This window comes from Apaloderma vittatum, unplaced genomic scaffold (genome assembly GCF_000703405.1).
Source record: "Apaloderma vittatum isolate BGI_N311 unplaced genomic scaffold, ASM70340v1 scaffold10252, whole genome shotgun sequence".
In the NCBI taxonomy this organism is placed as follows: Eukaryota; Metazoa; Chordata; class Aves; order Trogoniformes; family Trogonidae; genus Apaloderma; species Apaloderma vittatum.
The window spans coordinates 43,550-115,638 of NW_009705286.1; the positions used below are offsets into that span (position 1 = coordinate 43,550).

The 72,089-nt window shown below is 38.5% G+C and overlaps 1 protein-coding gene across 1 annotated transcript; it reads right to left on the reverse strand.

The window, feature by feature from the left end:
- Positions 1 to 22,560: 22,560 nt before the first annotated feature.
- SLC15A5 (solute carrier family 15, member 5) lies at positions 22,561 to 56,464 on the reverse strand. Its single transcript, XM_009865337.1, has 9 exons — positions 56,095 to 56,464; positions 54,133 to 54,355; positions 49,723 to 49,892; positions 45,460 to 45,680; positions 42,769 to 42,955; positions 38,123 to 38,311; positions 33,764 to 33,895; positions 24,561 to 24,669; positions 22,561 to 22,705 (listed from the first exon to the last, which is right to left on the reverse strand). The coding sequence occupies exons 1-9, from the start codon at positions 56,462 to 56,464 to the stop codon at positions 22,561 to 22,563; spliced, it is 1,746 nt and encodes a 581-aa protein (XP_009863639.1).
- Positions 56,465 to 72,089: the final 15,625 nt, after the last annotated feature.

Sequence of the window (72,089 nt, forward strand, 5' to 3'; positions counted from 1 at the left end):
CAGTAAGTAATAAAAAGGGAAGGGGGTTTAGCTGCTGGGAGATTTGTTTAGCACTTTAGTGGGGATAACTAACACCCGGCTTTGGTTGTTTTTCCTTCTTCGTACGGCCAGTGGGCAACCAGCTTTATCAGCCTTGCTGTGTTACACCTCGTCGTGAGCAGAACTAACACACTGAGCAAAACAGAGGTGGACTGGGACATACAACGTGTCTTGACAGGAACACAGCTGAAGGGAACATTCTTAGATTCTCCTTTCTTCTTCTCTACGGGTAACCTGTGATAAATATTGCATTTCTCAGTATCATCGGGAAAAATCAAAACTGTTTGATCCTTTCCATATGATATAGGTAACTATATATGAGAGGGGGAAGGATATAAAGTAGCAGGTACAGAACAGCCAGCAGCATTTTATTAAAGGAGAAAAGACCTCAGAAGACACTAATCAGCTGACTTCATAGTCCTGTATATTTTGTGTAGAGCTAGAAAACAAAGTAGGCACACTCACACAACACAAGAGGGGGGGAAAAAAAAACCAAGAGAAAAACACAGCCTGTGTTTATAAAACTCCAAACCAGCTATCATATAAAAGGTAGCATTTTAAATTTTTTTTACATTTTAGTGTCTTCCTAGAGTACTAAGCCTCTAGGTGGAGGTGTGGTAATGTGGGCATGGCAGGGAACAGAGCATTAGGAAGCCTGAAGTGCAGTGCCAAGCTCAGGTCGTGTGTGGAAGGAGCCGACTCTTCTGTTCTCAGTCTCCGGTGCGCAACAGCCCTCCCGTGTGACCACGGGCACATCACCTAGTCTTTCAGATCTCCGGTTCCCTGACTTTTAAAAAGACTGACTATCCTACCCACTGCTCAGGCACATCAGGTTGTTTCATGCAGACTCTGTAAAGGAGTTTCAAGTCGTGTAGCAGGCACTAAAAAAGTGCAGAATATTATTGTCAGAGTTGTGGCTGTTTGGTGCAGATCAAGGGCTTCATCAGGAGAGTAATAGCCTCTTTCAAGAGGCTCAGAAGAGCAGTAAGGAGGTCCATACAGCCTCCCCAGAAATGCTGTGTGTACACTGAGTTATTGATTTCTAGGGTGCTCTCAATAGCTGCTTCCCAGTAACTACCAGTGTGACAGAACAAAGGGTTTTCTCTGACAAGTACAAACTAATTTTTCTGAATTCTAGCTCTTCACTCTTTACACTGTTTTAAACTGCTTTGCTTTTTTCCCCAAAGTTATTCCAGGTATTTGCCTAGAGAGAGCACGATACAAGCCCTGGACAGACTGTAAGACAGACCATAGGTCTTGCACAAAGCACACTCTGCAGAATTGGTCCCTTCCCTGCTGCGCAGACTGGTCTCAGATCACAGCACCTGGAGAGGAAAGTCCGTGTTCACTTTTCTACCAGTGCAGAAATTCTGCCTTTAAATTCAGTTCCAGGCTTCAGGAAACTCTCTTGCCAAGAGTTTCATCAGAGCATATGCTTCTACCAAAGAGCTTTAATGAATCAATTTTTCCTGGCAAAAAACATTTTTTTGCCAGAAATCCTGTCCAGCTTCCTTGTTCACCAGTTATCCACCTCTAAAGCCCGCAGTCCTCCATCTGCAGAACAAGGATAAGAATTTTACCTTCTTTTTATGACGCACATTAGGATCTATGGGTGAACAACTCACAAAATAAACAGCTATTAAAAATTTGGTGTTCATAAACAGATCTAACAGTTGCCACACTAATATTGGATGACAGTATTTAAATGGGCCAAGCAAAGTAGTAATTTTGGCATGAACTATCCCATATGACACTATCTTAAGATATCCAGTCATTCCCCTGGAATTGGAGTCCAAGGTTGATGCCAGGTGCTTTAGAGAAATGGAGGAGCAGGAGGAGGGACTATTTCTTTCCTATATGCTTTACTTTTAATAACTATCGGGATATCTGTTAAATTAAACTGCAATAGTTGGACTACAAATGTGTATTGTAATAACAGCAACATTATAAAACTGCTCAGCTCCATCCTTCAGAAACAGGCTGTGCCTCTGTTTGTTTTTCTGTTGAGGAGGGACGTGTCCCAGAGGATCTCCCTTTGGGAACCTCTGTCTCGGCATGAAATGAGTAACACGATTTATGTAGACGCTGCCAGCTTCTTTCCCTTCTCAGACAGAAAATGGCTTTATCTAGTCAGGTAATGTCACAATAAAGTAGTACAGTAGAAATTTCATCACTGAATGGTCTAAAAGAGACAGATCACCCAATCTATATTTTCACAGGGTTTTTAAACAATGTGCTGTGCTCAAATGGCAGCAAGCATTAAAGACAAGAGGAAAAAAAATGAAACAACTGCAAAGCCAAACAACTGATGCCACACCACAGATTTTAAATCAAATAGTTTCATGAGGGACTGATGATAGCACTATTAAAGTTGGATAAACAGGGGAGGGGAGGGGACAATGCAATGTGCTGACCAGATTTACTGCAACTACTGCACTTGCTTTTGATGAGCTTCTCAGAACAACTCTTGATTATCATGTGCTTAACTAGGCAGGATTTGAGGGCAGAAGATGGAATCTGATGGGGCTGACAAACCCACTGCTAACAACATTCAATAGTATCTTCACACCTCCCCAGCACATCTGCACCCGTCTTGCCTTTCCTCTCCAGCCCTCATCCCTGCTCCTGGGTCAGAGTCTAACTCCATTTGCCTCATGCATGAATGGGAATTATTAGTAGTTGCTTTATAAAGAAAAGGGGAAATGCAGTAAATGTTTCTTTTACTATGCAATTGCAGCTTCTTGCTCTAATCCCATTTGTCATGAATCAGAGCCATACAAAATTCTCTGCCCAGGTAATCTGGTACATTACAGCAGGGCTAGCCACAGCAATGCTTGACTGCACGGTTTGCCCCATCAGTCTGAACACAGGCAAAAACTGTATTTCATGTTTTCATTAGAAATCAAAGAAAGAAGGAAGGAAAGAAGGAAAGAAAGAAGGAAGGAAAGAAGGAAGGAAAGAAGAAGAAGGGGACCTTAGGAAATGCCACAGGAAGTTTCCCAGGAAAATTTGGGATACAAACAAGGGGGATTTGGAATCTAAAATGTTCAGCAGTGTTCGTAATACCCACCACTTGCATTTAACTTGACACCACTCTCTCAGTATCGCAACTAAATAAAATGCTACTGTGCCATTTTGATGTTTTCTTGGGTTTGAATACCTGAATGCAAAGCCTTAAAAAACAACCAACAATCACATTAATTACATAATGCTACTGTCACATTAATGTCCAGAATCTCCACTCAGGGTTTCAGCATAACAAGGTTTTTCAGTCTATGAAAAGCCTCGGCGGATGTTGTTTTGTTTTAAGGAAAAGAACAGCATGTATGATGCGGTTGGTTCAAGCCACTTTTGCTCTGCCAAGGAAAGACCAATTAGTGTCTTAGAAAATAAGTTCCTTCCAAAAAATCCAGACTTTTCTTGCAGCTCATGTTGGTAACTCTGTACCACACTGTCAGTGCCAGAGAGGGCTGGGAACACAAGAATTGGTGATGGGATTTAGTAAACAGAGAGAAAGGAGGTGTGTCACCACCTACAGAGATTTTTACTTATTTTCAAAGGTGCAAGTGTTTACAAGCTCCCTTCCTTCAAAAGTAAAAGCAGATCTAAAACAAAACTATGTAAGTCACTACTGTCTCAACTGATTTAGGCAGCTGTTGTTGCTGATGGTATCTTTGCTTCTCGACATTCATGAATAAATTCCGTCGTCTTAAACCTTATAAACATATAAGTTCATGAAAGAACCCACATGACTCCTTTTATTTTTAGGAGACTGAATAAAATATTTATATCTCTCTCTGTGTCCCAAATATCAATTACTTCCTTCACCAAAATCGTACATATGCAACATGATTAAAAATTTACCCTACTACAAAACAATATACAATTAACTCATACATTTCCAACTTTCCTTGTCAGACATGTACTGTCTAGATCCACATCCATCCCTTTCAAAGCACGCACATCATCAATACATCCTTTCAAATTTGACAGGTAAGTAAAAAATACAGCTATTATCACACAATGCAGCCACATGATCTCCTGACAGCTACAAGTACACACAGCGGTTACCACTAGAAGAAGTCAGCATTTACTAATGTGTGGTGGATATGTATCTGATTTTCCTAGATTATAAGATTCCTTAAGTACTTTGGCTTCAGAATTAACTTTTAGAGAAATTAAACAAACACAGATTCGGATCATTTTCAGCATAAACCACGAAGTTCTATTTTAACTTATTTTTTTTAAAAAAAAAATCTATGTAATTATATTTACATCTATTTTCTTTCTCATAACAACTTCCCACTTCCAAAAAATCTTTAAATTTTACTTTATCTCAGTAAAGCTTTCCTTTTTTTATCTTCTTCTGGAACAGAGAGCGTAAAGTTCAATAGCAACCTTTGCTTTCATTTTATATAGGAGATATAAGGAATTAAAAATTTTACTTAAAATTAAGTAATAGTTTTTAAATGCCTAGAGAAATAATATTACAATAACATAGTCATGAAAATCAGTAGTATTAAGAAAAAAATTGCACAATAAATTAGTTACTTAAGAACAAACAAACAAACACATCAACAACTCCGACCAGGAAATGCTCACAAAGCAGAAGCAGCACTGCAAATCTGTGTTGTGGGTTTTTTTTTTTTAATCCTGCATCATCCTCAAAATGTTTGTTTTTAGAAAGTCTTCTGAATATCTCTAAAAATTAACTTTAGTGATATATAAATACTCAGAGCAGAGGAGCAGAGAAAGACTGAGAAAAAAATACATGATATTTGTAGTGAAATGCTGGGAAATGATCCTATAGTAAAATACAAGAGTTAAACAAAATCCATTTTCTAGTACAGAAAGTTAAGAGGTGCTTTTCAATTATTTTTAAAAATGAAATAGCTATGGTACAATCAAATGTCAACTGAGAACAGTTAAATTGGCATAAACTAATGCAGATTTTCTTCCAGCGTGCAAACCCCTCCACACCAGTAGCAGTTATCTTTCTTTATACCTATGGCGAAAGGGATCCTCCTGCTTTAATATCAGACATGTTGTGGTGTGAGCTCTTCTTTCCCATCCTTCACCCCTGCCCCTCCTGAAGGGATGACATCTCTCTGCCCTGAGCCCCAGGAAAAGGGAGTGGGACAACCTGGCTTCCATCAGGTTGCTGCAGCAGGGTGACACCATAAGAGGGACGTGGATCTGTTGGAGCATATTCAGAGGAGGGCCACAAGGATGATCCAGGGGCTGGAGCACCTTTGCTACGAGGACAGGCTGCGGGAGCTGGGATTGTTCAGTCCCGAAAAGAGAAGACTTCGGGGGGACCTAATAGCTGCCTTCCAATACCTCAAGGGAACCTACAGGAAGGCTGGGGAGGGACTTTTTACAAGAGTGTCCACTGATAGGACAAGGGGAAATGGGTTTAAGTTGAAGGAGAATAGGTTCAGATTTGACCTTAGGAAGAAATTCTTCAGTACGAGGGTGGCAAGACTTGGGAATAAATTGCCCAGAGATGTTGTGGCTGCCCCCTCCCTGGAGGTGTTCAAGGCCAAGTTGGATGGAGCCTTGAGTAGCCTGATCTAGTTGAGAGGTGTCCCTGCCCATGACAGGGAGGTTGGATTAGATGATCTCTAAGGTCCCTTCCAGCCTAGGCCACTCTATGATTCTGTGATCCTATGATCCTATGACAGGAGTCACCTTGCAGAGGCCACCAAGGTTCCTGGGGCCTGGAGGTGGGGTTTCTGCAGTCTGAGAATGAGCAGGCTGCCTGATGGGTGGTTGAAGATGAAGCCAGACCCTCCACGGCACTGCATGAAAAATCGCAACTGGTGAAGTAAGGAAGTTAGAGAGATGGCTGTTCCTGTGGAGAAGTAGGAGACTGCGGTTCTGCCGGGAAGAAGTGCTGGCCTTCAGTGTCCAGCCCCTTCTAGCTGCTTCATTTGGAGTTCTCTTCAAGAATAGGCAATAAAGACTTTTAAACACAATAGAACAAGAAAGAAAAAAAAGAAAATTGCTTTCCTCCTCTCTACTTGACTGCATCTGACCCCATCTAAAACCTGGTCTCCCCAGTCCAGGAAGGACACTGATGGCGTGAGCTGTCGGCCCAGCCCAGGGCCTTTGAGATGGAGAGGGGCTGGGGCACACAGGGCAGGCTGGGGGAGCTGCCTCTTGTCATGGCGGTGAGGAGGAACTGGAGTAAGTTACCCAGAGAAGCTGTGCATGCCTGGAAACAAAGTCAGGTTGGACAGGGCCTTGAGCAACCTAATGAAAGATGTCCCTGCCTACGGCAGGGGAGCTGGACTGGATGATCTTCATAGATCCCTTCCAACTCGAGGCATTCTGAGTCTATGCTGAAAGAGCTACAAGCTTTGCATTCAAAACTCCCTGTAAGTTCATTAAAAAAAAAGGTGGTTTTTTTTTTCCCTGCATACTTAGTGACATCACCTCACTACACAATGCCTTTAGGAAAGCCCCCACAGTGCTTCTGTTGTTTTTGATAACCTGTTAGCTTTCTACAGCCTCTGGTAATATAAAATAGAAGGACTTCCCATCTGGATGGGTCTTCTGACAAGCAACAACAACATATGACTTAATGATTTCCGGCAGCAGTACAGAAGAATACACAGTAGAAAAATGTATCTTTGAATTCATAATTTCTGAACTTACTTTCATTCTCATTCTATGAAAAATTCATTTGTGCTATTAAAAACTGTTGTGGCGTAAACCCAAAAATCCAAGCCAATTTCATAATGGAAGGCAATTAAATTGATTGCTAAATGATAAACACCACATCTTTCTTCAATGGGGATACTGTTCTTGAGTAAACAAACTCTTTTCTGTTCATGAATTTAAAAGAATACATCATAAATCTCTCTCTAAAGTTTGTCGCAAAGCTAACATACATTACTAAATTCTTCTTGAAAGTCTCAGCCATTTAAAGAGCTTAGAGACTAATAACTGGGGGAGAAAAAAAGCAAACTGGCTCTTAATAAAAAATATTAGGATTAGAAAAAAATCCAAATCCTGACCTATATTTTTGCTTTCAAGCTGTCTATTCATTTTTACGAATGAACGTCTTCCTCCAGAATCTGTAGGCTGATTTAAGACTGGAACAAAAGTCACTGTGAAAGAGACAGTCATTGCCCTGCATGTAGTTAAATGACAAAGTTTATCTCTTATGTAGGACAAGAAAAAATGCACAACAAGCTTATTGATTTATTTACTTGGTCCAGGCTATGTGAACTATACAGGTCAAGATCCTTTATTCTTGGATCTCAGGAAGCACTTCCTTACAGAGAGGGTGCTCAGGCACTGGGATGCACTGCCTGGGGAAGGGCTGGAGTCAGCGTCCCTGGAGGTGTTTAAGGAGAGGCTGGATGTGGCTCTTAGTGCCCTGGTCTGGCTGATGTGGTGGTGTTGGGTCATAGGCTGGACTTAATGATCTCAGAGGTCTTTTCCAGCCTCAACAATTCTGTGATTCTGTGAAAACCACCCCATCAAGATTTGACTATACCAGTCTAGGAATTCATACTGAGCACAGATGAAGAAATTTAGTGCTAGACAAACCTTGAAAAGGCTTCAAGCAGGAGAAAAAATACATGGTTAAATCTGCAGTAGAGCTCAGTTTTGAAAGTAAAGTCAGGTGAGAGTCTGAGGCAGATTCCTGGATTGTAGTAATTTGTTTTTTGTAGAAGTAAAGTCATGAATGATAAAATGCCACATCTTACTATGGTATGATCATCAAAATCTAAACGTAGTTCTTAGCTTCTGTAAACAATGTAGATTATAGAAAAAAATGTAGGAAAAGTAAAAAACCACTGCCAAGTCAATAACAACAATAAACAAAATCCTTATGGCAATTTACAGTTAAAAAATCCCATAGGTCACACCATACACTCATGCAAACCATACCAGACACACTCAGACGCCCACAAAAGATTTTAAGTCAAACTAGACAGCAAAATGAAACCATGTATCAAACCCTGAACAAGATTGACTCATGACTGCACTCACAATTCTCATGATCTAGATCTGACACCAACACCGGAGATTAAACTCAAGCCAGATGAAATGATGTTATCAAAAGGCACAAGGCAAAGAAAATTTTGAGTTGCTTGGATTACATGCTGTTTGTCTGTTGTTTCTCAGTATTCTTTTCTTTATTGTTTCAAATGGCACTGACAAGTTTCTGGGGTTAGGGACACTGCATCTGTTGTATTTGAACAATACACAGAGAAGTAAACCCCGAACGTAATTTGAATCTTTGGACACACTAAGGAAATTAACAGTGACACTAAAAAAAGTGAATATTCTCAGCAAGCTGTTCCTCCTTTCAACTCTTTTCTGAGTTGACTAAATATTTGGCTAAAGATAATAGAGTATTTAAAAAACAAATGAACACAATTTATATTTTCAGTGGGAAAACTTGCTGTATTTGATGTTTCATAGCATCAAGAGGCAGGGGAAGCTCTTGAATTATATTTCTAGAAAGACATTAAATAAGAAATATTTTGTAAAATCACAAATACGGAACGGAATGGCTACTTGGAAAGCAGCAAACAGTGCAAGCTATAGTAGCCACCATCAGAAGGGCTATATGTGTAGAAATACTGCATGGTTAAACACATCAGATCACTAGGAAGGTACTCCAACTCAGGAGCCCCAAGCCCATGTGATGATATGATCAATTTTTATGTCAAACAATCTCAAAATGTTTTACAGGAAATGCTGTCTTGTAGTTTGCTGATGAATGGGATCTGTGTACTCAAGATGATTTCACCCAAACACAATTTTCACAAGGTGCTCATGAATCTCAGGGATCACACCTCTCAAAGGGCAGCCAAAATGGGCATTTCAACTGGGAGGTACTGACAGAGGCATGGAAGTGACCCTAGACCTGCTTCCTTGCTCAACTGGTTGAAATGCGTTTGAGGAAGATCAGCACCTTCAGCAGTTCTGCACACAGCAAAAGTCTTTGAGATGTCCCATTCAGGAGACATGGTTCCATTGTATTTACTGTAAGCAACTACATTCCTCTGCAAACTGAAGCTCCCTCACCAGGTTTCTATTTGAGGAGAAACTAGGCTAAGGGATTTGAGAACGGCTTAGAAGACATGTACATTGCTAGATAATTAAACAAATAAAAATTTAATGTGGTTGTCTGGCATGACTCAGCAGTCAAATATTTTCATTTCAGAGATATTTACCATTAAAATTAAAAGACTCAGGTGTCATTAGCTATTTATGAGGGAAAGACTTTAATTAGTATTCCTGATTTGTTAACAATTCAAGTTACAATGGAGATTTTATTTCCTTTTAATTGTAAGCAAACAATATTATTAGTACTCAAGGCAGACAAAACAGCAGTATTATCATCGTTCATTTATCATTATTACTAAAAAGTGAAAGAAAAAGCAACAACTCCCCCCCCCAACCTCACTTTCTTCCTCCACCCCTCAAGATATCCTTTCTAATCCTATAAAAGCATCTGTCTTTGATTTCAAGTAGAGTACCTGCTGTGCAGGATGCAATGCCAATCCAATTTGTGTGCAACAAAACCAAATGGGTTGAAATGAACTCTGCATTTTAAAGACGTTTTCGTTTAATCATTACCATCGCTCCTCTTTAACGAACGCATTAATCAAGCAAAACTTCAAGCAAAAACGGAAATGCTCCTCTCAAGAAATGAAAAAACAAACAAAAACCTACCCCTATCTTCACATTATCCGCTACTGTCAAACACTGTTACACTTCCCTTTGGCAGAACTTCAAATGCATATTGCTGTGGATTGTTTGGAGACGTTAAGTAGAAGCAGCAGCTCCCTCCAGAAAGAAGTGGAGGAGGAGACAGGTGAGCTGCCATCTAGTCTCAGCTCTATTCCTGAACTCATCAATGACCTGCTACACAGGATATATAGCCCTGAGTTTTCCTATGCACCCCCCCCTCAAAGGCCTGAGAATTTTGTTTTATTTTAAAGGAAATAACAGGAATGGTCACTACTGCGTTGTCAGCAACATATAAAAACATGTCCGTAATGTTTATTCAACCACCTGAAACCAGTTTGTTTCAAAGCTTGATATAAATTCAATATTTGGAAGATTTCCATCAGACAATGAAGGGCACAGAGCTGGCCTAAAGAGAAACATGTTTTAAAAGTTATGGCATGTAAATGCACACTTCTGACGTAAATTCAGTCACATACACTATTTACCTTATGATTTTTATCCAAATTTTTGCAGCAGGGATTGAAGATGAATTTGCATGGGAAAATACCAGCAAAAATTAACAGAAAATAAGACAACACCACAGCTTTTCCATTCTGGCATTCCCACCATCTCCATCGTCTAGGCAAAACTAAGAATTTGTTGAAATTTAATCACCATGATACACTGGAAACAAGCCAGTTATCATTTCACAAATAAAGTAGGGATAATTAGCTATAACTTACTCAGCTGACAAACGCATTTCACATAAATTTTTTTCCTTTATAAGAATTTCCTTTGTTGAAATAGTCATCAAGATAACATCTAAAATCTGGTACTTCTCTCTTTCTTCATTGGTGCATTGTATTTTTTTCCAAATGCTTAAGGCATTGCTACTGGTCACTGCCACCAAAGTACCACATACAAACCTGGGGAAAAGTGCTGCACCAAAGTTGCTACATCCCTTCAAAAGACTTTATTACATAATGAGATCCTCTCCAGGAGGAATTATCCCATAGCACTTCATTAAAGGATCATAAAAATTTTAAAGACATTTTATGATTAGTTCAGTGACCTTTACTAGAAATTCCCCACGGCTTCCACCAGCTTTCTCTCAATGTGAAAACAAAAAAAAACAGGAGAGGAATGATCATATTTATAAAATTAATTTGTAGTTTGACAACAACAAAAAAAGGCAGTGTTTTCAGTATCAGATGGACTAAGAGGACTACAGTAATATTAAGTAAAATTATCATAAATTTCTTTTTTTCTTTAGAAGTTAGATTTTTATGTGCTCTCATGATCCCTGGAGGTCTCATATTCTTTCTTCATATTTCTGAACAAAACTAGGGAGCAAAGGAGGCTATACTGATGCATAGATATTTTGCTGTTCTGATGTTACTAACTAGAAGATCAGCTAGTGGCATTTCTATAGTTACTACTAATCGGGCAGGATGTGGCAGTTACTACTAAAGGAGAGCTGGCTCCTCAGCGCAATCATACAAAAAGCAGCCACTAGACAGGGCAGAGCAAGAAACATCTTTCATCCTCTGATGTAAAGGTCTGTGAATTGACTTATGTTGTTATTCTATAGTATGACAACCACAGAACAGGTCTTTTTTATTAATTTATTTTCAAATTTATCCCATTCGGAATTGTACTAGAAAAGCCCAGTCAGTCAGGAAAGTGGGAGAATCTGCTCTCACCATGAACAGTGACTGAATCTGATCACGGACAGATTCAGAAGAGGGAAGGAGACAGCTCCTCTCAGCCTCATTACAGACTCCAGATGAACCAAGGCACACATGAATTATGCATGAGGTAATTTGAAAAAAGTTGTATAAAAAGTTTAAGTTATGATTACTTGTCACCATTTAAAAAAAAAAAATCTGTCACCTCTAGCAATAACATTTATTTACCAGTTATTCTAGTGTTACGCATTCAAAATAATAGCTAATATTTTCTTGACTCTTTCTTCCAAATTCTCCATTTGAAAAGCAATTAAAAGATATCCCTAGATAGTCTTCTGAGAGATACTCAATTTCCCCATTTCAGTTGTTGATAGATATGGAGCAACATCACATAGCGGGGAAGCAAAAGACGAGAGAAAGAAGTCATCCCAACCTTCTGTCAGGCACTTTACAGCATAATGAGCTACGATGAAAAACAAGTCAAACACCGAGAAAACAAGAAAGCTTGGATATCTGATCTTCCTGACGGGATGGGGAGTAATTAATTATAACCCATGTGACCACTGGATGTCCCCACCGTTCCTCAGATGCAGCACAGGCACCATCTACCAGCAGATCTGACAAAAGAGTGTGCAAGGACACAGGTAGCGATGATTCCCACAGCAATCAAATCCCCAGCGCACGCTTGTGCGAGAGTACGCCAGAGAGCAGGGGAACAGATCACGCCTGCCGAGAGAGAAACACTTTGAACACAGTTTCCACTAAGTTCGCTTGGCTTCTCCTGGATGCTCAATAATGCAACACGGAGCGATGCTGGGTGACAGATCCTCAGAGTGAACCAGGAAAGAGGAATTACTTTGGAGATGTGTAGGGAGCCTGGATTAGAGCTTGGCATGCAATGGGGCAAATGGACAAGAGCTGCTCGTGCCACAGCAGCTGAGAGGAAAGGTGAGCAGGAGCAGAGATGCCAGCATTCCATTCAACCCTAAGACCACCTAGCAGCTGCCAGTCAAAAGCTGCCGAAAGAGCTGAAATAAAAGAACATCTGTAATGCCGTGGGGTGCTCCTCATATCAAAGCTTTGAAGGCACTGGTGGGCTGAAGGCCAGAGAAGGCAAAGAGAAAGAAAAACACACCCCAAAATATGCCAGGAAGGTGACTTCTACACATCCTTCTTTTGAAGCCAGGTCATACGATAGGTTTGAGTTCACATCAAGGTGTACGAAACTGAGGTGTTAGCATCAACTCATTTTTATTCATTTTGTCACATGACAAAAATCCAGACCCAATTCTACCACCAAGGAAAGACCAAATGCCTTGTTTACCATGATAAAAAAGAAAGAGATCATCCTATTTTTTTACAGAAGGACTTTCCTACTAATAGATTCAAAAGCAAAATTCAAATCAACCATGTGTCTATTTTGCAGGTTTAGCTCTGATAGCTCATGACTTATTTCATGCTTGTAATGAGAGGTTACACCACAAAAAAGCAGCAGATCCCTCCCCCGTCCCTACCTCCTTTTATTAGCACAGCTCACTGATGTTAGATGCTGAACTGCAAAAGCTATGGGAAGGGCAGCAGTTGCTCATACAAAGTATTTGAAGAGTTTGCATTCTGTGAAGGTGATTTGTGAGTTTATTCTCTCCCCTCCACCCTTTCTCCCATTCCTACCACTTGTAAGAAGCCTGATCAGTGAAGAGTCTGTCTGGGCCATGGCTGACTTCATCTTGGACTTCAAAAAGCAAAGCATAAAAAACCCTGCAAGAGCATAAGCGCTAGCAGAGAGATACTGAAAACAAATGTATACTGAAAGCTGTATCTAAATAGCACATTTCACTAGAATGTGCTATGCTGAAAATTAGTGTTACGTTTAGTTATTATTAATATTCTGATTAGTTACCTAAGGTATTGGGATGAACAGAAACACAGGACCTAGGATGAGTCCTTCAGCCTGAACCGGTTTACCAGAAGGGTTTTGTGCTTTATTCTGTATTTTTTTTCCCCTCTTCACACATCGTTATAAGGATGACTGGTCTGATACACCACGGATATTCTTTTGTTCAGATTTCAGATGTTCACAAAACAGAGCTGCACTGAAAAGGCAGATTTTTTTTTCTTCTTTTAGGGGGAGAGCCCTGGGGGAGGGAAGTGCCTGAATATATTTGAATAGTAAATTAATTTGAGGATTTCATGGTTTGCAATTAAATTAATTAGGTACTCTGAATTACTGGCCAGTGACTCTTCAGGCTTGTTCTACTCAGTTTGAAGTGATGTATATACACAAAAGTGCCAGAAAACCTAGATAGCTTCTGTTCACTGCCTTGGATCTCATCTATACTTTCAGATCAGCAAGTGACCATAATATATACGCTTTGTACGAAGAATAAAATGGAATAAGAGATCTGCTGAGATTTCACAACGATGATAAAAAATTGTTTCCTGTTAGGGTGACTTCTTGTAGTCAATGCTCTCTTTTGCAACATGTTGTCTGAGAGAGAGAATTCATTGTATGTGTTTCAGTCTTCCAAAAATAAGGGTTACTATCGTGACTCTCCATCCAAAGATCTGAGATTGCTTAAAAATGTCAGGGATGCTTTATGACAGCTGTTCAAATTCTGAGCAGTTTCTTTACAGCTTTTGGCTCAAAAGAAGGATAAGTAACATATCTAATCCCAAGACCTGATTACTTTCATGGGTTTAAAACGGAGACTGTGCACTCTCACTTTCAGGTTTGTTGTTGGAAAGCTAGTTCTCTGGCACCTCCTCCACTCTCAAGACATTACATCTCCACTTGCCTCCAAGAAGAAGTCAAGTAAGACTGCTCTGCACTTTCCAGCAGTTGGCTTTTTGCATCTTAATCAGGCGCTACAAGTAGAAGTTAACCATAAATTAAGGTCAGTGTAAATTTAGTAAAAAAATAAAATAAAATAAAAAACTATCAAGAAACAGTTAAAATCTACTGGGCCAAGATCCCATCCATCCTCTTTGCCTTAGAGCCCAGAGAAGGAAGAGTTTAGCCTGTAGTCTCATGGCTGTGGTAGTAAGATAGACCCTTCAGAATCAGTCTGATTCCTCCAATTTTAATATCATTGTGATTTGAAAATTGTAAGGCCCGCTCTGGAGTAATTTAAATGAAATCTTTAGCCATTAGAGATACAACTAAGCTCCGTTAGTGTTTACAAAGAATGACCAGACTTGTAGGAATTACACTCAGAGAAACAAAACAGAAACTATCAAGTCATTGCTAGGATCCTCCCCAGTTCCTCCCTAGCAAAGATTTTGCCCATGCAGGCTGGAAGACAATTGAATGGAGAAATATTAAAATCTCTCCACAGGGGAAAGTTAAAAAAAAAAACCCAAACAAAATTCTTAGGTCAAGTTTGCTCATACCTTCATTCTACAGTTTTTGTTCCTTATCAACCATTAATTTAGCAGAGAAAAATTTGGCCCAAAGTTGCTACAGTTATCGCTGATTAAGTTGTAACTAATCTTGCATGATAGAAAATGCATGTGTGAAATCGCTGGGTAGTCCAGCCTGAAACACTCATAATGCCTTGATAGAGCCCTTTAAACATGATAAACTAGAACAAGACTACACAGTAAATCCTGTCTTGTGCTGAGGAGTCTCACAAATTCCATTTTAATTTTTATAAACAGATTGCTTCTTGGGTTGTTATTATTAGTGTGAGCTGGACAGCTTGAATTAGAGAATAATTTATTCCCTGTGCATTTCTAATTACAGAAAAGAGGTTCACTCACTGACACACTTGTCCGTCTTGTTCTTTCCTTTCTTTCAGGCATGGCTGATTGCAGTTAAATAGACAGACCAGCACAAACTGCATAAGAAACACAACTCTGTCAAAAAAGGACTGAAGTGTTACCATTAATTATTCTGGACCATGTGCTCATTTACAACAGATCTAACATGAGAAATATTCTCAGAGGTGTCAAACAGCCTCAGTTTCATAGGTGCATGAGGGTAGTACTGACTAAACGTTTGAGTGACTGGTAGGATGTGACCTGCCAGAGACCCCTGAAGCTTGGGGATTTCATGTGCAATTTGTGTTTCAGCATTCAATAGATAATTTAAATTGGGCCGCTCTCTCTGAGCGTTTCTGAAGGATCTACATGCCCGAGCCTGTGTTGGAACTGCACAAGTATCTCAAAAAAAACCCCCAAACCCACCAATGAAACCCCCAAACCCCAATGCATTTATGAGCATCTGCACAAGTGATTATTTGGAACTCACTGCATCTTAAAAATTCTCGAAGAAATTGAAAACAGTGTTCTCCAAGGAATGTCAAAAGGTAGGCATAACAATCACAGAGTACATAGGAAGATAGCTTGAAAATGTTAACTGGGGGAAAGAACAAAAACAAAATCACCATGATTTTGTTACCCTTGTTACAACAGGGGCTGTTGTTTTAAATAACTGAGCAGACTATAGCCCACTTTAGCCAGTAATCAGATGGACTTTGCAAAGGCAAGAATCTATTTACCAGTAATTCACACTGGAACTGAAAAGAAAAGAAGCACTGGATTTATTAAGTTATACCCTTCAACTATTTCAATCAGAACTACAAGAGTACCTTCTTTCTGGTCAATTTTTTTTTAACATGTAGGGAACATATATTTCAGCTGTGCCCTCACTGCCACTGTATTTAGCTTCTTTAGCTATTTAGGCTTTTTAGCCTTTTTTAATAGATGAGACCTTCAGCCACTCTCATGTAGTCTCAGAAACATGAGTTTCCTATCCCAGGCAAGGAGCTGCAATTGGAAGCTCCTCCATAACAAGGTAACACCATTTTCAAACAGGCAATAATCACCTTCACCCCCTCTTGGTATAGTTCGCTGCTTTCTGTTGTTGAAACTAGTAACTTATTTTTGCAAGACCCAGACAATTTCTGTGCTTGGATCTCTGCAGTGAATTATCTCCCTTAAAGTCACAGATGTTCCCTAGCTCTTTTTCACAGAGTGTGTAACACTGAACTGTTTGCTGCTTAAGGTTTTACACAATATTCTCACCATTAAAGTTCCGTTTACAAACAGCTTAAGCTAAAAGAGATTTTCCACTAAATGACAGGTCTTTACGAAAAGTGACAAAGCTGGTTATCATTTATCAGCATGATATTAAAATCTCTCATTTTTTTTCACCTGAATATTTTAAAAAGGAACAACTTCAAGACAATAGAAAAACTCTATGAACCAAGGTAAAGAAATTCAGAATTGCATATATTGCTGGATTCACTTTCAAGCAGCATCCTTCTGCAACCCTTTGGTTTACTATTCAACATTTGTTTTGAATTTATGATTTTGCTTGGTATCAAAGATTGCCTCTTCCTGCCAGGTAGATAGACAGTATCTTCATATCATATTCATTGACCATCTGGAAAACAAAGCTGAGATAACTTGCTGTGCCTTTTTTTTACTAAGCACTACTATAACTATCCCCAACCTCATCAGCAATCTTGCTTCTGAAGTTCACATGACATCACAATCAAAGCATTCAGGATCTGGTTTCAAAAGATGCTTTTTATCAGGCTACAAAGCAGGTAGGACAAATGTCAACTGCTTTAAGGGTGTTTTTTTCCCCACTTGTTCCACTTTCCCTGCCAGGACTGGGATTTTTGGTTTGTTTGTTAAGTGTTTCAGATTTCAAAACATATCTTCTGATCTGAAAGGAAAAAGAATAAGTACACACACACACATATATATATGTATGTGTATGTGTAAATAAATAATAAAATGAGTATCCAGGAAATGTGTATGCCTACGTTCTGTCTCCATCTAGTCAGTACACTTTGCTGGTTATGCAAGACTCAGTTTCAAAACCCCTGTACTAAGCTAAGCTGCTCTAGATGTGATAGCAGAAACACTTGAATGGGAGTTTCCCATAAAAGCAGGGAAGAAGACCAACCCTCAAAATTTTGAGTTAGTATCTTCAATATTTTTTAGACATGTTTTTTCTTGGATTAGATAGTTGCAATAAGAATATTTTGGCTCCACATAAAATTCTAGGGTTTGGAAAGCTGGTGGACTACCCACCATGCAGACTGTAGATATACCTAGTCCATGTTTTTATTTAATCTGGAAAAAAGCCAGCCAACCAACCACGAAAATCACAAAACAAAAAACAACCCCCAAAGAAATAAACAAAGAATTAAAAAAAACCAGGAAAAGACACTGGTCATACAATATTAAAAAATATCTGCTAATTTTCCTTTTGAAAGCGTATATCCCCCAACAAAATGTGTATCTACAATTTGATAGTCTTAGGGTGTATTATCCAGTACTCTGAAAAATCATTGCCAGAGCAGTTCCTTTCAGTCTTACCACTACTACTATTAGAACTGATTAAAGAGTCAGCACCAGTACTAGTAGACTGCATAAGGCTCAGATGTCAACCTTCTTCGAATCGGGTAAATCTATATTTAAAGTTACAGAGAATGACTGAAACTAGAATAATTTAACCAACAGAATCTTACTTTTACGGTGAGACTTTCTAGAGACCAGGTAGACAGAAAGGAAAAGGTCATTTTTATTCTATTCAGAACTGAGACATGATGAGCAGAATTGTTTTTGATTTTTTTTAAAAAAAGATTAAATAAAAGCAGACTTTCAAAACATCCTCTGGAAGGTAGCTGTATTCGCCCTTGCGAAAGCAAATCTAGTATGTGTTAGAGCAAATGGACACTAAGCAGAAGTCTAAAAAGCTTTGGTTCCAGCTCTGCAGCTCTGCTCTAGGGCCATGTGGAAGGTGTTCTCCTATCGCATCTTTCCAACTCAGAGCTCCCACAGAGGCTGAACAAGACTGATGCGCGTATCCAGTGGGTCACACACCTCTTTCCTCCATTGCTAGCAGAAAGCAAGAGATTTTGGAAAACTTATAGGAACTTTCAAGATGCAATAGTAGCTCCAGCTAAAAGAAGGGAAAAGACATTCAGCACAGACTCAGACAACTCAGTTTAATGCTTAAAATACCTTGGAGGTAATTTTACATCAGGCACACTCAGGGTTATTTAACAAAAAAAGACTTGTGAATGTTATTCTTCCTTTCATACCTAGGGAACCTGACTGAAACAGATTAAATAACTTGCACAAGGACACTCAAAGCCTCTGTAATGTCTGATCTGGGTTCTACCTTCTGACTACTACTGCTGAGCCTTAACAACTCCCTCTTCCCTCTGCAAAGCTGCAGGCTTCAGCAAACAAAGCATTCCTTATAGCTAATTGGTATTACATGGAAACTCAAATGCTCTTATTTACAAAACTACAGATTTATGTCAAGCAAAGCCAATTATGCTTAATGTTTAAACTATTGCAGGTGCTCAATGACATTGTTGCTAGGCAGTAGAAGTGAAATTGCTCTTTTAATGCATCTTGTTCCAACTGGGAGCATGTGTTTTATCATCAGTGCAAACTTAACAGATGGAGATCTTAATCCTCTCCATCGAGCTTTCTTCACCCTCCCTCACTCAAAATGGTGTCCCGTGCATTAGACTTGACTGAGGTGCTCAATGAACTGTCTGGGACAGAACTTGTATTTTTTGTACATGCATACATCAATACAGTATAACACACACATTTAACCCTTAAACACCCTCCTCCCCTCCAAATCATATCAGCAGTAATCAGCAATACATATGGCATAATACATAAGGTTAGTAATGACCTCTGCTGAGCCCAGCACCTACTCCAATAGTTATAACCAGAGCTGGTAGACAGCACAAAAGCAGCTTCTTTCAAAATCAAGGCTGAATCTGCAGAGTCCTTTATACTAATTTCACTGTGTGGTGGGACAAGGCTTTGGCAGTACTCAGACTATGGAACTGAACCGCGATGTTTCGCGTCGCTCTTAACAGGCGGCTTTTTCCACAATAAATTCCAAAATTATAAATCCTTTATGATGAAGATTAACGCATGCATATCTTAGATTTACTTTGTGCAAAGCAACATCAACAGGTGACCTCAAACACAGGCAATAAGATCTGAATGTTTTGTTATCTCCTGTGTAAACTATTATATATCCACAAAATGCTGAACAAAAGAAGGCTATTCTAATGTTTTGGGGCTGCTTATTGCATTATTTTATATGTACACAGATCTTATTTTTTCTGTACCTTCATTTTTTCTAATGTATTAAACCAGATGTGGAAAGTATCTTAATGTTTCTACAATTCTTTCAAAATCAAACCCAAATCTATGGAGTTCTTTACACTAATTTCACCATGTGCTGGAACAAGATTTATAAAATTTAGGCAGTACTCTGAAAGTACAAAGGATTTGTGTATGGAGTCCCAGATGCTGCAGTTCAGGAAGCATCCCCATCTATTGGATATAACTGCTAAACTGCTCTGTCATAAAAGTGAGCATGATTGATAGAATTCTGCATATAGCTTCCTCTGCACTACCAGCTGGAATAAGTCAAAATCCAGCAATCAGGACCCTTTTTTTTTGCCATCCATCCAAGAGGCCAAATTCTAAACTAAATCTGGTAGAAAAACCCTTCCTCTACTCCACATGAAGAAAGCAGAGAGTTTTCAGTAGTCAACTATTCACCCCAAAGCCTATTATAACCCACGTCTTCCAGAGTACCTCTTTATGAAGGCTGCCCACCTGCTTCCCTCTCCATTGCTGAAAGCCTGTCTTGCATGATTGCATGACAGAGAGGTCCTGTCCAGGGAGTTAACTAATCCTCTTTTTCTTGCAGAATGATCTTCATCAGACAATTAAACTGCAACAGCTGCCTTCCATTCTCTGCTGTCATCTACTCTCACATTTTGGAAAATGAAAAAGAAAACCAAAACCAACAAGAAGTAGGGTCTTAGGATGTTTGAGGTCATTCAGCTTGAGCATGCAGCAGAGAAAACACTTGTCTTAAAAGGAAGTTAGGTTTCTTGTGCTCCTGTTCTTGATGTAAATGGTCTCAAGCTGCAATTCTTGCAGTTTTTTTTAAAAAAATAAATATATATAATTATCATTAGATGTTAAAAGTATCTCCAGCCCAATTGCACCACTGTTTTAAATCTTAGATTCTATCCTTTTATTACATAGTTCTTCTTTTGTGTATAACTCCCAAATGCACTGACAGCAACTACAGTACTTCTTGTCAGCAGACTCCAGCCAGCATCTTCGCAGCTTTTCTGCGCCAAGACAAAGGTCAAGTCAAGTATTTGGGAATTTCTCACATTTTCTTTCTGGAAAAGAACTAGGAGTTTCCATGGCTTAAAACTGGGTTTACTGTGATACAAATACCATTTAGAAAATAATACCTCACTAGTAAATAACTGTCAGGTGGGATGGACTGATTTACTAATGTATGTGGAAATCAGTCTGCCTCCCATTCTCCAGTGTGACCATGTCCCACACCAGTCAGAAAACACATCTTTGACATGGATGACCATTTTATATTAACTTGTCTGAAGATACACTTATTTCTTCCACCTCCACCAGTGTATCCTAGGATATTATCTTCTACCACAAAGGAGGATATTAAACAAGTTCCACAAAAATCTTGCTTCCAGATGGGTACGTCCCCTTTCAACATTATCTGTTGCCATCTGGGCTTTAATAGGTCCCTCAGCCACCTTGTAGCTCTTCTGTTGACCCTAATCTCTTCACAAGTTATTTCCCATGGGACATATGTCAAACGCTTTACTGAAATCAAGGCAGATAATTTCTACTATATTTTGTTTAGAAAATGAATTCTCTTTACGTGCAGACATTACGGTAGTCTGGCAAATCTACCTTTGATACATCTGTGTTGCATTTTATTCTATTTTCCTTTTATCTCACAAATTTAAATATTCTCTTTTAATTTAAAACCCCCCTAAACCTTAAATACTAGTGGGATCAAACTAACAGCTCCTGCCTGCCTGCCTTCCTATGTTTTAGATGTATTTACTATGTTTTGCTCCCCCTCCTGTAACACCCAATGCAAAGTTACAGCAACAAATATGGTTAACTGTGGAGAGATGATTTCCTCTACCAGCTCTTTCATAGCTTCAGCTCACAAACTATCCTCTGTGTCATTTCAGCACATTATATTCCTTTAACGTAGCTTCTTCCATAGAAGAGCCTTCCTCCTATCTAGCAAACATTCTGGCTTGACTACCACTTCTAATACGAACAACCTGATATCAAAGTGCTCCCGTAGTTTTTGGGACCCCACTTCTATCCTCACTCTTTTTAGTAACATGATTTAAAAAAAAAAAAAAAAGTAGTTCAGTGTTAGATTAGCATCAGTCACAATACCCAAATTAGCCAATTTGGGGAGTGTTTAACATTGTTTAGATCGTTAAAGTGGAATGTATTTTACTAATGTTTTCCCATTTCCAACTGCATCTAAACTTTCCCAGTCTTCTTTTTCTGATTCCCTTAATTCCCTTCAACTGGGCTACAATTAGTAATTTTGATGTTAATAAAGTCTCGTCTCTAGTCCTCCTACTAGCAATTTTCTGTATATCATCCCTGAGTGATGACAAATCGCACATTACTTCTGTCAGATAAAAGACTAGATGCCTCAGCATCAAAGTTCCATAACATACTTTATGGAGTTATTACTGCATATATTTTCTAATATATTTTTGGTAGGTCTCAAAGCAATCTGCAAAGAAGGTTAGTATAGCTGTGTCCATTTTACTAATGGGGAAATTAAAGTAAAGAACGAATTGCTGAAAGCTGGGTAACAGGAAGGGAGAAGAGCCAAGAATAGAACACACATCTCCCACCTTTACAGGTATCAACCAGCCACTATCAGACTCCAAAATTATTTGTAAATGATACTGTCACAAAATAATTTGCTAAACAAATGTATATTTGAAATTTAATTCTGAGCCATTACTGAGCACGAATATATGTGGATACCTATCTATTTCCCTGTAGAGATTAAAAGCCTCTCTCCATCAGCCATGGCAAGCAGTGAGCTCTGTCCTTGATGTGCATTACAACAGTGCAGCATCCTCCAAGACAAAATCCTCTGATGACTGTTATTTCATAAGCTTATAAATAATATTATTATTCCTAAGATAATTTGTAAATACATTGGCACTTCCACTTAAGTATTAGGTAATTTATCATTGGAAAGTTGGTTGGTAACACAATCAAAATTTAGTCAAATAAGGGTGAAATTTCATCAGGTTTTCTCCATAGGAGACCAAATGGGAGAACTTTCCAGGACACTATCATAATGCTTGATGGCTTTTTCATGCTTCAAAAGCTTTTCTTCAGGAAGACTTCCTCTGAATTCACTGGTGTGTTCCTCATTCAGATTGCTGTATCTGGAGGAGAGGACAGGGAAGAAAAACACTAAAATAATCATCCTTTCTGGGATTAGTTTCATCCATGGTTTATTAGGTGGTATTTTGTAAGTTACAGTGCTTTCTGAGTCTTGGACTTCTAAGCAGCCAAAAAAATCAGATAGTTGTATGCGCTGTCCTAGAACCTTTCAGAACTTCAGGACAAGAAGTGTCAAACGGGATGCAGGTGTTAATAACAGCTGTACTGTCATCTTAACAAATTGAAAAAAGATTTCACTGAGAAAGTTTATTATATTTTTTCTAATTCAGAGTTCTAAAGCCTGATTTCCCCCCACCTCTAACTCAGTGTTTATCTGCATTGTCCTCACACTTTTTACCCTCTCTGGGAAAATTCTTATTTAGCACAAGATTGAACAATCCCATTTATCCTCAAAACCCCCTCGTATTTCATGTAGGTTTTGGTTGTCTTATTGAAAAATGAAGTATCTAGATTTTGAAGTGAAATAACAATTGGAAATTAAATTTTACTACTACCTTTTTAAAGAAAGACTGGAGTTCAACAATTTCCTCATAAAACATGTTAATTGTGGCAAAATCATTTGTTGAGTTCAAAGCAATTTTATGGCCACTTCTGAAAACCAAAACCCTTTGGTTTTCAGCAGTAAATGTCACAAATGAAAATTTAATTTTATGGAAGAATAAAATTCCATTTTATAAAGGTATGATAAAGTACATGCAGGAAAAACATTTCCGATCATGACTCAATTCACATTTAAAAGATAATCAAGCACTAGCCACCAGAATAAACTGACACTTGCATTGCAGGTTACATTGAAACAACCGATACGGTGCTGTGGCAATCCCTGGTGCTGCCAAATTGGTGCTGCACGCCACAGAAAAAGCAGTATTTTTAAGAGTTATACAAGTACACTGCCCTTGGAAATTTTCTACTATTACTGTTATCAAATCACTACATCGTCAAGGTTTCGAAAAGATTTCCATAGAACGGCAGCCCAGGGTTTAAGAGGGAATGGCACTTGCATGTGACCCTTCCCACTCGTGGTGACAGAGGCTGCTTCCCTCCCTGTTCTTGAATATGAGTATTACTTGTAATGCTGACAACAGAAAGTTAACTGTGATTAAATGTTCTGGAATACAGGAGGCAGGCAAACTTTAAGACCACCCTGGATATAAAAGAGGATTGCAGTTGTGAGTACCTTTCATTGTACAGGCAAGATACAGGCGTTACACCTAAGCTCTATAGGTGACATAAAATTGCTTCCTCTGTGTGGGGGCTAGATGAGCAATTCTGTTGTCTCAAGCAGAAAGATGCTTTTATCTTACTGTCTGGTAGAGTATCAGAAAATATTTCACGACTATTCTGTTGAAACCACTGCACACAGCATTAACCAGTGTGCTGTTTTCTTGCAACTCCTTTGCCTGCTGTCCCGTACTAAAAATGTAAGCTCGTTGAGACACCACCAGTGTTTTCTATACATTGGCACAAAGCCAAGTACAGTGGAGGTCAGTTCTGTGACAGAGATATCTTGTTTGATCTAAACTTCATGCTAACATATTTACGTCCTTCTGTATTGACTAGGATGTTCTTTTTTATTCAAGGCATTTTTACTTTAATAGGATCCCTTAAATATTTAAGGTTAATTACACTAGACTTTTTTTCCCCAAATGTACCAATAATTTTTAAAGAAAAGTCTCTCTCCTCAAGGCAGATGAAAAACAGTAAAATCTGAACCCTGAACAGCAACATATGATCTATCACTACCAGTTCTTCATTACACACTAGTTTACAGTTTTTGCCAGATTTTCTACCTATATTTACAAATGAAACAATAAGCTTTCATTTTCTCACACATACCTGGGTGCAGTGGTCCAGAACCCCAGGGTGTTCACCATCATTAAGGAAGCCAAGAAGAAGAAGAATCTCTCCAATTTACCTTCATGCAGCAAGTGTGGAAACCAGTTGCCTGGCAAAGCAGACATTTGAAGCAGAATTAGCTTACATTGCAGGGTGAGATGTGGCTTATATGAAAGACACGAAGATAACTTTGTGTAAGACACAGTCACAGCAGGTGCTTTGAACCCCCCCCTGTAGCTATTTATACAGACATCATTCTCAGAGCATCTATGTTTTTTTGAATCTACAATATACTTTGTTCCTGTTTGCAGACAGGCAATAGAGATCTAGAGACACTAAAGAACTTTCCTAACAAATCCGAAACGTACTGGAAAAACCTAACTCAGCACAGCAACTGCTGTAATGACTGAGCCATCTTCCCTCTTAATTATCCTGTGCACATAGCAAAATGAATGTCAGATGTGATTTTTTTTTGGAAGAGCTGGAATTAATGTGGTCTGTAGAACTCCTTATTCATACCTCTCATGTTTTTACTAAGCTCTTCTTCAGAGATAAACAAAAAGAAAAAAAGGAAAGCACAAAAATCATTTGTTCAGTTCCCTGGACAGTGCTCCATTACTAAGAAGCTATCTGACACTTTACCTTTCTTTATAGCTGCCTTTAGCCATGAGTCTGTAATGTGTCCTTGTCTTGCACAGGGATATTATGTGCATGAATCAGACCTTTTTCTACTGAGGTTTTTGGCAATGTGTGAGACGTTTTAGCAGCTCAAACTCCATTCAGCAGAGGACAGTACCACCAAATACGCGCAGAGTCTTCTCTCTCTGTGTCCTTGTGTGTTTTAGTTTGCAATTGTATTACTTTTGCTGTTGTCTATTGCAACCAGCCTGCAAACAAGCTCAGGTGGTAGATAACTGGAAATCAAGACATTGTCTACATTTGTAGACAATCAGTACCTGAAGTAACATAATTGACTACAGCAAAAACACAAAACCAAGGTGAAAACAGTTACAGTAGATACAGAATATCAGAGAGAGTTCTACAGTTTTGTAATGACTTCTTAGGTTAGTTGGGAAAATGGGATATTTATTGCTTTGAAGAAGAGAGAGAGATTGTCTTTATTAGCAAGCAGTGAAATACAAAAGGAGCAAATACAGAGCATGCAAAAGCTGGTCCTGAGAACGTGATGTCCACAGCTCAGGGGTGTTCGTATCAGATCCAGTTCCGCTAATAGCTGGAACACATCAGGTACAAGTATGTTTTTTATTTCCACCCAAAAGGAATGCAGGGGGTTTTGGGCTGCAAGATCACTCTATCATGGAAATCGGAGATGATTAGGAGATTCAGATCAACAACACACTCCCAGTTTGAACTAAAACACCTACATCGATGTGCGCAAAGTCACCTTTCTTTGCTCCCTTGAAGTCTGGTATCAAAACCTACCCATCTAAACAGAGTGGAAACACCACTGGAAAAACCTAAAAGGGAGAGGAGAAAAAAAAGCTGCCTTTTCCATAGCTGTGCTCTACAAACTTGATAGCCTTAACCAATGTTTTGGCCAGTAATGCCATCTTTAGCAATCCAATGCAATTCTTAGGTTTTCAAAACCTTCTAATTAGAGAGACAGTGCAGTCCTACCCCCCAGGAGAACCAGCAGTGAAAGGATTAGTCCCCCCTTGCATCTACATTTTTCTTTTTCCTCCACATCTTAGAGTTGTAAACATATTTCTTTTCAAAGCAGTTGAGATTAACAGAGAAAAATTGCCACCAGCACAGCAGTTTGCTCTGTGCCACATTACCTTTCTGCCTGTCACAGAGCAGCACCTCACCTCACCTCTGCCAGCTCAGTTCCTTTTGTAGCGTTATCTCAGAGCGAGTTTTAAAATGTATCATTTAACATTGTCAGTTGACTGAGCTCCTAGGTGCTGTAACTTCATTTTAGTAGCTTATAAACTTTACTGTCATAATTCACAATCAGGTAGTTTTTCATTTCACATCCCCCAGTGGCCAATAGAAGTGATGGAGAGAGCCCATGTATCTGATGAAAGAGCAAGCACGCACAGGGCTTGGCGTTACAGCTTGTCAAGGCAGAGTTCACACTGTCTGCTAAGTTATTTACATCACCTAGGCTAACTAGATGAGCAGCAGGAACTTCCTAATGGAACAGCATTTACAATGGAACTTGAACAGAAAATATGTACTTAAAAAATAGCACAGAGTGATAAAATAAAACTCTCCCAAAACCAGAACTAAGCGAAGAGAGTAAAACAGACAGTTGAAACCATCTTTATGCTAGTAGAGGTGCTGTACTGAAGCACTGAAAGTGTGAATGGTTGTCTATTTGGTGGGAGAGCCGTCTAAGAAGCAGGAGATCTCTGTTCTACCCTCACTTTGCCACTAGTCTCCTCCATGGCAGAGGTCAAAGATCACTGACCTGTGTCCTCTCTGCTTCTTTTAATAATTGCCAGTGTTTAAACAGTGAGGCCAGGATAAGAACACAAAGCCTTTGGAAAAGCCTGTATTATAAATTGGCCACAGCATAGGTAGGACCAAAATTAGACTGGGCATGGTAAAACTCCAACTCCCATAGCGCTATCAATCTCTGTCTCTCTCTTTCTCCCCCTCTCTTGCTCTCTCTCATTTACCGTTATATCCAAAGAATCACACAGAATCACAGAATGTCAGGGGTTGGAAGGGACCTGGAAAGATCATCTAGTCCAGCCCCCCTGCCAGAGCAGGATCACCTACAGTAGGCCACACAGGAACACAGGTCCCTTTCTCCTACACTGCTCTCCAGCAGGTCAGTCCCCAACCTATACTAGCACATGGGGTTATTCTTTCCCAGGTGCAAAACTCTACACTTGCCCTTGTTGAACTTCATAAGATTTCTCCCCACCCAGCCCTCTAGCCTGTCTAGGTCTCTCTGAATGGCAGCACAGCCTTCTGGTGTGTCAACCATTCCTCCCAGTTTTGTGTCATCAACAAACTTTCTGACAGCGTTCTCTAATCCCTCGTCCAGGACATTGATGAATATATTGAACAGCACTGGTCCCAGCACTGACCCCTGAGGGACCCCACTAGACACAGGCCTCCAACTAGACTCTGCCCCATTGACTAAAACTGTCTGACTTCCCTTCAACCAATTAGTGACCCACCTCACTACTTGGTCATCCAGACCACGCTTCCTCAGTTTACCTATGAGGATGCTGTGGGAGACTATGTCAAATGCCTTGCTGATATCCTGATACACCACATCCACTGCACGGCCACCATCCATTCACCTGGTTATGTCTTCATAAAAGGCTATCAGGTTGGTCAAACATGACTTCCTCTTGGCAAAGCCATGTTGACTACTCCTAATGACCCTGTTATCCTTGACAGAGATAGTGCCACGTATAGGTTGTTCTATCACCTTTCCAGGGATGGAGGTGAAGCTGACCGGTCTGTGGTTACCCGGGTCCTCCTTCTTGCCCTCTTTGAAGACTAAAGTGACATTTGATCCTGTCCTCAGGCACCTCACCTGTTCCCCACAACTTACCAAAGGTGATGGAGAGTGGTCTAGCAATGACTTCCGACAGCTCCCTCAGCACCCACGGGTGCATCCCATCAGGGCCCATGGATTTATGGATATTCAGGTGTCTTAACTGATCCCTAACCCAGTCCTCCTCAACCAGGGGAAACTCCTCCTTTATCCTGACTTCCTCTGGGGCCTCAGGGGACTGAGGCTCCTGGGGAGTCTCCAGCAGTATAGACAAAGAAGGCATTTAGTAACTGCCTTCTCTGTATCTTCTGTCTCCAGGGCACTCACTTCAAAGCAAGAGGTAGGAGTGAGGCTTTCTTTTCCTTTTAGTGAGGGGTGACGAGGTTAGCCAGGGATGTCTTTCTCAACAGAGGAATAGGGATGAGATATCCAGACTGCCAATATGCATTTCCATCAGTGGACGCAGCAAAGGCTAATGGAACAATTTCTTATTTTCAGCCAAAAATATGTACTTCTCTTCCCCCCCCCATCTTTTTCCATTTTAAATTGACATTTTCCATTAAATCAACCTGCACTAAATTTGCTTGTACTTATAGTCACTGCACAGCAAATCCTCTGCTGGCAGGAAGGTTTGGGAGAACAACCGTCACCATTAAAACATCAACCGTGTGTTTCAGGCAGCAGAACTCCCTTTAGATGCTTTCAACCCTTACCCCACTAACACCTTCTGTAAGCTGTCTGAAGACTCCAGCATCCTCCACTGACTGGGTTTGGGGTTTATACTTTCAGGTTTTTACTCTCAGCCATGAACATCAGGAATATATTGGGCCAGTTTGTTTGGCTTTGCTGGAGCAAGATGTCCTGGGCACTACTGTGTTTGAAGAGTCTAGCAGTTTCTTGTCCTTGAATCAGCATGCAATATGCTAACTATTCACTGTGCCCCCAAAGAACCTTTGGGTTCTATGGAGATTGCCAACAGAAGTGCCAATTACAAGGTTGGTTTGTCACATAGATAATTGCTTACTGGGAATTAACTTCTTACAACAAGCTCCCGATTTCCATTTTTATTCCAGCAATGGAAATACTTTGTAGCATGAATCACCACAGAGAATGAGAAGTTTCCTTTAGTTGCATATATTTTAAAAAGCCTTTTCTTATCGGGTAGAGGTGAACAGTTTAAGCATTTCATGGCAAATTTAGAACAAATTAGAACATTAAGTCTAGGCAGAGTCAGTTCCTCAAGCCTGCTATACCACATGTTGAAATAAAGAGCCTGCTAAACTTCCACTGACATTTTGCAGTCCTATCAGTTTTGCATCAAAAATGCTCAGGTATTACAAGGACGAGGAATATTATGCGACACCAAGAGAAAACACCTGATCTTACTAACACAAGCAGAAAAGTAGGTGAAGCAGGGATTAGGACACGGACAAAACCACTTTCCTGGGCTGCTTCTGGTTGGTGACTGACAGAGACAAACTGCTGGCAACGCTAGCCATCAAAGAAGATGTGGCAAGGGCTGTAAGCCACTCTGACATATACTAGTGCACTCAATGTATTTGCTATTATGATGGCACCCTTGGAGCTCTCAAGGGATTCACAACAAACCCCAAAATTGCATACGAATTTGTCAGTTTGTTTACTGAACTACACCATCATATTTTAGCACTGGGAAAACAGAAGACAAAGCAAAATTGTCACATAGCAGAAGTTAGCCTACCCTGTATGATTACCACATTTTTACAGCTATCTTGCAACCTAGGCTATGATTACAGGAAAAAAATTAAAGTAATAGAAAAGGATTGCATTGCCTTCCATCCCTTCTTCAAGGTAGTGGGTATATATTTAATGTTTAATCATATCCAAATCAAAGTCTCAGTCTGCCTCTAATCCTTATTAGCTAAGTAGGCACCAGTGGACACCACCATCTGGACTGCAAGAAATGTCCTTTAGCTTTATCCTCTTTGATATTTAGAATCACACAAGACTCCAAATTGGAAAAAAAACACCAAAAAACAAACCACAAACCTACAAACTCCCTCCGGTTCTATAAATACAAGCAGAAAAAAAACTGTCTGGGGCAGTTTCCTTCCTCTGACCTTTTTTTTTTTTCCCCCTTCTTTCTTCTTTCTTACATATTTACATTAATATTTTTAGAGAAATATATTCTGAAATGATTGGCATAGTAGGACAGGTTTTGTCTTGCATCTTCTTCCGTTAAAATGTTAGGAGAGGTAAGAGATCCAAAAGAAAGCAGCTTCCCAGCTTGTACTGAAAATATCACTGTCACCCATCATCTGTTTGCACTCGTCAGATTTTTAAAAAAGTCTTATTTTATCGTATTCACACCATCCTCCATAGATGCGTTAAAAATGATTAATGCAACTTTGACTGTGACTGATATCCGATCAACTTTGCCAATAAAAACCCAAATAAAATTCTAAACTAGTCACATGAAATAGGATATAAAAACGTTTAAATTTTGTCAACACCCTCTGTGCTTCAGCACTTCAAAATACACAGAATATTTCACTGTATCCTGAATTGCTTCATGAGAAACATGGTCTCATTGCTTAGAAATGGGAGAACCAGAAATAGTCTTGGCTTGAGTTTTAGTGAAACAAAAATCATAAGACAAGACAAAAGCACCCATAGCCCAAGAGTTACACACTAAGCCTTGTTAAATCTTACAAAACTATTGCATAAATGCTATCATCCTCTTTCAGTAAAAGAGAAATAACTTGGTCTTTCCATATAAATTGGTTCAGCCTTTTGGGAAGAAAAAAAATCATAAACCCACATTTTGTTTACTTTACCCCCAATTCAATAAATTGTTGAGATACTGAATATTTAACAAGCACTTTAAATGGAGCTAAAAAACCCCAACCAATAACAAAACCCAAATGTGAGTAATCAGAGCTTAATTGGTGTCCTTTGACTTAACTGGATCTAACAGAGGTCACAATTTTATTCTCTGAAGCGCTGCCATCTTTAAAAGGTTCAACAGGTAACCATTAGGTTTTATAAATTAAAAAAAAATATTATTTTGCTGATCTTAAGCTTTTTATCACAAGCACCAAAGAACACCATAAGAAGCACAATGAAGAGTTTGTAAAAAATATAGATGGGAAAAGTGAATTTTGTATATAATATTTCCTATCAAACTAGGAGAAAACCAAACCCAAGCCTAAATGCCTCTTTGCTTTTGTTATAGTCTATACCCAGCTCCAGAAATCTGATCCCAAGCCTACTTTGATTTATAAGTCTATGGGAGAAAAGTCTGTCTGTGATGAGTAGAGGAATACTCTAAGTCTTCAGTCTGAAAAGTTGTAACAAAAATCAAGATATAGGAAACCCTCTGTTATTTACATGCTGTGAATTGCATGAATTGTGGTAGCTTGGAATAATTAATTTTGTTCAAGTAGTGAACGCTGAGAAAGAGATACCCAGTGAGATTCCACTTATTTTTAGACACAAAATGTGAGAGGCCAATACTACTAAACAAAGTAATCTCTAATGCTTCTAGCTAGAGGCACAGAACAAACATTAAACATTTTCCACTATATTTTCTCAAAAGCTTTTCAAGTTTTGCAGAGGACTTTCCCCATTTAAGTGCTTATTCAGTCTCATCACAGCACCTCAATCTGAATACAGACTGACACTGAATCCCTTGGAAATTTAAAGTCACTTTTGCTCAGGATAACGGAGTGGTCAATTCCATCTGCAGGAACAGCAGGTCTGACAAAATTAAAGAAAGACATGAGCTATATATTTTTTTTCCCCCAAAGCTAAGTAGAGAAGTTTGCCATCCAACTTGATAGAAGTGAAGAGTATTTTAGCCAGGCAACTTTTTCAATTTGCTCAAAAACTCTTGAGCAAAAGCCGTTGGAACATGGCAACTGCAGTCTGTGAAGAAACTGGAGAGCTCAGGCTTTTTAGTCCCAGTCAGGAATTTGAAAGCTCTGATAAAATGGTATTTCTGGTAAGAAATACACATTTACTTTTTTTGAATCAATTAAAGGTTTTCACGGAAAAAGAATAAATCACTTGATATAAAATTAGACAAAACTCTACTGAATTGCAAATCAGATGCAAAAATTGATTTTCTCTATTGTTTTGTATAAAAATATTCTATAAAAGGAATAAATTACATATATAGTGGAACAACACAGTCAAAATGTTTTGATGTTAATATTAAGTGTAATTATTTTATAAATATTTAATTATACCCAAAGTAAAATTGCAGTAAAACATGCAGTTTTACTAAAACAAAATATTTCAACCTTATCAAAATTAATAATTTCCTTGCTTGGGAGGAGGGTGAAGGGAAAAAAAAAAGTTAGCAACATTGTCTTTCTTGAAGTTTTAGTTTCATTTAACTCGCATTACCCAATGAAAAAAAAATAAAAATCTATCCCTCTGGGGGACATTCAAAGAGCTCTGCTCTCCACACCGGATGCCTTAGTACATAATAATTCTTTGCCTGATTCATTTGGATGAGCATTCCTGTTTTTTACCCATCTCTAGGTGATGCATTTATATCTCATCATAAAATTTTAATTGAATTGTTAACTTAAAAAGAGCACTGCATGTCAAAGAACCATTAGTTTCTTTAGATCTTGCAAGTAAAGATTAAAATTTCCTGTCATACTTGCAAAAAAATCGCAATTTCCCTTGTTTCTAAGTTACATGGTTCTTTATTTAAGAAGTAGAAGAATGCAAAACCCAAGCAGTTACAAAGTCTTTCAGTCATGGCAATTGCAACCGTGTCTTGCATTAGGGCTCTGTAAGAGAACAGTTCTCTGTAATGCAGAGAATATAATGTAATGCTTATCAATGGAAACTGTCTTTAGAACTGCTTCACCAAGTGGAGCTCTTTTGGATATGTTAACAAAGGGATTCCTGCCCTTCATTTCAAGAACTCAAGTGTTTTACTTATCAAATTTGCTTTTGAAACAACTCTTTTTCTGCTCTGAACAAAGATTCATCAGTAAATGAAAAATGACTTGAATAAACTCTTGGCCTATCTTGAAAGTCAGCAACCCAGAAAAAATCTCCAGTTCAGGGCTTACACTAAATACTCAACAGGCTAAATCTGACATAACTCCTTTTGAAATAGTCAGTTCTCTGGCAATTATAGTATTTACCTGCAAAAACGTAAACCCACAGTAGGACCATATTGTCATAGACTCTGGTTCTTCCCATAGCTGGGCAAAAGCAGAGATGTAAAGAAGGCAAGAGAGTAGTAGTGGGTCTAGGGGAACAAATTCCTTAGCTTTGAAAACTCAATCCAACCTCCTTTCCCTTATGACACTGTGGAAGAGAAAGAAAGGTATGTTTTCCATTCTTTGAACCACCACCCTTGCTCTTATAGCCAGAGGTTTCCATGTAAGTGTGGTTAACAGGAATGTACTTCTTCCTGAACATAAAAAGGTGCTTCCTAGACAATTTATTTTCTTGTCTTCCAGAAAAGAAGCATAGAGATTGGAGGTGAGGCCTTCCTGCAAGATGCCATACTCTAATTACTCCAACTATCAAAACTAAGATGACTCATTAAAATTGGATGAATACAGCTGGAAGGCTATTTCCTATCTTAATTCCATCTTAATTGTGACAGCAAATCAATAAAACTTTGGCATCCCCTTTAATTCTGCTGCTTAATTCTCCAAATCAATAAAATTAGAAAACTGCTCAGGAACACCGATCTCGAGCATATTCTTACCTTGAGTGCCTGCGTGGGCTGTCTGAACAAAGAAAGCTCCCATAAAGCAGCCAGCTCCATTAAAGAGAGTTAAAAAATGCATGGAAATCCCTCTAATTCTTTCTGGCACAAGCCGGAATGAAAGTAAGGAACCTTAGAAAGGAAGCAGACACAGTTACAAGTTAAAAAAAGAAGTGAATGATGGTAGAAGACAGATAGGACAGAAGAAAAATATCTGAAGTGTCTCTAAAAGAGACTTTCCGCAGCTTACACAGAGAATGCATTTGCTGCAGAAAGGCAATCAGATCTGTTTTCCTATGTCCTATTTACAAAGGTTTATCTAAACTGTTTACATGAATATCTGTGACAAACCTTTCCACGCAGAACTAACAATACTCCCTAAGTATGTAAAGATTTTTCACCCAGACAGTAGCTATCACCTTTTAAAACTTCGGGCATAGAAAGAAAAAAGAAACACCAGCACAGTCAGCAAGCATGAAGATAGCAGATGTGATATTTCACTGCAGGACAATGGGACCTCCTACACCAGAGCCAATTCAGCACGGCCACTAGTAAATATTTCCAAAATCTAGAGCTCTACCTTAATTTGGACAGTTACCTTGCTTTAGCTGGATGATGAGCCTGTTCCCTAGAGAGCAACCCTCAAAGTCACTGACTAATTTTCAACAAATTGTTCATCATTTTCTTGCCAGAAGACTAAGCCAGAAACAGCAATGACTTTGGTGGTGAGGGTTAGCAGTGGCATGCTCTTGTAGCATGGATGACTGTAAATAATTCCACCAGTTGTAATTCAGCTAAACTAGGTTAGAGTAACAGCAAGTCTTTATGATAGCTATTATTTTTGAGTAACTTTCCCTGCTTATCAAAACCTCTTTTTTCCTAGTTTCATATCTTAAGCCCTCACCCACACTTGTTCTCCAAGACCCAGTGTCTCCCAGCCTGCTTTATTAGTTGAGTTTGAATGACCTCCAGCTTGAGAAACTTGTCAGCAGAGGGCCTATTTGGATGGTGAGTTGCCTGAAGCATCTCTGAATACAAATGAAATTCTTCCACCCTTTTTAATTTGGATGTCCAAATGAGAGCTTTGGAAACATATTAAAGAAGAGAAAAAAATACTATGGGCGATGTTTTTGACTCATTCACAACAGGCACCAAAAGCCTCAGGGCAAGAGAAAGCAAGTGAGCCTGGGACACCATCTGTAGATCCAACAGTCCAGTTTGAAGCACCGTACAGTCAGCATCCTAGCTAGTTTGAATCACTAAGAGCCCAAAAGCTGTTCTGTTATTCCTCCCTTTTATAAAAGCATGGGTGCAAAAAGTGCATCTTGGTCAAATTCAGACTGGGTAATTGCATCCTACTTACCTAAATTACCCCTTCTTTTTCGCTGCTGCTGTGAGCTATTAAACAGCTGCTGCATTTCACCCTGGAGAATATTGCATTTCACTGGCGGGTAAAGCGATCCCCAATATATCCTTTAACTAACAGAGCTGCTTCTTATAAGGCTTCCCATTTCGGAGGGCTTTGAGACATGTTGATGGGCAGACGATACTCTTGCAGCACTTTAGGAAACACTTGCAGATCTGCTCATCCTTTGGAGGGCAAAGCAGCTCCAGTGCACCAGAGAGCTTGGACACTGGCAGCACAACAGCTGCTGGGGCCGGCAGGCTGCCTTCACTTCACCACCAGTTTCATGTGCTGCAGGGGCAAATGTCTGATAGTATTGTCCCACAGGATGAAGTAATTCTGTAGGTTTGTGGGGGATTTTGTGGCTTTTTAAAAAATTTTTTCCTATTTTTGGTGGTGGTATTTTAGAGGGTTTTGTGGGGTTTTTATTTTTCTTCATTTTAAATCATTGGCCTTGAAAAGAGTAATTTCCTGGTTTAAACCAAGTTAATGTTACAAATTCAAGCTGTCAGAGGCCTGTGCGGTCTAACACTCTAACGCTGCGGAGGAGAGCAATTATTTTATCATTGTTTTATTTTATTTTCTAAAGACTGACTCAGTGCTAGGGAAATGGTAAATGCTGATATTATTAAGACATGCTTTTGCCACCTGAAGCAGATGATTACAGAAAATTCCTATCAACAAGATAATGAAATATGTTGTTTAAAAACAATGGAAAGTATCAGGGCTCAAATGTAGATAAAGCGCTCAATCTGTCAAATGCAGTTCCTCTAACCAAGTGCTTCAGAAATGAGATATCTCCTCTCTTCCCTCTGATTACAAGTGTGAACATTTCTGTCTTCAACTTGGATCGTGTACTTTCAGGTCAAGTAAATTATTATGATAATTGACTTTGACCTTCTGCATAACAAAGGCAGTAAAATGTCAGGAAAGGTGAAACAACTATTTAAGCATCTAGGTTGTCATTACCATTCATGGAGATCCACTGAATGGTTCCTGAACAGCAATTCAGTTCAAATTGAAGCAGAAACCTAGAGCTCAGTTCAGTAACCTGAATACAGATGCTGGAAATGCCCTAGTGCACCTTTGCCACCTGCACAGGGCTGTCTGAAAAGGTGCAAGACCTACAGGAAAATCACATTCTTCTTCAGTAACAGCTAGAGGCCCCCCAGGTACTGTAAAGAGCTTGCTCGCCCCATGTGCATAGCCTGGGTACTCTATGACACCACGACTTCAGGCACCTTTGTCTGGGCAAGTGAGTGGAGACCTGCATCCCCATCAGCTACAGCAGAAATCTACAATTTTAGGTAACTACCCTTAGTTTTCTACATGCAAGTCACAAATTTAGACTTAGTCCCATTTACCTGGGTTCCTGAATTGCACCTCTAATTGCAGCCCTTAGTGAAATGGTTAATCTTTATTTAAATGGGGAAGAAAACTTTTCATCCTAAAAAATTCTAATCACAATCTTTTAGAAAGGTTTCTTAAAAAAAAGAAAAAACCACAAAACCCCAAGACAAAGTTTTATTTCTTTTCTAAAGGCTAATGTTTCTTCCAGCCACTGGATTTCTGTTGTGTCCCAGCATGCTAGATTAAAAAGTCTTATTCTACCAACAATATTCTTCTCATACTTCTGCATTAGAAGACTGTAAGCAAGCCACATCCTAACCTTTTTTTTATAAGCTAAACAAAGAAGGTCACAGTTTTCAGTTATACTTAGCCTGTAACCTAGAAACCACATTACCTGCCTAGAAACCTGTCTCAGTTAAGTACTTGAGAGCTATCAGATGAAGAGGCATTATGAAAGTGCTAAGTATTTAAAACTAGGGAAAATTACCTTTTTAGTGACAGACCGTGACCCACAGCTCTCAGTAGTCTTAGAGTGTAAGAATGAAGCTGAGACACTTATTTCCTGCTCTTAAATAAAGATCTGAATATTTCTGAACAATAGACACGATCCGTAGAATTAAATGCCTGCAGAGATCAGCTAGTTGATTACTTATGTCTCTGAGTGAATGTTGATTAGATTATTTTTGTAATGCAAACATTATTTTTAAGCTCTGCAAAGTAAAACACTGGTAAGCACTCCCTGTGCTCCTTGAAGGAAATAACCCTCAGGAATGTCAGTGTAGATGTGGAAAAGTAAACTACAGAAGGGAGAGAAGGTTCAGACTCACAATCAAGCGCATGTCTACAAAATTTGTGGATGGCAGGCATGAGTTAAGCTCTGCTTGTGCACTGCGAAACAGGAATGTGTATCTACAGGTCCATGCCACAAGCTGAGGCACAATGCTCTGTGCAGGCCTGTTTGCATGACTCCCACTTGGAGTACAGACAAAAATCTTGCGTCTGCCTACAATACTCTCCAGGTGAATTGTGTCATGTGAATTGTGCTACCTGCGTGCATATGCTCTGTGCCAGTGAACAATGTGTAGTAATTCTATTAGCAGGGTCCACAAACAGAAAGGGTTAGGCCTAAATTAGTTCACCTTGCTTTGACTGTGGCTTAAAACGTGCTCAGGCTGTAACAACAGCTCAGATGCCATGTGCATTCCATGTCAAGAAAATCATCACAGTAGAGTTCAGGTCAAAAGGAACCTCAGGAAGACATCTGGTTCAGGTCCTGCATGAAGCAGGTTCAGCTTCAAGACCAGTTTGAGCCTTGAATCCTACACCTCTGATCATCCCCCCACCAAACAGAGGCTTACACACCCCCGGGACCTGACCAGGCTGCGCTACCTTTCAGTTAATCTGGAACAATGTCATTGCTCACTCTGAGTTACAGCCAGCAAGACAAAATATGCTGCTCTGAAACAGGTGAAGCACAGATCTGCTCATTAAGCCTGTGGAAGAGAGCCAGGGATAAAATATCATATGATAGTAATTATTTTTAGGAAGCTGACATCATTCTTTGCGAATCAGGACACTTGCTTTAGCCATTAGATTTTACTTACAGGAGGGAGTTACCAAGGCTTCAGCCACTCCAAGTAGGATGTACTGAGGAGCTAGGTGGAAGCAAGGCATGGAGGAGACCAGGAGGACCTCTTCAGCAAGTGTCTGCTCCACCAGAGGGAAATGCTTTCGGTGTATTTCAGAGAAGCCAGCAACCACCATGGAAAGTGCAGCAGATAACTGACCTACAACTGGGTAAAGAGCACAGAGAGCATTTACCAAGGTTGTAGTTACAGAATCATTATGCGTTTAGAACGAATCAAATTCCTAGGAGATGCAAAAGAAGCTTCCCTCATCTCGCTTCCCTAGTACATCCTTTCTGGACAAAAACATGAGGAGAAAAAGAGAAGGCATCAGCAGCTCTTTCACATATCACAAGAGACTGAGTAGAAACACAGCCACCAAGCAGGGAGAAAAACTCCAAGCAGTAATAAGATTCTGAAATGTACACATATACCATATGCTTTACCCATTTTTTTTTTCCACACAAAAAATAGTAGTGCAGGCAGTTGAAGTACTGGATTTCTAAGACTGCAGTTCATGGAAGATGGGAAGAAAAAAAAAAAAAATCAGCAGTGCATATCACATCTCAGAAAGTCAAACATTCCTATTTGTTCCCCCCCTTCTCCTCCACTATAGAATTCCCTTGAACTGCTTTCAAAAGTTTGTTGGATAATGCATTTGCTGGACTTTAACATTTTAGGAAGAGATGAGTTTCATTACTAGGAGACATAATCAGCAGGTTTTTAAATGTTTACTCATAAGCTGTTGGACCACAGCCACCTCCTGCCTTCAGCTGTCCTGAAGAAATATCACAGCATGACCGTAATACACCAGCTCCACAACACATGTCAACATATTACTCATTTATATATATTACTGCACAAGAAACGCGTGGAGTCTTGCCACCTGCCTCAGTGGTAAGGCACCAATACAAGCACTGCAGAAGCACACAGAGCAGGAAAACACCCCTGCATATTTAGTCTCATATAATGTAACATAAAAGCTTCTAATAAGCTCAGATGTGTTTTAAACACTGCACACTTCACTATGCATTACAGAGAAGACATTAATTTAAGTATATTATTTTATTTTTCTTGAAGTTGATAGCATGAAATGGCTGTAGCCTCTCAGAAAAGAGAAACACAAAGTATTCAAGTCTCCTGAACCCAAAACTTTTATACTTCTACTGTTTTGACCTCCCGTTCATCTTGACTAGGTTTGTGATTCCTAAGCTGTAAGTATAGATGTGAGAATTCAGTTTCCTTCAACAGCTTTGGCTCAAACATGTGGACTATGTTTTTCCACTTGTCTTAGAAAACCTCATCTCACTTCATGACCACAGACTGTCACACTTACTAGATTTGACGTCAACCATCAAAGGCTTTTGTTTCATATTTTATTTATGACATATACAAAGTTTGTCTCTCTGGGTGTCAGGACAGAAGAGACAAAAAACTTGTACAGCTCAGTGACCTTCTCCTTGTTATGTTTTTGCACCCACCAGCACAGTTTTCCTCTGTTTTCACAACTTTAAATACCCTCCTCCCCAGCTAACCTGAGGTTTGGAAGGTGTTTTGCTGTTAAAGTCCCTCTAGTGCTTAATAAGAACATCAATGAATTATTGCTTGAAAATTGATGACGAGAGGGAATTCAACAGCATTTTCTAGCCAATACATCCTATCAAGGCCGTGTATAAAGATCTCAAGGAGCTTCTTGTAATCTACCAAAGGAAGAGTTTCCAAGTGAAAAATTACATTAGTGCTAAAGAAAACTCAAGCAGTTCAACATTACTACACAGTGCTCTATTTTAAGCATTTTCCTTACTAAAAGCCAAAACATTTCAGAAAACATAGCCTCTGAATGTCCAACAATTGTGATATTTCTTTCAAGACATTATGTGGCAGAGGAAGAAACCAGGATCTTTGGAGACCTGGTTTCCCTCCTACTTCTTGCCCCTTCAGTCTTTTTTAAAATAAGTAGCTTGGAAAAACCATCTGAGGTTTTGGTTTTACAGGAGAACAGGCTGTTTAAAGAGCACTTGGGGATGATTCTAGGGCAAGGTTCTTTATATCATCTAAAGACTAAGGCTGTATTGGACCTTTGTGGTTCCCGATCTCATATCCTGAGTAAAACAAGTCAAAAAACTGTCCTGGAATTAATACTTGTTCAAAGTTTTAGGGAGTAATAGTCATCAACTCCCACATCACCTCTAATAGACATTGGAGTGGAGGCTTGTTTTTTGTTTCTATATGGAGAGCTATTCTCCACATCGCTCTTGGATGGAGTCAATCCAAGACTAATAAGACATTTCAGTAAAATCAAACATTAAGAATATTAGAGCATGAACTTCTGCGGCTCAGGTAGTTCAGCTAGAGCCTCTTGAGTGTAGCTGATGGACAACTATCCAGCAGACACACACCTTCAGTTCTCTGCTGAATCTTCCCTACTATGGACTAAATCAAGCAGCATAAAGTATAAAACAAACAAAAACCCCCCAAGCCCAGCAACAAACCCCTTACAAACAAACAACTATGAAACTGAAATAATTCTGTTTACCATGTTTTTCATAAAGAGGTCCAGATATTCAATATATTCAGGACACAACCTAAATTGATGTTAAGATTTTAAACTTTTTTTTAGATCATACCTAATTTATAAATAAACCCACAACTATGAAGTAACATAAATCACAGTTTTTATGTAGATCCTTATTAAAGAACAATCAGATATTTCAGCTAAGTATTGTCTGTATGGTTTGTCCTTGAAAACTGTTAAATTCTTAATATACTGAAGTTTACTAGAAAACTATTTAAATTCCTTTCTCTTAGAAGATTTGAATTAAAATATAGTAATAGGATGGCTTAACATCAACAGCGTATTTATACTTCCAATTTTGTTCCTGAAAATAATTGTGAACCTAATTAACTGTTGGCAAAAATATTGGCGCTTAGAGGTCTACCATATTTGCAGGTGCAGTCATATACTTGGATACGTAAAGTCATCGCCTATACTTACAGGTATTTTTATGCCTCAGGTCATTTATCACCCCTAACAGGAGGCTATTTTAATAAATGATGCTATTAAGAATAAACCACTGCATATATTCTACTGCTGTTCAACATAACCGGATAGAACATTAATACTAACTTGAAATTTCCATGGTTTTAAGGAAAGTTATTATCTGAATGTGTTTTTTGTAGTTTAAATGCAGATGTTATTTTAAAAACTAGGGTAATTGCAACCTGCTGTGTTATATGCATCTGGTTTGTATAAAACTTAATAACACTCTTAATTAGGCTAATTTAGTCAGATTAATACCTCTGTGTGTGTCAGTACTCACTGTGCTGCTTGCCATGGGGCACTGAATTAATAGTAGCACACTGCGAAAATAGTCGTTTATAAATATTTTTTTCTGAGGTTTGCAATGCAGGCTGGAAGATAAAAAATGTAGGGAGCTTAATGAGAATATATACAAAAGGGAATAGTTTTAAGTGAGTACAGAATGGAAATTGCTTTCCTGGTTTGGTAGATGTAGCAGATATCAGAAGATGGTTGCAGAGGAGCCCTCCAGATCCTAGAACATGAGGTTTGGGCATCAGGGGTAATTAAAAAAAAAAATTAAAAACAAATCACATCAATGTCAACAGAAGGAGGCCCAACCCCTGCTAAAGCCATCATTAGTTCTAGGCTACGAATTTCTCTGAAATGAGTGCCAATCTACAAGCCTGAGTTTACAACACTTAACTGTTGAAAATGTTAGGACTCTCAACAGGCATGACTTCTTTGTACCCCTTCAATGAGGAAGAGGTAATGCTTCACCTCTGGAGATCCCCCTTTTGCTTTACTTTAAGTGTACAATAGCATATGTTTCAGCTTTGGACAACTATCCCATCCTAGATAGTCAAATAAAAATTATAGTAGAAGAAAGCTCTCCAAGTAACCTTCCAACCATGAAATGTTCACTCTGTTCAATGGGAACAGCAGTCCAGTGATATGCATCCATTTCTCTTTTATGTAGTTTTCTGCATGTTTTATTTTGCTTGCCTGTTCTAAAACCACTTACTGCAGACACAGAATTAAAACTAGATACTTTTATTTCACTTGAGATACAACTGCAGTTTGGAATAAACCATACTCTAATGGTAACACAGTTTGCCCTCTTATGAGCTGCGGTCCTAACCCTAATACAATCACAACACAAAAATATGAGAAAAAACAAACCCTTTGTTCATAATGTAGTTATTTAAACCCGAGCTCATCATTTGGAGCAACAAACAGAGAGCAACTAACAGAGGGACTCTCCCATTCAGGCTTAAATGGTTAGTACCGATTCTCTCATCAATTCCTTAGGATGACTCCTAGTTACTTGTGAGCGTGTCTCAGAACTTTCTATTCACTAGAAGAGTCTCAGTCTCTGTCTTACACAAATGCTACACATTTTTCTTGATATCTAGCATGTGTTTTCAGGACCATCAGGACCAATTCATTTCAGACATATTCACTTCTGAGCATCATCCCGGAACAAGTCCATCTTAACATTATTGTCAGAAATAATTGTATAGGATCATCCACCAACTACCAAAGTTTCTCTTTCAAAAACAGAACGTGTATTCAAGCTATAAGAACATGTGAATTTTTTACATACCAATGTAAGTTGTTGGACAATGTCCAGTGTCCTTGGAACTCAAGAGACATGAGTTAATGCATTCCAAAACAGGAACAAGAATCAGCAGTGGCACGATGCTTATCACATTCATTGCTGCAACTGGCAAGACAAATCCACTGAAGTGCAAGTTGGAATTCATGGTTTGGAGATAATATCCTGAAGGAATCTGTATAGAAGGATAAAACCCAACTCCTTTAGTATACTGGGTACCTTTCATGGATAAGATTTTTATTGTATCTGGAAACTTCTCCAACTCGTTTCCTTCTGAAGAAGTCACACTAAATCAAATAGCTGCTGGCCAAAAGAAACAACCATTAATGATTAAAGTTTTTTGGAGAGTGACATTCTCCTCTGTCAGAATGTAACATTTCCCTTCTATTCCATTTTCTCATGAATTTAACAAATCTAAGCATCAGTCTATTAGTTCATTTGATCATCCCTAGTTAAAGCTATCAGCCAATATACTAAATGGTTCTGCCTAATACTTTAGTCACTGCTCACAGATAGTGTTCAACAGAACAGAATCTTAGAATAGCAAGATGCAGAGTTACTTTGAACTTCTGATTGTGTGCTCAAGGTGGGAGTAATTTTTAGAAGACTCTAGCCAGCACATGGCTTTAAAAGCTACAGGAAACGAAGATTTAGACACAGTCACAGAATGAGTTTAATGCAGCTGACAGTCATAGCAGCTATACAGAGGACTTCCTTCTACTTCTGGGAATTAAAAACAAAAGAAAACTAATAACCAAATGAGAAACTCACCATTAGTAGTCATCTGGGTATGAAATTAAGTAGATTTATAAGACTGCCTCTCACTTAAAAGCAAATAATTCTTCCTGTTTGTGGGAGGCTTTACAGAATATCTGTTGTGTTTATTAAAACAAAACAAAAAAACCCAAAACCAAACAAAAAAAACCACAATGACTTCTACCAATGGATTTTTCAGTTTGTTTCTTTGAGGAAGCTTAACTACCTAAACATTGCAATTTCATGTGCTGCAAGGAGTTGTAATCCACTCAATTTTACAGACTGATGGGCAAAAAAAAAGAGAGGTAACTTGAGCAATTCATAGAGTACAGTCATGACAGAACTGCTTTCTTTACTCAGTTTCTGTTTTTAAAGAGCTCTGGATTGCTGCAGCATTCTGCAACACTTTTCAACATGACTGGTAATGTCAAATCCATGCAGAATATTACTGCTTTATAGCTGCCTGAAAATTAACATATAGTTAGTAACAGAGCTCATACAGGTTTTCTCATCAACGTTTATAGTCAATCCTACTCACTAGGAGTGAGTTTAGTGCTAAGGAAATACTCAAATGCTCACTCCTAATAAAATATTTTCATGTACATTCCACCTGCAAAAGAAAATGTAAAAGGGTGAGTAAATGGCAACAGAGCTATGAAAGATCAGAATTGAGACAAATTTTGTTGGTTCCTTCGTTCCATTGCCTATTGTAAATCAGAATTGACTTCTTAATAAGAATCAAAATATCATCAACACAAATAATGGGCACTGAAAGTTGTTATAATATGGAAAAATATTATTAATCTTTACAAAAGAGATACTGATTTATTGCCTACTCCAAGAAGAGCATTAAACTTATTGGAAATTCTCCCAAAGGAATTAAAACCACCTCTTTCAGCGGTGCAAATGCTTATATTTTCTAGATATATACCTGATTATTAAAACCCTGATTAACACTATCTGGTTCATATTCATCTGGTCATTAATGTATAGCCTTGAGCCATATGTATGCATTTGTCAGTCTAGGGCTGTTTTGTTTGTTTGTTTGTTTGTTTTTTGCTTGGGATTTTTTGAGTTGGTGGTATGAGGAAGGAAGAGGAGAAAGAACGAGGCAGATGGATGGGAATGCAGGATGCTAGCAAGAGAGAGTGTCAGTAAAGCAATATACACTAGATATTTGTAAGAATTTCCTTAGACAGCATTTTAGCATCAATAACTAAAAATGAACTTCTGAGCCAGCACATAAATTTATTATTCCAGTTTCCAAGGGGTAAGCTACCTCAAACTACTGCTTAACCAAGATCATCCAGACAGAAACGAATCTGAAGGAATCATGTCAGCTTAAGCAGCTTCATGACATATTTACATTTATATAACATACACAGACACAGAAGCAGAAAGAACCACATAGCCTGATGGAGAGGCTGTGAAAGGACTGCTTCTTTCTACAAATGGAAACACATCGATTTCCAGTGTAGGTACACCAGCCCTATAATCCTGTCAAAAAGGTAGGAGAAATACACGATCAAAAGAGCAAATAAGGATTTTCTACTTCTCTCAAAAAGCGAGAGAACATTAAAAAAATTGGAAATTATATTTTTGCAGAAGAATGCTGAGCCTGAGTCTCTGGTAACTGATAGCAGCATGAGGATCACAGGACTCCAGCACTAGATGTTTCAGCCATTCAGGGTTTAGTAGCAAGCAGTCACACAAGCTCCTTAATGAGTCTTGGCTGAGTCAGTTTTACTCATTTCATGAGATGAGAGGATATAGCAACATATATTCTCAGGTAATTAAAAATACTCTGCAAGATTTCTCCGCTGGTAAAGCAATGGTTAAAACCCCCCATGCCTAGGGAGACAGCAGTAAATGCATGTCACAGTGTATTTCAAGATTTTTTTGTTTAAAAAGTTGCATACCCACCTGCATAATACATGTTCTGTATAGAATTTGGAAAGCAAACAACGGGAAGAGCCTAGCGAGCGACTTTGTGCTTTCCACCTGAGTCTCGCTGTACTGACCACCATAGTTTTCCTTGGCGTGATCTAGCCAGTTTGTCACTCCTCCACTAAAGTAGCGGTACCGTACGCAGCACGTTTTCAGTGCACTTGCAATTACACCAAAAGTCGTCAGCAGGGAACTGTCTGCAAACAGAGACGTTAGACATTAATATATTTTTACTTGCTGTCAAAATAAATAAGACTGAACACTTTGGGAGGGAAAACACAACCCGATATATACACCTTTATGTCTTTTGGGGAGGGGTCAGTAAAAAAACCCTGGATTTGAACAATGACATCACCGAGGTCACGGGTTTGATTCCTGCTCGGTCCCTATGTGTTGCCTAGTCTATTCAAGAGGTGGCATCCCTGCCCATGACAGGGAGGTTGGATTAAACGATCTCTAAGGTCCCTCCCAATCTAGGCCATTCTATGATTCTATGAAAACATTCTTTCTGGGAAGACAGCTGGTCCACAATGTAATTGTTACAAAAGCAATCCAGCCCAACATCAGGAGAGAAAAGTGCCATTTGCTACCAGTTATGTAACCCACCGCAACAATTTGTTGCTATATTTGAGCACGTAAAGTATTGCTTTCCTTTGCTTTTGCTTTCTATTAATTGCGTGAGGTTAGTTTTCAATTCAAGATAGTACATCTGCTCAAGTCCAGCAGCAAGGGAAAGGTGAAATGAGAAGGGAGCTCAGAAGACTGAAGAAATCAGAGAATTTTCATGGATGCATTTCAAAGCCAGAAATATTATCTCAGGATTTCCAAGCGTCATGCTGTAGCAGAGAAGTTTCCAATCTAGTACTTGCCATACTAAAATTTGTTCACTGGTTACCCAGATCAGGAATTGCTAACCTGGTTCTCAGAGGAACTGGAGGTAAAACGAGGACAAAACTGTTAGCTTCATGCTTGAGAACAGAGACTCATTTACCTTTGTTAAGTTGCCATTCATGCAAATAGGGGTTATAGCACTTTTCTGCTTTTTTGAGATTGTTGAAGCACTACAATAGCTTGGGTATCTATAAGTAAGTATTTTCCAAAAAGTAAGGTGATCTAAGATCACAGAGGGAAAATATCTCCCTACTACCTCTGGTATGGAAATTAAATTGTGGAAATATCCATTGACACCTGTTAGAAGCACTTGCTCTAGATTATCAGGAAATAACATTTTATTAGATAACTTAACATGTAAAATTTTCAGGCTGTTTAACATTAAAGTGTAGACTTGCTGGCATCATTGAATAATATCTGAAGTAGGATAACAAAGCTTGCAAACACAGAGTTAGCACAGCTTTCATCGTTCTGTATGACTGTACCAGGCAGCTATTCTTACCACTCATTAAGTGATGTTTAAGTTTAGGTTCTAGACCTTTTGAAGACCAAATTTGAAGACTAAAAGAAAACTTCCAGAGTGACTTGACTAAAAAGCTAACCAGAAAACAAGTGGGACTTGGGGGTCTTGTGAAAGTAGAGTCATTTTTCAGAAATAAAAAATAAAAGGTAGCTGAAAAGCCTGTATCAGCTCAACTCATTGGCAGATCTATTAACTACGTGTTTTAGGTCAGAGAAGTGATAATTTTTTGCTTCACCCTGTACTAGAGATTGGACATTCACAAAGAAGGAATGAAAAGCAGTAATGTAGTGTTACTGCTCCTCAAAGGTTTGAACCCAGCTGGTGTTAAATCAGAAGAGGCACAGAGTATCCCACCACAAGACAAGCAGACAGCTCAACAAAGCAACAGCATGGCTGTGTCCTGATTTATCTGACCTAGTCTCAAAGATGGCCATGGCCATGTCCTTTCCTTTGGAATCAAAGGTGTTGGGCAGACTTTTTTAATCTCATTGAAAAAGAAAAAAATATAAATACAAAAATAGACAACAAATCCTGACATTTCCCTGCTTTTCCCAATGGATCAGCTGAGGTCCTCTTTAATTTCAGTCAACTACCTAGAAAACACTATTTTATATGAGGCAAAATAGACATTTAGCTGTGTTTCTTGGCATGGAATTTCAGCAGATTATAAAACCCAGTAAACTAGTAAGATAAAGCTGCTTGAAACTGTAATTCAAAAAGCAACTTGAATGATACATAGACCTAATTGATATAAGGAGGATTTTGTCAATGATGTAGTTGGAATAACTATCTCATCGCTTCTTTAAAAGAAAAGGAGTAAACCCTAAAGGACTCCTATAGTGGTGTATACTGCAGATTAAAAATTTAATCAGCTAATAAGAGACACGTTTAAAAGCATAAATATTTATATCAATACACATTGTGTAGATAAACATCACACATGTTATACTTGCATTTCAAACATTTTCTTAAAAAAAACCCACCCTATCTGTACAGGTATTAAATTGCAACTTTCAGAAAGTGATTTTCCTTCTCCTTTATACTTCAGCCCTTGGCTCTAATGTTCTGCCACCTTGACCTTGATCTAATCACAGATATCTATGCTACTTAATTAAAGTGAAAAGTCTACATTGCACCCTAGATGGTGGATACACATTTTTTTCCTCATCTCTGGTCACCTGTCAGTCCTCAAAATTACAGCAGTGAGAAGAAATGCTTTACAGCTAAACATAATTGAATGCATGATCCGTATTTGAAGAGTTACCTTAAACTAAAAAAGGCAGCATATATATAAACCATTTATGGTCACCTATAGTTCTGAATTATAATTCTGAAGAATTTCCAGTTTCATTATCTCTCTGGAGGTACTAAATATATTATCTTTTATTTTGACTAAGGAGACAAAAAACTTTCCATGTATTGTTGTAGATGTTGGCATTCTGCAAAGATGTGGGAAGTATGTGATAAATCAAACAACATTCATAGGGAAAACCACTTGATAAATAAAAATCTGCTAGTTTTGTTGATGGCCAAATAGACATAATCTACAAATTTATGACATTCTACTTTTGTAGATTACGTCTAAAAATTATGTCTAAACAACATTCTACTTACTGGAATTAAACTTGCTAGATGGTAAACTACAGATTTAGTCTACATGAAATAGTCCAGCTCAGGGGTAGATACTAAAGAATATTTTTACCTTCTCGGGTCGTAAAACTTGTAGCGAGCCCCAGCAAGCCAGTCAGCCACCATTCCCTTCATAAGAAGCTAGCTAAATTGATGCTAGTCTTTGCAGACCTCAGCTGCATATTATCAAGAAGTTTTGAGTGCACTGTGGAAGAAATGCATTTCTTTGGCTCTCTTTTTTTTTTTTTTTCTCCCCTGAATCTCTTTAGTGACATCCTCACTATGATATTCCCAGGTGCTTTATTTATGCATTCATTCCCTCATTGCTAAAATATTTTTGCTTAGACTATAACAAAAACTCTGAAAGTATTTGCTTTCAGTTTCTTGGTTCTATTTGAAAAGGAACAGCAAGGTTTGGGCATTTACAGCCTTATTCTAGTCACTTAGTCTCCACTCATATGCCTGTGCTTGGTCAATGGAGAGGGATAGCAGCCATCAAATGATTTCGTAGAGCTCAGGTACTAACTTGTGAGGCCACAGAAATGTAAGAACTTCTGTATTAAAATAACTGCACAGTGCACTATTTAGAGCTATTTAGTGTTTCTAATTATTTTCAAATGTGTAAAAACACTTGATGTTGTTTAAGCAAGCACGCTGAAATAACAATTAGCATCAGATGTTCTGCAAGATAAAGGCATATAAAACTACTTTGCTACTACTGCATATTCCTGTTTAGCTGACTAACTAAGCTTGGCTCTCCAGGTGGAAGTTTAGGTGGAGCAATGGAGTCCACTTAAGGGAGAAAACACAAGCGCACTAGTGTCTTATAATAAGTGCAAACTCTGCTTTAGCTGACCAAAACACATCGGGTGTAGGTTGAACTAAACATGATAAAATGAAGTCTGTCAGCAGCACCATATTTTCTTCTTGCACATGAAAATGCCTTCGACATAGCAGAAAATACATCTAAATTTAGCAGAGACTGCCTTCCAGTTTTTCAGCCTATGCAGAATCTCCAGTTCTGTCTTTACAGGAGATGGATGTTGCCTCTTACACACAGAGCTTGTACAGCTAAAACACAAGTATCTCCAACTAAACAGGGAAGAATTGTGGAAGAAATTGCTTAGATATGAAAGTTGATCTCTTCTGTGAAAATAATCTCTAAAGATATCTCCTCAGATATAGTTGCCTCTTACCTGTTTTGGGTCTGTAAATCATTTCACCTCGCACCATGTGAATTGTGATCATAGCCATAAGCACGGACACAAATGGGATAAGAAAACCAAGGCTTCTGGCCACAGAATGCTGGATATAAGAAATGCTGACAAAGACAACTGCCGAATTTAAGTTAACCAGCCAATAAAACCTAGTACACACAGACAAGAGAGAAGAGTGGAGAGGCTGAATAATATAAGGCCTTTACAGAAGATTAAAACATTAAATTAAAGGCATGGTTAGTAACCATGGACAGCATCAGTACCACACACACATTGATGCAGCAATTAACATGAAATTTCACTTGGATGTTTCAGCTGCAAGAGGTGTAGGATTAAAGTAAATCTACAAAGGCAATAGAGCTGAACAAATTATCAATCTAGTACTGGACATTTTTGTGGATCAGACTAAATATATCACCATTTACCACTTATATATTTAATATCTGATAACATAAGCTTTGTGTATGCAATATCATCAAATCAAATATTTTAGGCTTAAGAGAGAAATGTCTTGATATCCTGTCTCATTTAAAAAATATTAGAATTTGATTTATCAGAAGTCATGGTTTTTCCATTAGTTGCAAGGCTCATCCTGAATTTTTGTTGGCTTCTAGAAATATCTTGATAAGGAGATTCCTCAACATAATTTGCTCTGAGAGTGGCTTTGGCAGTAGAGGTTTTTCCCAAGTAAGTGATGAGCCCCTCCTATGCACAGAAGATATTAAAATGAAAATCACATGCTCTTAGAAGCAGAAGACATACCACTAGTGATAGGCCTACCACAGTTTGGAACCCCTGACAGTAGCACAGTAAATATACTTTGAAGAATTATAAGTATAGCAAAAATCAGCACCTCCCCCAAAAATAAAATGCTAAGAAAATGCATTTCCCTGGTAGGATGCAAAAGGATAACTACATACTTTTCTTATACTAGTAAATAAGTTTATACCTGCACAGTTAAGAGTATATTGTCACCATATCTTTTTTTTAATTCTTAACTCCTACATAACACATGAAATGCATGGCAACATGCCTATGTATCTTGCCTCACAGGACCCAGGGCAAGCAGCAGGAGAAAAAAGGATGTACTTCATCATGGCAAAGCCAATGCTGCTGAGAGTCATGCAGCAGCAGCTCTCCTGGAACCAGCAAGAACTTGTACAGCAGTGAATTCTCCTGCATCATGCACTTCTCTGAAATGACACCAAGACATATCCAAAGTTCCAAACCAATTACTGCTTCCTTTAAGTAAGTTACATTTTCTGGAGATGATACTCATCAGAATCATGGACTTTTCCTCTCTACTGAGAACAGTCTCTAGGGCCTTTGGAATTATAATTGTATAGTTGGAAGGATTTTGTAAATACCCATATTAACACCTGTTCAACTAAAGCTTTTTTTTTTTAAAACAAAACAAAACACAACTGACTCAACTAGAATTTGTGTAGAAGTTTTGAAACAACTCTTAACTTACAATTTTAAGCTAAAAGTTTCAGTGTGTGTTTTCCAAACTTTCTAAAGAATTGTGCCTGAGCTACCCAAAGTCCTGACACTCTTCATGACTCTATGATTGTTTCACTAGAAATAGGAAGCTCCAGAGGAAACCCTTGAGTACTGGAGAGTGCTTTTGTTTTTCACCACCATATAGCAAAGTATTGAAGACTGAAATGTAAAGGTCCTGTCCTCTTACAGAAATGAGAAGAAAAAAAAAAAAAAAAATCACATTTTCGCATTCCCTGTGGGCCAAACAAGAAATATGACCTAATGCCAATGCACACATCAGAATTTTGAGATTTGCTCATATCATATCGACAGCAGCAGATCAGAACTTACAGAAACAAAACTACATCATGCTAGCTCTCATATACCACAGTCAACTCATATTACAGTGTTTAGACTTGCTTTATATTAAGTGTCTCGGAGATCCCAGGATGACATAACTGAATTAAATACGTCAGACTAAATATCATGTCCAGCTTTGCAGGGAACTGCTACTTCCTGGAGCTTCAGCACTCTGAGGTTTCCTCACAATGAGAGACAAACGCCAGCTTTGGAGGCTCATTTCAAGACTGCAGTCTATATAAAAATCTAAATGCTATTGTGGCACGTCCCTAAAAAACTAATAATTTTTTTTTATTTTACAGAAAAGCATCCATTGTAATGACTTTAAAGACATAACATCCAGATGATTTCTTATCTAAAAGTGCTGTTTATGTTTAGACAATATTAAAAAGTTTTTACCTAATGTAACACTTGAGATGAACCTGCTAAATGAAACAATCTGAAATCAAGTAAAATATATAAAAATCTACTAAAATTGAACTTTTGTCACTTTTTGGATTAATTTTGAAAACTCAGTAGATAGCCCTTCACTTCAAATACTATTTGCTTTTATTTTTTAAGCATGTTTAGCTCTCATAGTTTATGTTTTGATTCATCCAAACTCAAACCCAGGTATTTCATGTATGGACCAATAACCAAGCTACTTGTTTTGCTGTACTACAGCTTTGTAGGAGAAGGTAAATTTTTTTCAGGATCACTATGGAGTCCTCTGCAAAGACAAGTTGGAGGGAAAAATCCCAAAGGGGTAGAAAAAGCCAAACAAAAGTGTGTCCAGGATAACAGCCAAAACTAATCTACAGTATTTGCAAAGAAAAACTATAGATAAGAGAAGGAAGGGAAGAAGGGAAATACTGCTGGTCCCATGTTCTCTGCCTTTTTTTTTTCCCCCCCCCACCCCTAGCAGATCAGTGAGACAAGGCAGAACACTGCTAACTCTCATCTCTAGTCTGGATTGTACCCCTTGCTCTCATTCTTTGCTCCCATAGGCAGAATTCACTTCTGCTGCAAAAAGCATAAGAGTTCATAACCTTAACCTTAGAAAAGCAGAAATCATTAGGGAAACTTAGTCAAGCAGAATCCAAGCCCCTTCACAGCATTGGTGTATCCTGTTTATTTAAAAGGTCAGAGTTGTAGTTCATACTAGGGGTTAGAATTAGGCCCTAGATGAGCAAAGCTATCTTCTTCAAGGAATGAATTAGATAACAGGTAATGACAGGGTTTTTTAACCAAGTCTTTAACTCAATAATTCCAATTGTTTAAATAGAACTTGGATAAGAACATACACTCCATATCACCAAAAGTATGTATGTAACCATCTAATTTTATTTTACTTCAAAATTCAATCCCTGTGACAAGCATCTACCAAGAGAAAACAGTCTATCAAGAAAAAGTAATTATACTCTGAGAGATTTTAATGAGATTAAGAATGAAACTCCCATTTTTTACATCTTCAGTTTGTACTCAAACAGCCCTTCCTTGAATGCCATTGCAAAAAAACGTTCAGCTTTTTGCAATCGCACATGTGCCTTTCTTGATATTTCCAAAGTTCCAAGAACTGACCCATTTGGATTCCCTCAAGGAACTTTTTATTCATATTATATCTCCTTTGTAATCAACACTGAGAAATGTCACTTTGATTAAATACAATTCTGAATGGCTAAGACCACAGTAAAATAAATTCTCCAGAGCTATCTTTCAGAACAACTGATTGCTCTCCAGTCTTAAACCCCTAGAGTCTTATTTAATCAAAATGATGTTGCTAATTAAGGATTAAAACTCAGAACAGAGTAAAAAGGAAGAACTTTTTTTTTAATCTTCTCTCCTATGGGCAGGTCAAGGAGGCAGAATCTGCTCTAAGTAACTAGTTTCATCCACCTTTAGTAAAGCTGCCTTATTCACTGAAGTTTGGATTTAATTCAAAACTCTCTGATATTTACATAATTGGAAAAAAAAAAGAAAAGAATAGTCAGGAAAGACATCCCCAAAGAAGGGGAGATCAGATTCACTAAGATCTTCATTGATTTGTCAGCATTGCATTGTTAATATGCAAATGTATTTAGTTTTTATTTTAATAACTGTGCATTTATAAGGAAAGAAGAGAAAAGGAGGTATTTCAGGGTTTGTTTCACCCTGCCCTGAAGCAGGAACCTGAAGATTCCCACTGCGACTTCTTTGATCCTCACTTTACAGTTTAACCAGAAAGTACAGGAGAATGTATATAGCACTCTGTATGGTGCTATAGAAGTGGTAAATAAAGGAAAATATAATTAAAAAGGTACTTTTTCTTATGCACCGAGAGAAATAGTAAATATGGGGAAAAAAATACAGTTTAAGAACAATTTCAGGAGCAATTTTCCTCAAAGTTTTCTTACAGAAGTATTCAAGTCAAACCAAATTCTTGGAAACTTCCAAAATCTAAATGTTTTGCAGTCAAAACCAAAGCATGAAACCCATCATCTGTAGAATCTGCCTTGGAAGTCAGCAGTGAATTTCAAGGCAATTCTCTATCATCACCAACAGATACTTAGCCAACATTAAGTTACCAACCAGTTGAAAAAAGAAAGAAGTTCCTTCAGTCCACAGTCCTCGAGGTTGTATGCACTTAATGGACAAACTATAGCTCTTATGCCTCCTATACCCAGACTAGCTGTGAGTAGTGCAAAGTAGAACACTATTTTCTGCTCCCTTTTGGTTAGCGTATGAAGAATATGTTGTCTGTCAATGTAAATATCTTCAAAGGGGAATGCCACCACTGGTAATAGTGCTGTGCCTGCAATTGAAAAAAAAAAGAACTCATTTGAAATGGATTAGTGATGTATAAGACATTTTTTTTAAAGCAGTTATGTTGAAGACACAGATAAAAAAAAAACCACAAGAGCAGAGTGTAAAGAAGGAGAGTCTTAACTCTGTAGAGAAACAGAACCTTTCTATATATAATAAGACAAGACCACTAAGGGCCTCCAAGAAAGCAATCTTCCTCTGAAATGCTTGTAAGAATTCAGGTTATTCAGTCAACTGAAGAGCTTACTCTCAAAACATAGCTTCTCTCATTGGCCTTCTCTGCTGCCTGTATAGGGAGGGCAACAGCTCTCCACATGCCAGAGCGTACCTGTTAAAATATGTAACTTCACCTGATGAACTACCAATCAACCACTCCATGGTGGAGTGTAGTTTTGTGCATCTTCTTTAAATCTCAGAGTTATAAAGGGAATCTTAATTTAACAAAAAACATTTTTAAAGCTTTTGGGGAAAATTTTCTTTTTTCCTGCAGCAGCTTCATGGAAAACACATGATTTTGAGAAACTTCACCTATAAAATCACTGCCACAAATTGCATTTTCCACCTCTATTCTGCAAAGCAAGCATTGCAGGTTTAATCAGCTACAGATTCTCTGAGTTATAATTGGGGACTAAACTCAAATTATACTGATGTCAATGACACTAATATTAGCCACGACTAAGAATGCATCAAACCCTAATATGTCAGGAATGTTTAATAAATAAATAAAAAAAAATAGTTAAAACAATATCCAAATCCATCAAACTCTGTTTGTGTCACCAGTCTTCTACTTTAAGATATTAATTGAAAGGAACAGTGGCAGAAGGAAGTTCCAAATCAAGCCCCCAGGAGAAACAGTGGAATATAATAGCAATCATTTTTTGAGGCTGTTTGCACAGTGGGTTTGCAATCAGCTCAAGAACATTTCAGTAATGTCTCTAAGTTTTGCCTTTGTTGCATGTCTAAACAACAACGTGGTTGGCTACTATAGAAATAAGACCTAGGCTCCACAACTAGTCCAAGTAGAAAGTATTTCTGTGAGCTTGGATTAAGTTGATAGAGTAACCACCAGCTGTGAGATGCACTAATTGCTACAGAACAGTCATACTTATTCTGAACAGTGCTTTTATACATAAGATCTCCAGAATACTACATAGGGAAGGTTCAGAATGTGCTAACAGAAAGCAGGCTTTCAATATAGGTACGAGGATGCAGCCTCTCTGCTTAAGGCAAGGTTTGTTTATACTGGCAAGTGCTCAAATACATCTTTCCCTCTTGTCCAAATACCAAAGTCATACAACCTTACATACACTAAAATCTTACTGCCAGCAACTAGGAAAGAGTTTCAAAACTCAAACCATCTCTCTCACTGAAGCCTTGCATTTGCACCAAACACTCGTAACCTCAGATGCTTATTAAAGAGACCAATTTTAAGAGTTGAGCACCTATGTTCCAAATAGCTACGCTGCTTTAGAGGAGTCAGGCTTGTGCGCCAACTATCCACAAGATAAAAATGCAAATGTTCTTTATTCTTATTTAAAGCACTGCCTTGCAAAAGTACATTGGCAAAACCACCACAGCATGTTTTGTAGAGGAGAAAGAACGTAGTTGGCTGTTAGAGAAGGTGACCAGAAGGTTATAGAAAATTACTTTTCAAACACAGCACTCAATAACGCATTTCTGAAACAGAATTACTGAAGCACAGAGTAGTCAACCAGGGTTCTCACCTACCTAGAAAGTGTAGAAACACGCAGATGCACACAAGTTTGATCCTGCCCACCAGGCACTCGGCCAGCCAGCCCACCAGGACTGGCGTCAACATGGAGGTGCCTACGAAGCACATATTGACAATAGCTGCCTGGTAGTTGCGATAGCCAAGCTTGACGGTGCAGAAGAGGATCATGTTGCAAACGATGACAAAGAATGTGAATCTCTCACACAGCTCCACCAGCAGCACACACACAGCTTCTTGGAGTTTCTTCTCGGGCTGAGAGAGTTTTCCAGCATGGTTGTTTCTCCCAGGTAACAGTCTTTGCTCCTTGCCAGCAGCGTGCTTCACAAGTTGCTGCTCTTGCATATCTCTTCTGTCCGCATCAGGCATGCTTGTCTTTTTTTTTTTGAGCACGACTGAATGGAGCAGCTTAAGTTACAGGTATACTTCTGTTCTCCTCCACTGTAATTAGCAAACTGGTAAGAATCTCGCTTTGAATTCCACACTTCGCTACTACAATTTTTTAGGGCACCTGCCACTTTTGTGACATTACATATAGGATCAAAGAGCATACAAAAAAATTTTTAAAAAGATAAATCAAAGAGCTACGTCAACATTTCAGTTTCTGAATTTAGCAACACCCAGGAACTCAATCAGTTTATTTAATTAGTCCATTTGGGAGTGAACAACATTTTTTTTTCCCCCTCAGAATTATATTGCCTATTAATTATGTGAATCCAATACCGTAGGTGCAATTCTCCATAATTTAAAGATAAAGCTTTAAATACACATGAAAGATAACATTTTCAGCAGAATTCAAATAATAGATCAGGAAAATAACTTGGTTAAAATAACGTGATACTTTAATTAGGCAACAAGTGAAGAACTGCAAGCAAAGATAAAGGGAAGGAATTAATTTTAACTTTTTTTTAAGGTTAACAATACCTAATCATTACAACATTTCTTTTTGGTTGAAATTCAGATAAAGTTAGTTATAAAAATACGCAACGCTACTATATTTAAGTTTAAAAAAGGCAGATTTTAAAAGAAAGTAATTTGAATGCATTAGCAAAGAAACAAAACCAATCCAAAAAGAATGTAAACCAGACCAGTTTCTCTAACCAGATATCTCACCATAGCTACAATGCATCATAAGGGGCAGGGGCACAGATGACATGTTCTCTCATATCAACAAAAAGCAATTACAAATTTGAAAGTAAATTAGGAAAAGCCAAACTTATAGTGTTTTATAACACTCCTGCTACCTTATCCACAGAGAAGTTTTCTGATTTCCCAGGTCAGTTTCTCCATTTTGTGGAGCTTGTTAAGATCACTAACACCTGTTCAAAATATTCCCAACTAAGAATGAGAAGCATTCTTCATTTATTTTGCACAAAATCAAATTCGTACACATTACAAGGCAGTGGTAATTCAGATCTTCTTCTCTAAATAGACCTCTCAATGCCTCTGATGGTATTTTTTTTTTTTAGACATGGGCTTTGGTGTTCGTTTCCATCTGTCCATATAACTACTAAAATTTTACTTCCTCAGATCTATTTAGTGTATGAGAAGTCCTACACCCCAAAACAAATGTACAGTAACATATAACTGGTATGAATAAAGACAGATTCCAAGACCACCTCAAAAATAAAAATAAAATTAAAAAAAGCAGCAACTGTGATTTAAACACAAAGTCTGCGAGCACTGAAGCTTAAATATAAGTAGTAATGAAAAAATAATTTTTAAATATTTTTTTTTAATCTGGTGCAAGTCTAAAGCAAGAACTTAGACAGCAAAGAACTTATCATTTTCAGAGATGTCCAGTTGAGGATAAAAACGTCTGTGACTTGTAGCATGCCAAGAACTATTTCTGTCTTCTGATCTATGATAGCTAAAATAATCTTCATTTGGATGATACAGCCAGAGAAATCCAAACTAGAAATCACTTATAACTCACCTTATCCATCAAAGCCTAATGAAGCCAATCTCCAACCAAAAGAGGACAGGCAATAGTATTTTAACTAAAAGATGCACGTATCTTCTGGTGCATGAAATTACTTTTATTTAACTGTTCATGAAGAAAATTCCCCCCCTCCTTTTTGTTTTAAGGAAGTACAACTGTATTTTAGAAACAGATAGCAAATATCAGAATAAATACAGTCCTTCTTCTATAGACATTTTAATGTTAAATAGTCTGTTATTCCTACAAATTCTTTTTATTTAAAGAGTGCAGAGTTTACCTGTTCTCATGGGTGCCAGCAACTCAAAGTGAATCATACCATGGGAATCAGTAGAGACAGCAGGGCTACTAGCTGGGATGGCTGCATCTTAGTCCTCATGTGGTTTCAATTACCCTAATTTTGGGTTACAGGTAAGAAAAAGGAATAATTGGCTGAGCCTTACAAATGCCATAGAAAGGAGAAGGTGAGTCTTTTTCATTGTTGCTTTTGAATTGCCTTTGCATGTGACTAATACAGTTTTGGTGATTATGATAGTCACGGATCACAAGCAGTATGTGGGTTAATGTGCTCAACGCTAAAAGAATATACAACTTCATACAACAATATGATCTTTATTGATTTTTTTTTAAATCACTTCTGCAGCAATTATAGGTGGCCTGTCCAATTACTTGATATGTTTTTAGTTGAATAACCTGGCTTATTCTTAATACACAAGGTAGGACTGCATAATGCCTCTTGTAGTAATGTGTGTAGAGAAGCGACAAGAAACTAGCTGAACCAAATAAGTATTTCAAAATCCAGCCCTAGTAGCAGTACCTCTGTCTGCCAGTAAGGTCTTTATACGTTTTTTAAAACAAATCTTTTTTAAAGGATAGCTCTCAAAATGGGAAAGTCAGATTTTGGAGAGAGGTTAATAAAAGTACTTGCTCTCACATAGCAGTGTCAGCTCACTAGAAGTCTGGCCTATCTTTGGTGGCCTATCACCCAAGGTAGAAGGTTACTTTTACTCATATTGGAAACTATAAATTAGCATTAGGCAAGTGAATTAAGTTGGACAGATTGAAACTGGAATATTCTCTTAATTTTCTCTGAAATGGGACAGTTGCCAGTGTTTTTATTACGGGGGCAGTTTACTGAAATTGGAGAATCAGAACTCCAGTGTCCTGTACAATAGATCCCCTGGCTAAAAGGCAGTAGTGGCTCTAGACCTCCCTTTATGTTCTAAAATGTCAGTTTCTCTAATGCTTTAGTAAGTTCAGCTTTATTCTTACTCTTTTAAAGAACATGTGAGAGGTGTTACCCTTCATCATAGCAGCAGCTGTGGTTCCTGCTAAATATCTGGGGTAGAAACATAATTGATATGGACAAGACTGACAATGCAACACAACAACTTTGACACTGTAAATAAAAAATTACACGGGTCAAATCTTCCTAGTAAGTGCCAGGCTTCGCATTAATTTGAATGGGTTGAGAAATTGGGCTCAATGACCACTGACCTGAGGACTGCAATTTCAAAGTCAGGAGACAGGTCGAGCACAAGCTCTGGGTGGCAGCATTGCCAGACAAGGACAAATATGCCTGGGACTTGCTGCCTGATGGTGTCAAGACGGGTCCAAGCTGGTAGGCTGGGCACTAGCCACAGTAAAGAAACACATCTCAAAGCTGAATGACAGAAAGAGAGAATGCAAGAAACTGCAAAAAGACGACTTTGGGGGAAAGCTTCTGGCACTTGCCAAGAAAGAGAATCAAATCCCTCTCTCAAGAGTCCCAGTGGAAAGCGCAGACAGGACCTCTTCTGCAAAAAGCTTTCTTTTCTCTGCTTGTCCTACAAAAGACTGCTGTAGCCGTTTCTCACCGAGTCCTACTTTTCCCTCATGGTAGTTTGTTTGGTTTTTTTCCTGTCTCTTATTGAAGCAGGGAGTGTGGCTAAAGCACCGAACTGTCAGGAAGCAAAACTTCCATACCTTTTTCCACAGTACCCAAGCAAGTGCAAGTACAAGAAAGTACAATACACGGGCACATTGGAACAAGTCCAGCAAGTCCATGAGGATGATGAGGGGACTGAAGCATCTGGCATATGAGCAGAGGCTGAGAAAGCTGAGACTATTCAGTCTGGAGAAAAGAAAGCCGAGGGGTACTTTATCAATACATATAAATACCTGAAGGGAGGGTGAAAAGAAGATGTAGCCAGGCTCTTTTCAGCAGTGCCCAGCTACAAGACAAGAGGCAATGAACACAAACTGAAGCATGGGGAACTCAATCTAAACATAAATGAAAACTTCTGGGGTTGTCAAGCACTGGAAGGGGCTGGCCAAAAAGGCTGTGAAGACTTCACCTTTCAAGATATTCAAGACCTGACTGGATACTGTGCTGAGCAACCTCCTGTGGGTGACTCTGCTTTCGTTAGGTGGGGTGGACCAGGCAGTTGCCAGAGGTGCCTTCCAATCTCAACCGTTCTCTGATTCTGAGCAGCAACAGTAAACACTTTACCAAAGCAGAATCTAAACAAGAAGATAATAGAGGAAAAGTTTCTTGCCCAGTTGCTGGGTATGCCCTCTATGAGTGAGCAAGGTTTGCTTATTTACTTTTATACATTTTTTTTTAAGGGAAGCAGTTTTAAAATTGCTGAGCCTCAAACCTTTGCTATCGATGAGAATTATTTTAGCATGATTGCCTTGTTCCTTCAAACTGTACATTTTATTCTGGGGTTTTGGTTCAAACACATATAATTATCTATGCTAAGCAGTTTTTCATATGTTCTAAGGCTTTTGTCTTATTGCACCTAGCTGACGGTTTTATAATTCAGGAGTAATTGAATTGCAATTATTTTTCATGATGCATGGTATGGTTTTATATCATGTTGTTGGCAGATATTCTTTATGGTGTCGTTTGGTTTAATGGGAAAATTAGAAGTAGCTCGATCATATAGAAAGATGGCTTTTTTGTGTCATGTTGTAGTTTGTAGATGGCACTCAGGATATTTTCTTTTGACATATAGATTTTTAGGTGGAGACTGAAATGAGAATTATAAAGCAAGGTTCACAGTTGAGACAATATTATCTGTACATCCGAGATGATTTCAACTGTTCTCCTGTGGTGAGAGTTCATTTATATTCAAGTCCATTTAGCAGACTGTGGTTGGTATTCGAAAACACATATATAAGTACTATGTGATGGTGGAATTTCTCCTCTAAATTCATCCCTGACCCAACGCAACTGGTTTCAGAGAAGCTAGGAAAAGATATCAGCATCTTTTTTAGAAGGAAATACTCATCAGAACAGAGTATTGACAGTAGATCTCCCACCTCACTGAAGAGGTTTCCAACCACTGCAGTACCCAAATAGTCCTTAATATCTCCTGCTGGAGCTGTAACACGTTGTGTAAAGCTTTATGAGCTGTAGGGAAGCTGATTTTGTAACCCAGAGATTAGGGCTGCTCTCCTGGAATTTGGGGAGAGGCAAATTCAAGGCGCTGTGTCAATGGACAGTTAATTATGTCTACAAAATAGATACTTCTCAACAGACAGGAGTGAGAAAGCATCATCCGAGAAAAGCACAGTTTGGCACGTTGTGTGTAGGAGAGTGGCAGAAAATAGGAGCTGAATGCTAGAGCCAGCAGAGCATCCTTTTACAAAGGGAAAAGAAATACTTGAAAGTTTCCAGTTTTGTCCACAAAATAATATTTGAAATCACACAAAGTTTCATGGGATGGCTCAATTAGCATATGTCTGTCTACATAAAATTCTCATAAACAGATGATTGCATAAAACTTGCTAACAGAAAATTTCAGATAGCAATCTTGACACCTTTTTTATTTCCCTCATCTGTTCATACACATTTCCCCCTTGTAAACTGGTACAGTGTAACATAATTCTATTTATTCAATAGCTGCAAGCTTAAGTGTCCACAAACCGAAAACTGTGTGAGCTACTACAGACCCTGTCTACAGTACATTGTGCAGCTTGGTGAAGGGAGAAGATGTCAGAATTGAAAATGCTTCTCCTAGTAATGGCCCATATTTTCTCATTAAAATTGTTTTTTAATGTATTTTTAAGTTTTTATTAAATCGATCAGCATTGCCAGCAGGTCAAAGGAGATGATCCCTCTGCTCTGCTAGGCACAGATGAGGGGATGTCTGGAGTATTGGGTACAATGTCCTCTGTTATCAGCAATTTGTCTAAACTGTGTGAAACTGAAGTTAGACTCCCAATCTGGGGATAGGTAGAGTAGAACTCTTTCAAAATTAGACCTTATTCTTGCAGTAAAGACAGGCAGGTTGAAATTTTATACCTAGCATGACCCAAGCCCAGTTTTTTTTTGCTAAGGATTTCAGGATATACCTTCTAGATGTGGAGCTGAAAACTATTGATCTGGAAACCATGAGCGTGAACAGATCTGGGCAAGTTTGGATTCTGATGTGATCTCACAAGTGCAGGCACTTGTTTAAGCTTTCTCTTATGTTTGACATTAAACGTAGAAGCCACATGTGCCTTCTAAAGTGAGAAGCTGTGTGTTATCTTTTTCTCTGGCACACAACTACAGTAGGGCTTCTATGTCACCTGTATTTAACTACTGTAATGACCTTTGACTGGTGTCCCAGCACACCGGATTAACAAGAAACAAGTAGTAAAAAATGCAACTGCTATGATCTAATCCAGCATAAGGAAAGGTAAATATGTAGCTGCACTTCTACTTTTAATTATAGAAATAAGAAAAAAAAGGTTTTAGGATACTAAAGACAATACATTCCAGGTTGAGCTCGTACTTTTATTTTCTCCAGTCTTTCGAAACCTTCGTGAAGAAAAGTGGGCCCGAATAGGAATTCTAGATCTGTCTCAGGGTAGTGATGTCTTCAGCTGCAAAGGTTTGCAAAGGGAACGTCTGCCCACGTCTCAAATGCTGAGATCAATACACTGTGTAACTTATAGCCAGCTGTACTTCTGAGCCTCTGCTTTTGATGACCTGAATATACTTTTCCCTCAATACTTACGGCAGTTTAAAGACATCACTGAATAAGTATAGTTACTCCGACCTAAATTGCAGTCTATGAGATCTGATTTTGTGTCTGGAAATGTTGTTTTCAATTCCTGCTTAAAAAAGACACTGCAACAACCATCAATGGCTGCTACACTTGCTGTTCAGCACTCACACAGAATGCCTGCCATGCTCAGTATAAGAACCGCCTGTAATATCTGTCCACGCAGTCTTCAAAGCACAGAATCGGTTTAAGAGACTGAAAACCAAAATAATTTTATTAACTTTGTTTATATCTGATACATCTTCAAGAAGAGGAGTTGTTGGTTTTTAAACACCAGATTTTAAATTTCGCTCTTAATTGTTGGTGTGTGGATTTTAGGATAGAAACACAATTGCTTGCATGGATTACACAGTATTAGAAAATAATCCTCCCCCATTTTGAGACCTGCAATATACTACATTTTGAAAAATTCATTTTTCAGAGAGGTGTGCTTGAATGTGTGATTCCAAAACAATATAATCAGACCAAATAGCTTTATCAAAGATAGCAATTCAAAGCTTTTAGTGCAAATGCATCACAAATGCTTACACTTAGAAATTCTCTTTGTAAGATTGTGTTTACAGACTCTGCCACAATAGGTAAAAGAAAAAAAATATCTTTGATGATTTAGCAGAGAAAAGGGTAGTGCTCAAAAAGACGACAAAGAACAGGATGCAAGACACTATTGAAAAATAATTGATACTGTTACAGGAAGAAAGGCTAAACTCAAAAAAAAAGACAGAAAGGGAATAATAATGAAATAAATTTGGTATTAGGCATTCACACTTTACAATTAGATACATAAGTGTTTGTACATCTGTAAAGTTTTGTCACATTCATGCTACACATTGACCTAAAACCACATTTGAGTTTCTCAGATTCCCTCCCTATTGTTTTCTCCTTGACAGACTTTTTGAAGATCTTAGATATGAAATCTCTTAGCGAGATGTATATCAAGTAATTATATTTGTGGCAGAAGAGACGAAGGTGGAGGAATGCAAACCAGGTTTTGGTTATCACACAGGGATCTGACAGGAAAAGAAAAGCAAGGGGACACCCTAATTTCCTCTGGCCAAGTTGGAATGGTGAAGGAGAATGATGCACAAGGGGACAACATGGGCTACACTGTTTATCAAGAATACAGCCATGTCACCAAAATTCTTGCCTTGTGTAACATGTGTAACAGTGGTCCTCGATTTTGGAGGGAAGACCTCAGGCTGTAACAATGAAAGATCTGGAAACAGCCCAAGAAATCAGTCTGCACACATGTAAGAGGAAGCGATATCTCAGCACCTTGCAGAATTTTAGTAAAGATTACATTTAGTTTTTACTACAGTGATCCCTCTCTATCTGCTATACACAATTATCTGTATCATCTTTCCCAAACACCACAAACATACTTGAGAGAACAGTAAGACTTTTAAGACAAATACTTCAAAAACAGTGTTAAACTTTGAACCACATGTGCAAATTTGTTCAGTTTTTTTTTTTTTCCTTCCTCTGGATTGTGAATAGTCTTTTGTGGATACGTCATGTTTTACAGCTAGCTGTGCTGGCAGCACTGCGTTGCAAAATTAAGACACTTGTCCTTGAGCTCTTTTCTAAAAAAGTACATAACTCTTACTTGCTAATAACGAAAAGAGACCCTGACCAGCTGAGTACAGCTCATGTTGGGATTTTGTCCATGAGAATGGACTGATAAGAGGCTTCTCGTACACAAGATGTGCATGGGAGTGAATGGGAGAGTATGATCAAAACAGACCTGGGAAAATCTGTTCTCCCTGTGTGATAAGAGAGTGACTGAAGGAGTACATGAGCTAATAACAACCCTGGCTGCATAGTCTGGTCCCTTGTTTGTAACCCATAAATACGGCTTCTTGCTAACAAACTTTGTCTTAGCTTCTCTCAGGAGCTGTGTCTGTGCCTTCCAGCCTGCTGCAGTCTTTAAATGAAAAATAAAATTTGCTAATAATCTCAAGGCACAAGATGGATTTACTCTGGGGATTGCTGTGCAAGTAGTTTCTGTAAAGTTTCAGCTTTATTTTTTGCAGAGTGTGGAAAGTGTGGAGTGGGTGAAGTAGAGGTACAGACTGCTACTAACCCCAAGTGTTAAGCTAAGGAAATCAGGTGGGTGTCCACCTTTTCCTTCCAGTCTCCATCTTTTTTACTTTTACTATAAGTTCTTCCCCATCCTCTCAATCTCTTTTCCCTGCTTCTGTTTTTGCTTATCTGCAATTTAATCTGGCCTTTATTTATTTTTTTTCTATTCCTGCACACTCTTATTACTCCTCTGCGGAGACCAGCAGAAATTGGGATTTCTGCATCATTATTCCTCTTTGGCCTGTTCTCAGACTCCTTTTGTTACCACTACCTTTTTCTTCATTCTCCCTTTCTACAGTTTTACTGCCTTTCCTTTGAGGGGGATTGAAAGGTAAAGAAAAATTTAAAAAAAAAACCAAACCAGAAGCTGGTGAGATTTTTTTTTTTTTTTAGAATATGCCAGTTCTTTAAAAACTGAACAATTACACTACACAGGTCCAGAATAACAAAAATCTAGCAGATTAATGTTTGTCATGCTGGACACGTGCAAGACTTGTCTGCCTTGTTGTCCTGCCACTCCCAGTGGCTGGACTACCTTGAAGTTAGGAGTGACAGATGTTCCAGAGCCTACATCTCTTTAATCATCTACCAGGGCTGGGATCCTCAGGCCAACAGCTGGACTTTAGAAACACTGGAACACACCAGCACACCAGTGTTTCCATCAATAAGAAGTTAAAAATGTTGAGGTCTTCTTCCGAAGCTTCCACAAACACAGTTTTGAAATACTAACACTATGAAGTTGAATTACTATTATTATTATTTTTAAACCCTCTCCACATAGCAGGCCAGCTGAGGTGATCGGGAAATCGAGTTCTTTCTCCTCTGTGTTCCAGTGCCCAGAGCCCCAGAAGCTTCTGATGGCCAGAAGCACTAAAACCAGCAAAAACTGCATGTAGTTACTGTCTGTAGTTTGGCACACACTTAGGAGCAGGTTGGGGATGGAGACTGCTCTGTGCAAAGGGAATCTTCTGAAGATGCAGGTGCTACAAATCCAATAAACCTTCCAGGGCACACAGCACTGAGATTTCAGAGCTACTAAATAGAGCCACATATAGTTAGCATGTTTGGCAAGTGTTTCAAAGGATGGGGAATATACCTTTGTTTCCAGCGCATTTCCATAATTTCAAGCTCACATTCCATGGAAGACTTGCAATAAGTTTATGTCTCCTGGATTAACGTATCTCACTACATCAAAATAAACACTGAATTCAGACTAGTTCTTACATATTTTACTTCGGTATTTTACATATTTTACTTTGGTATTTTACATATTTTACTTATGGTTTGATTTATTATTTAATTACGGTTGACAGAGCTCCTTCCAAAAGATAAGAATCATGCTTCCGGCTGAAAAAAATGGTAGGGAGATGTTTAATATGATTGCAAATAACTGTTAATATTCAGGCAGCTGATGGAAGAAAAAATTGCACAGTTCCATAGTCCCATTGCAGAGATGTTACATTTGTAAGATAATCTCCAACACAGTGTTTGCAGCTCACGTTTGTTCTCATACTTCAGAGGAATGTCTTCTAATTATCCAAAGAAGTTTACAGTATTGTGTCGAGTTGACACTAGATGAAGTCAGGGCAGCAAGCAAGAGATCCATCACAAAACCAGCTGTACAGCACTTATGTGTGCTCTGTCAGTGGCTGCCGCTTCCAGTTTGGTGATGAAATTACGACACATATATTTCACAGAGAAAGATTTTGGCAGTCACACAAGCATGCTTTCATGGAGTTGCAAAACCCTGAGCAGATCTAAGCTCGCATCTTAAGTTTTAAAACTTCTTTCTTCTCCTAGTCCATAGTGTGTTTCACTTAAGGAATTTGCAGGTAACCCCCAGCAGGTCTGACAGGTTTTGCTCTTCTCTGTGAAAGAAAATGGAATATATCAACCAAGAGTATGTAACTTTTCAAGTCTTTGGCATGGAATAAGGGAAGTGTTAGGTTTCAGAATATGCATCTGAAAGTAGCCATTAATACATTCACTATGATACATAGTAGTGTGTTTAAAATGCATCTTATCAGAGCACCAACTGTTTTTCAACAACTTGTTTGTGAATTTTTAGGTGTGAATGTGCATCCAGCGGCTCAACCTTATAGTCTTCAAGAGCCGCAATTTTCACAGGATGTCTCCAACTAGTCACTTTTGAAAACATTGTCTGTTGCTAATTAAGTCTGGCATGTTTCTGTCAGATAGGCAGGGAATGTTATTTGCCACACTAGAGAGGGGTCAATTATGATACAGAGAATTTATGGCTCCCTTGCAAATCAACAGCAGGGACAAATATAGAAAGGAAGAATCATAAATAAGATCAGAGGAGAAACTAAGATCCTAACTAATGACTCTACTTATATAAAGATGAAACCAAAGCCATTTCAAATTTCACAAAAAAAGAAGCCATTTTCAAAATATCCAACACTGTGACAATCAGATCATGGGCTTGATGTGTGGGGTGCCCCGTTTAAAGCCTTTCTGTCACTGTTACTGAGCATTATGTTGATTCCTGTCTTGTTGGGAGAATAACTCCTGTCCTGAAGCCACAGAATTTTCCCAGGCAGATGTTCTCTAAATTGCTCTGTCTTGCATAAAGGCAATTAATTTAAATGAATCTGATTTTTCCAAAATCGAGAATTAAAATAAGCCTTACCCAGCAGTAATCTTTACCAGGAACCCTTGACAAGAATTGGTTTTTACTGCTTATTTGACATCAGTAAACAAATATTATACTCCAAGTATTGCAAGATATTTAGCAATTTTTTGCAATGATACAGACTTCTATTCCGTTCTCAGGAGTGGCTTTGTAACATGGGTGACACTGTGCCTTCTGATAGCGAATATAACATGATCTTATTTTGCACAAGAGTTGAATCCTGAGAAATTCTGTGCTCAGTATTAATGCTGCTGATGCTACTGCCAGAAACATTATATTTTCTTGCCTCTGTGAAATGTTTTTGCCACACTCTTGTTAATGATGTTTAATACAGTCTAGAATGTGCTACCAATATCCTTGGCCATAGGCAAACGTGATTTGTACCTGAAGCTGCTCACAATCTTCTGATTTGGCCTTATCTGCACTCAAGACCTTTCCCATTAAAACATTTTGGTTGCCTTCTTAATTTCAGCTATTTCCATAATGCCAATAAAAACTTCAGAGCACGGTGCAGTAGAAAACCCCCACAGACAGCTCCCCTCGCTATACAGGGACAACTACACGACTGAATGCTGTTTTACAGGGCAGTAACAACCACCAATGGGTTGTATTACTTTAACTACAGTGGTATATTAAGAGTGGCACATTTCTGGAGCACAGACAAAGCCTTATTTACTGCTTGAGGTATAACAGCTGCATAAAAAATTATATTCAATAGATAAATCATCCCATGGCAGTGGCAAAATACTGTATTTAGCATCTGTGCCAGTAAGACACCCAACAAGGCTTCAGACACCTGTTAATGGAAAACAGAGAGGCTGCTTACTTTTATTACCTTCAAAGTTTTTTGATACTAAGCTTGGTATTTATCAGGAATTACTGATTTTATTTCCCCTGTGGAAATTCAAACTTTGCTGAAAAACAGAGAAAGAATTTCCAGTGTTTTCCTGATTTTTCAACAAGCTGTGCCACTGAGCTTTCGTATTCCCTAATCCAAACCTGTGCTGACTGTATCTCAGGAGACATTCTTGTCGAAAGAATTATTGAGCTACATTGTCCCCTCTTAACATGCTTTTTGTGTCACTGAGGGACAGGATTACTCATCACCTGGCTGCTGATAGCTGAATGTCAGGTAGGTCCTGTATGCAGCCAGGTTCCCAGAGTAAATATGAACCACCAAATGCTGCAATAGTGTCTATCATTTGGGAAGAGCCAGAGTGTGATAGGATCTGTTTGATTTTCCTCTTCTCAAAAATTCAAAGAGGATGTCGGAGTTTCCCAGAGATCCAGCCTTCTTTTACCTACCATCTGTCCTAGCAGTTAGTTACTTAAGCAGAAAAGGCATAAGAAAATATTGCCCAAGCTTGTTTTCCTTTATGTGTGGTGAAGATAACCTAGCTCTTACACTTCCCCTTTTTTAACTCTTTATGTCTTCAGGCTATTCAGTACCTTTTTGAAAGTACACAGCTTTTGTGTGAGAAGGAGAAATAAGTGGGACCAAATTAATATTGCTGCTTGTTATGGAACTTCAGCATGGCAGGACTCCACAGCAAGCACGTGCATGACAATGCATGTATTCCTAATGGCTTTCAACACCTTCTGTACAACTCACATAAACTTTACCAAACCAGCAGAAGGAATTCTTATTTTTTGATTTCTGATACGTTCAATATTGCCTTGAGGTCATAAGCATACCACTGAAACCTCACTGAAAAGCTCCATGCTTACACATGGAGGAGTTTGCCACATGTATGTTGTCCACTTCTGTGCCAGGATGGAGGTGGCCAGGCCATTGAGGAAGAGACCAACACAAAATTCTTGAACCTCAGAAGACACCACCACACTGGTTCCCGCCAGGCAGTGCACCCAGACACTAGTACCTGTGAGTTTTCTACTTGCTTGGAAGCTTTTGACGCCTTTCAAGGCTTCAAAGTGACGTAGACCTTCAGAAGGTGAGGCTAATAAGTAAAATTACTTTAAGTATTTTTATACCTTTGTTAAAGTTTTAGCTCACCATCCTTTTCTACTCAGCTGACTCTTTCTACTTCAGCTGATAGCAAGGGTCTGGTGCAACTCTAGCTTTGGGACAGAAAGATACTGACCAGACAGTGAAAAGCTATCAGCCTTAGCAAACCTGCAGATACTATGGTTCAATGACCATCTAAATTGCATTCATACAGCTCTCGTCATAAGAAATATGTTGAGTAAGTTCAGGGGCAGGTTAATGTGCCATTGATTTATAAATTTTCTAATTGGGTTTACTTTTGTGTTTTGTTTTGCATTTATTAGTTTCTAGGAAAGAGTCTGGGTTTATTTTCAAAGCATTTCTGAAGTATGCTAGATATCAGTGAAAGCTGTCAGACACTCAGTAATGGGATTCTCTTTCCCAGGATTTTTATTTTTTTAAAAAAACAGAATGGGAAGAAATAAGTTCTCCGATAAAACCTCATTTGGTGTTTCTAAATGCTGGTCAGGACAAGCGTTCTCTGGGAGTTTAAATTCCTGCAGGAGGTCCATTCAGCCTTCTGCCTGTTGGTTGCAGCTACCAACAAAGGCTTATTTAATGAGTGCCAACTGTGACAGTACATTTTGCAATGCTGAAGGACCAAGGGACTCACAACTTGCTCTAAGAAAAATCTCGTCTCAGTCAGGGAAAGAGAGAGCCAAAAAAATGCCACAACACAAAAACAAGCATTGAAGAACTGCCTGATAAAGATGGAAAAATGTTTTAAACCTCATTAGAAAAATAAAGTTTGCCTATTTCTCCTATTTCTTACACTGGGCAGGCAATGAACACATACACTGTCACATTCTTCTTTTACGGGCTCTTTTTTTCCCCCAAACCTTCGTACCTCAGATTTGAACTTTAAACTTGTGACAGTGTTATGTTCATTAGAATAAGAATCGCTTGCTATTTCCATTGCAAAGCTCCCCCCCAGAGGTTATCTTAGCTGTTTTATAAATCATATCAGGAGGAAAGCTGGCATAAAGGTTGACAGCTCACTCTAGATAATCATTTCGCCTTCTCTTAAGTGACTTTAAGGAGAAAGGAGCGTGTAGCTTGCCAGCTCAGATTTTAGTGGTCAAGCATCCACATCTAACACCACCAACACACTGACTAAATTAGCTTTTAAGTATTTTACTGAAATGCAGGAAAATCACAATCCTGCTCAGAAGGAGAAAGAATCTCACTCATCAGCTCTCAACCTCTATTTTCTCTGTCTTCTCAGAAGACACAGAATGGCATGAACTCCAAAGCCCTCTGGCATAGGCTGGCACTTGAAGGGAGATTACTGTTGATTTATCAGCTTCCTCAGGAGTTGGACTGATTCAACTAATGGCTTATATGGGACATGATTTCAGGAGAAAAGTCCCGTACCGTGGGGGCAGACAAATGGAAGCAAGTTAGTTCTTGTATGCAACAGAAGCTACAACTCAGAGCAACAGACTATTAAGTCTATTAAGACTATTAAGCAACAGACTATTAAGACACTTAAAGGGAATAAACAAGTAAAAGAAAGAGTCACATATTTAGGAGAAAAGGTCATCTTGCATATTAATCTTCTTCTACATACATTAATAAAACTTAATCCTGGGCAGAGAGACTGAAGCAGTCTGGAAATGGTGCCAAACCTCCTCAGACTGAGTTAGAAAGGGGAAAAGAAGAACAGAACAAAAACTGTCCCATTAACACTGTACTTCATATAGCCTTTTTGCAATCAATAGGAATCCTCCACTGTTTCTGTTGGACTTTGGAGCCAGTGTAGTTGGAAGAGAAGGGTTCACTATAGAAAGTAAAGTAGGGGGTCTCAGGCAGCAGATGGAAGACTTTTTTGGAAGTAGGTTGTGATAGTAGCAGATATTCAGGAAGAAAACAACCCGAGAATATTAACTTGAAATGTGATTCATCTGCTAATCACTGCATCTATCCCTGAAACTGTTGTCTCTTATTTAAATAAGGATAATAAGACTGTCCTTTATGAAATGGATAATCCTGAAAGAGTATATCAGTAACTAAGATATAGGGAGATTATTTTCTCCCTGTCTCATAATACAGAATCAGAAGATCAATTCAATGCCATTAGGAAGAATAAAATCCATCTCTGAAAAAACAATACCTTTTTACCCAACATATAATTGGACTTTGAAATTAATTTCTCTTCAAAGCCAAGAACTTGACAAGATACAAAAAGGGACTGGATATTTATGCAGACAACAAAAATTATATAGAGAATTACTAATTTTGAGGAACGAATGTTTGGAAAAGACATTAAATTTTATACT

Excerpts from the sequence above, each read along its gene's own strand:
- SLC15A5 (XM_009865337.1), bottom strand. The coding sequence starts at position 56,464 with ATGCCTGATGCGGACAGAAGAGATATGCAAGAGCAGCAACTTGTGAAG. Across the intron at positions 49,893-54,132 it reads CTTCTTTCTTTTTTCAACTG|GTTTTATTGGCTGGTTAACT; the intron begins GTTGGTAACTTA and ends TGTGTGTACTAG. Across the intron at positions 45,681-49,722 it reads GATTTACAGACCCAAAACAG|ACAGTTCCCTGCTGACGACT; the intron begins GTAAGAGGCAAC and ends CTCTGTTTGCAG.